Source organism: Cinclus cinclus, chromosome 14 (genome assembly GCF_963662255.1).
Source record: "Cinclus cinclus chromosome 14, bCinCin1.1, whole genome shotgun sequence".
Taxonomy (NCBI): Eukaryota; Metazoa; Chordata; class Aves; order Passeriformes; family Cinclidae; genus Cinclus; species Cinclus cinclus.
In genome coordinates, this window is record NC_085059.1 from 12,632,560 (window position 1) to 12,703,791 (window position 71,232).

At 42.1% G+C, this 71,232-nt stretch overlaps 2 protein-coding genes across 4 annotated transcripts; one reads left to right on the forward strand and one right to left on the reverse strand.

Moving 5' to 3' along the window:
* Positions 1-34,355: 34,355 nt before the first annotated feature.
* Positions 34,356-56,269, forward strand: SMAD5 (SMAD family member 5). 3 transcript variants are annotated; one of them, XR_009933633.1, is made up of 8 exons: positions 34,403-34,467; positions 43,771-44,386; positions 45,603-45,854; positions 47,025-47,144; positions 47,792-48,013; positions 50,286-50,542; positions 51,454-52,897; positions 54,222-56,269. XR_009933633.1 is itself a non-coding variant. In XM_062502596.1 (7 exons), exons 2-7 carry the CDS (start codon positions 43,984-43,986, stop codon positions 51,595-51,597), a joined length of 1,398 nt encoding a protein of 465 aa, XP_062358580.1. In that variant the 5' UTR covers positions 34,356-34,467; positions 43,853-43,983; the 3' UTR covers positions 51,598-54,151. The 3 variants fall into 3 exon arrangements, 2 of the variants coding, with proteins under 2 accessions (XP_062358580.1, XP_062358578.1); XM_062502596.1 differs by lacking the exon at positions 54,222-56,269 and having other exon boundaries at positions 34,356-34,467; positions 43,853-44,386; positions 51,454-54,151; XM_062502594.1 differs by lacking the exon at positions 54,222-56,269 and having other exon boundaries at positions 51,454-54,151.
* Positions 56,270-62,535: 6,266 nt separating this feature from the next.
* Positions 62,536-63,144, reverse strand: SMIM32 (small integral membrane protein 32). Its single transcript, XM_062502280.1, has 2 exons — positions 63,086-63,144; positions 62,536-62,914 (listed from the first exon to the last, which is right to left on the reverse strand). Exons 1-2 carry the CDS (start codon positions 63,142-63,144, stop codon positions 62,536-62,538), a joined length of 438 nt encoding a protein of 145 aa, XP_062358264.1.
* Between the last annotated feature and the right edge of the window lie 8,088 nt (positions 63,145-71,232).

The window sequence follows — 71,232 nt, forward strand, 5'->3', positions numbered from 1 at the left end:
CTCATGGAAAGGCTGCTTGTTTTGGATCTTACCATTCAGGGAAGAAATCACAAGATGTTTGCAAAGGCTGGGGGCAATTTTGGGATTGGAGTTTTGCCATCTCACTATTAAAACAGTACAAAGTTTATTATTAAACGGGTGGAGTTGCACATGTGGGTGACCAGCACTTTTTTGAGGTAGCATTTAGAACTAGCAAATCTTATCACCACTAAAAATTGTTCCACAACAAAATTATATTTAAAAATCTAGATCTGATTTGTGGTGCATTCAGAGCATGTTTGAACTGTGGTGCCATCAGATAAGCAAAAAAAAAACTCTTGAAAACTGATGGATGTTTTAACAGCAGAAATAAAATTTGAAACTGCCAGCCATCTCTTTGGTGATGATGTGAAGCAGACGGGGCTTTTAAAGCCAAACTCTGTAAAATTTGGTGATGTGGTTGGGACATGCAGCTTGGATGGAGGCACCAGGTGGTGCTGGGAATGTGGGTGTGGAAGGAAACCTCTGTGCTTTGAGCATTTTTAGAGAAAGGTTTTAAAGTGATATTCTAGATAGCACCACACATGCTGCAACAGAGCAGCAATCCCAGAGCCACTCCAAGGAAGCCATCTGGAAACTGGGCCTAATGGCAGACTTCTACTCATAAATGTTTGTGTGTGTTTACTCACCCCTGAACCTGTTCTGCAAACACTGTCAGCAATTAAACCCCATCCCAGCCTTCCTGCTCTGCGACTGCCTTTGCTAACCCAGGCTCTGGGGAAAGGGGAGGCAGGGGCTGCTGAGGGTGCTGCTGGATCACACTTTCCCTGTTCCATGACCTGCTGGGTGCTGTTTGTGAGGTTGGTTGGGGTTTGCTGCAGGTGTGTACTGGCACAAACTGCAGTTCCGTATTCTCTCCTTGTTCTTGAGGCTCTCCTGGGGATTTGGGGTGGCAATCTAACCTCTTACCAATTGTTGTGGGAGCTTAATTATACTCAGATTCATGTTAGAGAGAAAAAAAAATCTCCCACCAGAACAGACAGGATTCAGAACTGCTTCCATGGGAGGTTTCTGCTGCCTCTGGGCACCCTGCCAGCTGAGGGTCCTGCTAGGAGAGGGAGGAGGAAATTGTGCAGCCTTAAACAGACACTCTGATAATGTCTCCTTGGTCCATTCAGCCTCCAGTTTACCTATGGAAGGGTTGATTCTATCTGGCTTCCTGGTTTTGGGCATTAATATGTGTTCCATCTTTCCTCCAAGGTGTGGATGGGAAGACCCCACAAGAAAGTGGTATGTAAAGGGAGATGAGGAATCCGTTTACTCAAACCCCTGTATGCAAGTGTACTGATTCAATTTCATTCTGCTTGGGAAATGTGAAAATCAGTATTAAATCCACACAAATCTTATGGTGGGGGATGAAATGTTCTCTCTCTCCTTGGATTTAAACTGCAAATACAAGATTCTGGTCTAAATGAGGTAGAAAAGGAATGTGATTCCCTGTGAATGGTTACTGGATCTTGGTCTGTCTCATAGGCACGAGCACTTTCTCTTGTTCACCAAGGTTTGATCTGGAATGGGTGTGGAAGGGTAGAAGTTGCTGATATTGAAGTCCCCGTGCTCTTGCATTGTGTACATGGTGGCTCCTCATCAGCTTTGCCAAGCTGTGAGGCCAAAAGCACCTTGTCACTTCTGCACCTCCTTCCTCATGTGCACTGGTGGCAGCTGATGCTGGAATAAGGACCACGTGTCTTTTCTTTGAAAAGACTTTGCTCTCCTGGTGCTTGGTAGCTGTATCAGAGATATTCATCCGAGCTTGGGCCCAAAGTGGGGGCTGCTGCTCCCTGCCATCACTGCAGGAATTGACTTCAGCCAACAGTCATGTTTCAGGGGAGCTGTGACGGCCTCGTGCTGAGGGGCTCAGCCAAGGTGGGGCTGCCCTCTTTCCCCATCCCCCGTGCTGCGGGGGATGAGATGCTGCCTGCAGGAGCCTCCCACCCTGCCCAGAAAATACTGGCCTCTCCCCTGGAAGAACTGAACCCAGGCAACGGCCCAGGGAGAAGCAGGACAACACAGAGATGCCTCTGGGCACCCGGAGCGGGGCACTGGGCACGGGCGGGATGATGCCCAGTGGATGATGCCCAGTGGATGCTGCCCAGCGGGATGATGCCCAGAGGGATGATGCCTAACAGGATGATGCCCAGCGGGATGATGCCCAGTGGATGATGCCCAGTGGATGATGCCCAGTGGATGATGCCCAGCGGGATGATGCCCAGCGGGATGATGCCCAGTGGATGATGCCCAGTGGATGATGCCCAGCGGGATGATGCCCAGTGGATGATGCCCAGTGGATGATGCCCAGCGGGATGCTGGAGCCCGGAGCTCCCAGCTCTGAGCAAGAGGTCCCTCTGGTGGGGATCTCCGCTCCACAGCCAGCCCAGAGCAGCACCGGCACCTCTGCGGCCCTGGGCTCCGCACGGACAGGGATGGACACAGCGAGTTTGTCCACCTGATCCCACGGTAAGCGAGGGAAACCTCTGCTCCGGGAAGGATTCCTGATACCCCTTCCTCGCCGGGTCCTTGAGCCGCTCGCTGGCCTGGGCTGGGTGGCACATGGCGGCTCTGCTTTCACACACGCTCAGGCATCAGCCCAAAAGCCCTGCCAGGCTCTGTCCGAGGGCGGTGGGCTGGCAGCATCCCCCTGCCTTGCAGCACAGGGGCTGCCCCAGGAGCAGGGCATGGGGACTCCTCGGGTTGAAGGCAGCGGGGTACGCCCTGCACATCTCCAACTGCAGCTTCCTTAGCGCAAAAACAACCCGGGACGTAAACCAAGACACCTGGCTTGTTTGCCAGGAAGAAAAGAAGAAACCCACCAGGGACAGGTTCGCTTGCACTGGAAGAAAGAGCTGCTGGTAGCACAGAAACAAACCCGTGACAGGGGACAGCAGGGAGAAATCACCTCTCTGCTCCTTTGGACACGCTGTCGGTCCAGCTCTGAGCGCTGGGGCCTGCCTCGCTTTGTTTGTGATTTCTGTGATGTCCCCACCCTGCGCCCAAGGGCTTGGCAGAGCTGGGGAGGGCAGGGAGCGCGGGAGCGGGGTGGGAATGCTGCGGGACAATCGGTGCGGGCACGGGCTGCGCTGTGCTCTCGCCGGGCCAAGGTCACCCATTGTTCCAGAGAGTATAAATAGCTGCGCTCTAACAACGCAAGACCCAGCCGGGAAATCAAAACTTTGTATCTTCTTCAGCTCTGTAGCGAGGCAAGTGGAGCGAGTCGCCGGGAGAGAAAGGAGCGTCTCCAAGAATGCCCTGTCCACAAAGCAGATCTATAAAACATTTTTATAAAGTTATGCCCGGATGTCCTGTTTGTACCAGTACTAAGATCCCCCCCCCCCCCCCCCCCAAACTACAAGAGGTAAATCTACTCTCCGCAGAGATGTAAAATTAGTGTGTTTCCCCGTTATAAGTAAATGTGGTATTTGTATGTCACAAATAAAAATGGCAATGTTACTTCAGATTCAGAAAAAAAAAATCGAGTTTCTATTTGACAAATTTTTATATACAAGAAATACATAGTGATTTATTTTTTTTTATTTTTCAATAGTATGGATATACCTCAGCAAAATCCTCACTGTATTCATCTCTTGAGTGAAGTTACTGGTTTTGCTACTTTGGAGAAGTTTACAGGGCAGCTGTCTTCACCAGCGCAGGTTCAAGGACATTAAAAGTGAAAACATTCTTGTTCAGTGGCTCCTGGTGCCCTTTTGCTGTCTGTTCAATGAGGTCAGTTTTAGTTTTAATCTCATCCCCAGTGATCTTGTCTAACAGGGTTAATCCCTCTCTAAAGCTTTATGTGATACCGTCTGGCTCTGGACTGTCCATGTTGCCCAGCATGAGGGGTTGACTTTGGGACACTAGCACAGTAGGATATACCTTTTGATTAGTAGGGTTTTCCTTTCACAGAACAGACCTGAAATCAGTTTAATTGAAATGAAAAAAGTTGTAAATCTAGTCATCCCCTACCCCAACCCTCATTTCTTCATTTGGGAATTTCTCTTGAAAATAAGTATCACCCTAAAACCCATCCATCCTTTGTAAATCATGTATACACTGAAAGAAAAAGGCACCACAGATAAATTTTCTGTTAGGTAAGGGGGAGCCTGTATGTGCAGATCCTAAACTGGCTGAGAAAAAAGGCAGTTTTAGAGAAGCTGTGTAAAATTAATGTCTGTTCTGACAGTGTGAAGTACTTTCATACATCTGAGAGTCCTTATCCCTTTTCATTGTGCACTTTTCTTTCTACTATTAAAGCGTTTATTGTTTCTAGAAATTGACTGAAAGGCTGGACTTGCATGTCCACTCTTTTTGTGAATCAGAAGTTGTCACAGTTATTTAACTGTTTGTGTCTCCCTAACTGGATTGTCCAGTGAGGAGATGTGATGGTCTGTGCCATTTAGCACTGATGCTGCTGGGATCACATGTGTGGCCAAATAGAAAGCTGTGCACTTCAGCTTAAGAATTCTGTTTGCAAGAAAACTGCTCTGAATTGTGCTCTGGAGTGCTTTGATTGTATTAATGACAGCATTACTGCACCTTATAGCTCCAGTGCACGTGTTAGTTTTATATCTCATCCTCCTCTGCCTTGCAAGCCCAGAACAGATTTAATTACAGCACATCTTTCCTTTTTAAGTTTCCTGCTGGGATATTTTCTGCTTGAAATCAATGCCTGCCAGTGTGCCTGTGAAATTTCCTGAGGAAGTCGTTTAAATGGTGCTGTAAAAGCCAGGACTGATTTAGTAAGCAGAAGAAATCCAACATTGTTTCCAGAAACCCATCACACAGAGGGAAACGGAGAGCAGAGGGGCTGGGAATTTGTGCCCATCAGCTGCTGGCTGCACCACGCTACAAATACCTGCATGGGAAGGAAAATAAGGGGAGAAAAAGGAACATGGATATGGAGCAAAGCAGATGCAGGCCATCAGGAAGGGTTGTGCTCTTCAGAGCCACACAGGAAGGTCTAATGAAACAAGGGAAACGGCATCATTGCTTCAAACTGCTCTACTTGCAGGTGGTGTCCTCATCTCTCATTGGCAAAATCCAGAGTTTCATTGTGGGAAATAGCAGAATAATTCCCTTTCCCCCTCCTCCAACAGTCTCCTGTCTCATGTTATGATGCACCCAGCCCAGTAGCAATTGTTTGCAATCCTGATCTTTGCTGCCACACACCTCGCACCAGCAGCAAGTGGGAGAGTGAGCACCAGCCAGGTGGGAGAGGTCCCCAGCACTGCTCTCCCTAGGGAGCACAAAGTCAGGCAATAAAGACCTGTCTCTTCCTCTCCTGTCATTCTTCCCTTGCTATTATGTTCCCAGGAATAGAGGATTCCTCTTTGGCAAAATCTGGGGGTGGTGTTGCTCTCTGCACACTCACCAACAGCATCTCTGATGGGGCCAGGCTGCATCTGGGAGTGCTGCCAGGCTTGGGGAGGAGGGGGTAGACATCACCTCACCTTAAACTCTCTCACAGGTGCCAGGCTGCTGCCGTGGCAGTGTTGGATTGGAGCTGGTGGAGAGGAGGGTCCCTTCCACAGGCAGCTACGGTTGGCACTTTCATAACAGCCCCCTCCTAAGCACTTGAGTCTCTGAGCTAAGAGGTGTTTGAACAGCTGGGTGTGAGCTTTGGCACCCTGCTTCGAGGCTGCCAAAGGAGCTGGTATTTGGGGTGGAAGATTAGAGCAAAGGGCATTTCTAGGGTTATGGAGATGTTTTACATCAATTCACCATCAGATGGAGCAGTTTTGAAAGCAAAGACCAGAATTGCTCCACTCCCACTTTCCCTGAGGCCAGGATAAGCAGTGCCATAGCATCCCACTTTCAGCACAGTGAATCTTCAACTATTTGAGAGGCTTTATCTGTGGGATAAAACAGTGGGCTCAAAAGCCACTGTCAGTAGTCACTCTCTTGGAATGTACAAGAGGCAGCTTTCAGTTTCTTCTTAAAAAAAAAAATAGCCTGGAGCACTGAGTGCTGCATGAGTGTGGGGATGGCAGTGACTGCACCTCGTGAGGAGCTGGGTCTGCAGGAAGGAAAATGGGAGAGGCTGTGCTGGGTCATGGGAACTGCAACAGCTTGGGGTGAGTACAGAAACTGAATAGTGATGCTTCAGGTGAGGTATTAAAGCAGTTCCCCAGGTGAGTGAGCAGGACAGAGAGGGTTTTCTGTGCCTCAAACACAGATCTGTCCTGTCACCTGTGACATCACCCTGATTTTGTTCCTGTGGCCATTGGTTCACTTGAGCCAGGCTGTGCTGCTTTGCTCCAAGAGCAATAGTCATCTGTTTAGGGCAGATATTCAAACTGTGTTCCAGAAATCACTTAATATTTACTTTGACACTACAAGAGTAGTACGTAAGTAAACACCTCTATATTTAGGCATTGGTCCATGAAGGGAAGCTTGCTGGAATGGAGTATCTGAACTGCATGAAGTGCACAGTGAGGTGGGGATAAATTTTGGTTGAAGCAGTGGAGAGGAATAAAAAGTCTGGATCTTGAGAGACTGAAAAAATCCCTTTGCCTCTGGAGACCTCTGGGGAGAAGAGAAAAAGAGTATTTTTTCTTCCAGCTGTGTAACTCCAGTTCTATCAAGGCACAGGCTGTTGACTGCACGCTATCTCCATTAGCATCTTGAGTGCTTCACAGGAATACACCTGCTGACTCCTCTGAACAAGCAGAATTAAATGAGGTACAATAAAGCCACATTTCCTTGCTATGAATTTCCAGGAGCTCAATAATGCTGTTTTGGCAAGTTAATCTGGCAGTCCTTGTAGTGATGTCTTTAAAGGGTAACTAAAACCACTTGTTTTTTTCTAAACAAAAGACTGAATCAAAGATTTTTGTGAATAGTGACCTGAGTTAAAAGACTTGGTAAACCTGCTGTTGCACCAGGTGGTACCTGATCCTTATGATGCTGGAACATAAGTCCCTCAGTGTGGGACAGCACCTAATAGTCTGGAGCTTCCTGAGGCATTCACTGCCCTCAGCAGCTCTCCTGCCCAAGGTGTGCCCCATCAGCACAGGCATGTCAGATTTGGTATCACTTCTTGGTGACAGACAGTTGTAGGTTAGGGGTTAAATCCTACCCAGCTCTGAGCACTCATCAGGACCTTCTTAAAGTGAGTTGGATTCTTCTCCCTCCTCCTTGCAAAGGCTGCTACAGCTGGGATGCAGTCAGGGAAACATGAACCAGCCCAGCCAACACAAGGAGATGATAACCTCCCTTGCATCAACCAGCCCTGCCCCCTGTAAATCCACTCCGTTGCTTTTGGCCAGTAAATGAAAGCCAAGCTGAGGCCTTGATCCAAAACTTGGTTCCAGACTGTGTGGGAGAGTTTGTATATGAACCTACAAAGGACAGACTGTTTTGTTTGTGAGGTTTTTTTGATGGCTGGTTGAGTCCCCTACTTCCCCCCAGTCAATTCATTTTAGGTTTAACAAACAATATTAAGCCAATAATGTCTGTGCCAACAAATGGTGATTCTAATCCTGCTTCCTGATACTTGCAATACTGACTGTTTGTCTGGGTGAGCAATTTGTGTCAATTGGCTTCTTCCCTGCCTCCCACATAACTCTCCCACTGTTGGGAAGCCCTCTGCCCAGGCAGGCTGGGAACAGCTCTTCTGCTCCAGCTGCCAGTGCCAGTGGTGCTCCAGCTCCTCTGTGGAATTAGTAACCATCCTGCAGGGATGCCCATCTCTACCCTGTCTGCTGGGGAGAGGGGCTAAGGACATATTGACATGGATACTGGGATGAGAGTTTGGGTTTAGCATGAGGGGAAATAATGGGAAGGGCACTGCACATGACAACTGGTTAATTTTCGAGCGGCCTGTAGCTATTTTAGTTACAGTCTCTTTTAAGGAGATCAACACTGAGAGCAAATTCCTTCCCAGATAAATCATGCTCATTTCACATGCACAAGAAAGTGGGGAATTTTGTTTTTCAAGTGGCTGCTTTGCATGTTTTCCTGGCTGGCAGCTTGTGTGCCAGTGCCAGTGCTGGGTTCACTGTGAGTGAGGGCTGTCGCTCGGGGTGCAGAGGGGAGTTTTAGCCTCATGTAATACTCACGGGATAACATTCCCTAAGATAACACTCTGAAAAGGCACAGGCTTCTTTTAGAAATCCTTTTAGAGACGGTGTCACCCCTGTGCTCTGAATAATCTTCTGGACCTTGTAAAAAGATGGTTTTTTGTTTAGAAAAGGACAACTTTAGGGCACAAGCTGCTTTTCCTTTGCCCTGACAGGCTTGTTCATATCCTAAACCTTGGACAGCTGCAGCTCCTGCACTCCCTGCACGTCCTTTGGATGCCCCAGCCCTTCAGATGCCCCAGGCAGGGCAGGCAGCCAACAGCAACACTACTGCTGTGGCCACCTCCCTGCACAGGACCCAGCTGTTTCCCAAGTCACTTCTGGCCTGAGCTTTGCTTTTCACCTGACCCCACTCCCAAGGCACAACAGTGACTCCACAAGATCCCACAGGAGATCCACAGAGGCTGGGAGTGCTGCAGTGGTGAGGACTGAGGACGTAGATGCTTGCACCTCCTGGCTGGGACTCTGAGCATGACCTCTTTGTGCCTGGTAATGACAGAGGAGGAAAAGCTTTAGTCTTCATGGCCTCCTTAGAGCTCCAAGATTTCACTGCAAATACCTTGGTGTAGGAGAAGAATGGAGGACCTGATATTTCCTATCCCTACAGGCAGCTATAGCTGAGTGTGGAGGTTTCCTTCTCTCCAATCTGCAAGCTGTGTGAACAGAAAACAATGAATTCCCAACTGCACACACATAGGAAGCTCCATGCCTTCCACCAGGACCATTCATGGAGATAATTCCTCTGGAGATACTCATCAACACCATGAACATAAACACCACCTATATTTGTCTATTTTATCTAGTGAGATTTATCTGTCTTTTCTTCATAGTTGAGCCATGCCTTGGCTCTAACTCATTGTAAACATGGCTTAAATTTTCCACGTCTGTTACTCTGAATGCAGAAGAATGAAGATGTTCTTACAAGCTCCCTTTAATGCTAAAAAAAATTAACATGTTTTAGTTGTCAGAAACAATGCTGGTAACTTCATGCAATCTGCACAGCTTTGTACTGTACAAGGAGGCCAATATTGCCTTTGGATGCTTCTAAAACTCTCTGCATCTCGTATTTGGTTTATAAAATTATGGCAGGCACTGTGAAGGTGACTTCAGTAAATCACTTAGTTTGTTACACTGGCCCAAGGCTAATCTGAGTCTTTAGCCAAAGCAATGGATTTGGCACATATTAAAATCTAGAGGTTTTCTTACATTTACATAAACAGCTCTAGATTTGAAGGTTAAACTGAATTTGTCTTTTGAGGAGTCAAAAATATGTGACTTGGGGGGATTTACTCCCTCCCCATGTGTCTCAAAGACCCTTGTACTTTGTGTGAGTTTTTAATTTTACGTGCAAAAGCACCACCTGAAATGTTCTGCTCCTTGCTGTGGATAACAGCATCTCTAAGAGGAAATGCTGCTTGTTCATTTTTAGTAGCTCCTGACCTTAAGCCAGGTCTTGTTTCTGCATCTGGCTCCTTTCTTAGCAAGAAGCTGAACATACAGGCAAACTCAACCAGACCAAGTGAAATTAGGGCTCCTCAGATGAATTCTGCCTCTTGACTCCGTCATTTGGTTCATTGATGCTTGCTGGAAATGCACTTTCCATGAGCTCTTCTGACTCTCATGAAAGGGCTCTAATTTCCTGTTGTGTGTTGTGCATGCTAAACTTCTCAAGCAGATCCCACTCCAGGCAGCATCTGCTTTTCCCAGCCCCAGCCCTGCTGCAGCCTTGGTATTGTTTTACATGAATCTGAAGGCCATGTGTGTTTGTCCCTTCCACAGATAATGTCATTTCTGTTAAGAACCATCATGTGCTTTTTGTTTTGATCCTTTTTCCATGTGCTTGGGATGTACTTGGGGTCATCTTCACTGCAGGCTGAAGATCACATACAGGACAGTGAATATTAATTTGCTGGATTTACAAGAAAGGTGCTGACTGCAGTTGCAATGAGTAGTTATTAGTTTATGTCACTGGATTTGATGATAAACTATTTTCTTTGCTAGCTCTTATTACTGTGAATTTATTTTGACCAGAGCAATTGGATGTTCCGAGATAAATATAGGGCTTCTGTTTCACTTAACAAGTCTGAAAATTTTATTTCCATATGTTCATACTCTGGCCTTTTATTTTCTTTTGGGTTGGGTTTTTGTTGGTTTTGGTTGTTTTGTTTTTTGTTTTTCTTTTTCTCCTTGAGTTTCAGTCTGAATGCTTCCCTTTACTCAGGTTTCAAATACCTACATAGATTTGAGACCTTGCATGGAACTGCCAATAATGCCCTTTTCCCATAGATGTTTGCTCAAAAATAAGGATTTGGTACATATTATTTTCAATGTGTGTAGATGGGGAGGCACAGACTAAACCTATTGAGAATATTGAAGTGGGCTGGTTATGGGGAGCTGCTTTTAGGGTAATTGTGCTTCCCACATCCCACCCATGCCCATTATGTCTGTCAGTAAGGATGCATGAAAAATATTCCCAGTGATAGGTCACACATGACCAGAGATGTAACTGGTGTCAGCTGAGCTCTCTCAAGAGAAGGCAGAAATGTTGTGGTCTATCAGAAGTACAGAGATGCTGAATGAAAATCTTTATCTGAGTTTCTAATTTGAATTTCTGTGGTGCCCTTCTCTGAACAAATTGCTGCATAGGCCTGTGGCAGGCAAACCCAGGGTGACACTTTCAATATGTGTTTCTGAAAATCTCCTTGGACCCCATCTGTTGCTATCAGAGCTTTCAAAACCCTTAAAGATCAAATTCCAGAAAACCAGCTCTTACTGTTGTCTGAACTTTTCCATGCTCTTGAAAACCCTCCTGTGTATCACGGAGCCAAATGCTCTGCTGAAGTGCAAGTCTGTTCAGAATTTAGTTCAAAGGGGCTGGAAGGAATTCCTGGTATTGCAAACAGGCAGTTCTGGAGGCCAATCACTGCCCCTCCATTGCTGCACGGGCCTGGCTGGAGCCCAGGGATGGCAAATTGGTGGCTCAAAGTGTTGGGTTAGTCATAGCCTGATGGGGAATCCAGTAAGATGTCCTGGAGGATTGCACCAGATAGGATGTTCTCCAAACATGGCAAGAAAAGAACAGCTAAAACAACAGAGAATTCAATGCATGCATGCATGCCTTAGCAACCCTAGCTTTGTATTTTCATGACAACTCCATACATATTTTGAGAACAATCACTCCCAGCCATTAAACTATCAAGTATGTACTCAGTGTAAGAAAATAATTCATAAACTGATGGACTAAGATCCAGGAAAATATGTGATCAAGCAGTCTCATGATACTCCAGAGAAATACTGTCTTGCTTGAATGTGCATTTGAGTTTCTTTTTTGTTAAAAATAGATGGAGATGAACATAAACTGAACACAGGGAACGTCTGAGATAACTTACAATGAAATGCCGGGGGGTTGAAATTGCAGCACCAAAGGAAAAACATTGTAAGATCTTATACTTTGATAGTAAGTACAACTTGTGTGCTCAGCATTATTTTAGTCTTTACTCTCTGTATTTCAGGGACATTGGCCAAAGGAGCCCCTGGAATTCTCCATCCCACTGCCCGCCCAGGAGCACTCTGCAGGGGTTTGATACTCTCAGGTGCAGCACTCTCACAATGTTTCTTCCTTATAGGAATGGAATGAAGCAGCAATGCCTGTGGTTCCTTATGGAAAGACCTACAAGTGGGAGGAGGTTTGTCACTGGCTTCTGTGCCCAGAAAGCTTGGGACCACCCAGTGAGGGCACACAAGTCTCTGTGATCCTGTGTCTTGGGCATTTTCATGGTTAACAAGGATGAATATGGCTTGATTTCTGAGAGATTTCCTAAATATTTGCTTGGTAGTCTTTACCCCAACTTAATCTCCTACATTTTTCCTTAAAACTTAACTGCATTAACTTCTCCTTGCTGATAATTCCCTGGGAGTTTGGCTATGCAGAATGAGCTCACTGTGTGCTCTGCATCCCCAAACAAAAGAGGTCTGGTGCAAATGGGGGGCACACTGGGGCACCCCGATGTCCCATCAGCCACGAGTGCCTGTGCCACAGTGGCTGGTCCACCCCAGCTCCGTGGCCAAGCATTCCTGCCTGTAATCCAGGGCAAGACTAACCACCAGATGTCTGACCTCCTCACCCTCCTGGCAACACTGAATGTCCTTTCCTGTAAAGTTCTGCAGGGTTCTATTTTCCTTTCTTTCCCCAGTCTCCAACTGCTGGTTATTATCATTATTAAGCATAAATGGCCTCTTTCACACTCTACAAGGCAAGTGTTCCTATGAATGAAGCCTAACTAGCGTGAAAGGGTTTGCATGGTGATACTGCACAGGATTCAGAGAGCGCCTTGTAACTAAATTAATAAGAGAAAGGAACATTATGAGCACATCCCCTTTCATAATTAGGGGATTTTCCCATAGGCTTGGATCAAGAATGTATCCCATACTTTAGCAAAAAAAAAAAAAAAACAAAGTAAAGCCATTTCCTTAGGATATGGAAGCTATCTGAAGTGCATCTAGGAAGAAGGTTTCAAAAAGTGGGTAGGGGGAAAGTATTAAGATAATACTCCAGCTCCCAACCCAAAACAACAGTTGCTTTCCAGTGGTGAGTGCAATTGCCTAAAAAGAAATCTGGCAAAAGCATCCATCTACAGAACCTGGCAAGGACAAAAAAACCCATCTCTTTGCCATGAAACAGATGAGTATTGTCCTTGAAGTGTACTTTTAATTTATTATCCATCACATCTATGCACTAAGGGCAATCTGAATGCAAATGTTGCTTTTATTTGCATGAAGGGCTGAAAATAGCTGAATGCAGGTTACAATTACAGGTATGTAGTTATCAAACCTCCCCTGCCTGCATCCTGTTAATTAATGGATGGTGTTTGTACCACCTCATGCTGCAATGCCCTCAAATATCACAAACTAAGCAGAGTCAAACAGGATCATTACAAGGAAAGAAGAGCTCTGAAGAATCCCCCTGTGCTGGCAGCATGTGCCACTCTGAGCTGGCATTGCCCTGACTCCAAGCACAGCCCTGTAACAGGCTGCTGCACTGAAAAAAACAGAAAATACACAACCTGAGACTGAAATTCAGCAGTCTTACATATTACAGAGAGAGATTTTTCCCTGTTCCCTTAATTATGATTTGGTGCACAGCTCCTGCATCATGGTATTTCCTTGGTAAGGCTAGGCTGATTCATTTCTACACCAAAATCCTGTGGAGTTCATCCCTGGAAGAGCTGATTACCTCCTCTCCAGAAGGAGCTCCTTCTAGGCTTACATACAACCATCGCTTCCCCTCTGAACAGAGGGGTGAGCTACGACCCCCGCAGGTAAAGAGGAAGGAGCACACATTTTTCCAAGAGGAATTGAGAATAAAAATACTGTTTTGGAAAATGCATCCCATGGAAATACCAAATACAGCATTCCATGATCAGAGGTAGGTTAACACCAACCTCACAGATCTTTAAGACCCACAAAATTCAGATCCAGAAAACCCCCAGCCTGAGCTGCTGCACCTTGCAGAGTGCAGAGATTTCCCTGGGGCTGCCAAAACTCCCAGTTTCTGGGTGTGCTTCATCCACTGTTTCAAAACCTTTCTGCAGAGGTATCAGGACATGCCTAATCCTTGAAAAAAAAAAAAGTGGGCATCGTGGTCATTTGGAGAGATTCTTCCCCTTTCCCTTTCCTTTGTTAGAGTAGAATGAGGCTGGATGGAATTTTGTTTACAGTCTCTTACAGTGGGCTCTTTTACTGCCAGTGCCACAAACGATGTCATTTGTTTAGCAGGAGACTGACTATTAGAAATGCCAAATGTAATTAGGATCTTTCCTTTCAGCTGGGTTTCACACACACTGATAGTGAGAAATGGCTCCTACCTTTTGAACTTTCAGACTAGCAGTGGGATCCTTGCCCTGAGAGGACTCTTGGCTTCGGTGAGAAAGATTTCACATGGTATTTGCAATTCTCCTCTGAATTTGGAAAGTTCGTAAGCTTTCAGCTGGGAGTGACGTCACTGGAAATAACTCCTCTCCTGGGTGAAAAAAAAGAACCTCATTAACCCCTGGAGATTGTAGAGCCGAGGCTCTGCCTGCTTCGGGTCCTCCAAATCTGGGTGAAATGGGGCTGAGCCTGGCCAGATGCTGCCAGCTGGTTTGGAGCCAGCATACTGGGATCCTACTCCACCCATGACACTTAGAGAGAAACAAAGGGTGTAAAGGGTGTGTTAGGGACAGGAAGAGGTGTGATGCTTGTGACTGTACTCCAGCTATTCTCTACTGTCAGAAGTCCCCTGAGGGAGGAGGCCGGGGAGGAAGGCCAGGAGCAGATGGCATTAATTTAGCACAGCCCAAGGCTGCTGCACAATATGCAGAAGCTTGGTTCTTGTTTGGAACCACCCTAAAAACCTGCAGCCCTGTCCTTGCAGGCTGCCCTTTTACCCATCATGACAGGATAGGAAACAAGGAGTCTGAAACATTCCTGAAATTCACCCAGTGAAGCTCCAGCTGACATCTGTCATGATGTTGTGAGCATGCAGTGAAGCTCCAGGGGCCGATCCAGTGCTTGCTGAAGTCAATGGAAACCTTTCAGTGGACTTCAGGAGACTGTGGATCAGGCCCCTGGTTTGTAATTGTGGGCACACATGGTTCCTCTTCTTGCTTCTTCTGACCAGAGACGGTAAAAGTGTGTACAAGACATCTCTTCAATGGCTCTGGCTGTCCAAGCACCTTTCTTCCCCTGACAAAAGGAGTGTGTGATCAGAGTAGCACGACACAGACACTTCTAGGATTAAGGGGTGTGCTTCATTGTGATTTAGTTTCAGCACACTCAGCATGAAGAATGCCACTCGCTAGGGCAGCTGGCACTGCTGAGCTCTGCGGTGCCCAGTCCTGCCCTCTCCTCTCCCCTCCTCCAGAAAGAGTCTGCTTCTCAACCTGATGTTGACTTAACTGCAAAACCTAAACCCAAGAAAGCCTTAAAGGTCCATTTTCTTTATTAGATCCTATCTGTTCTTCTGAGAAGACAAAAGCAGATCACCCAGCAGAGAGCCCAGCCTGCAACTGAGCAGCTTTGTATTGATGTGAAGAAGTTTAACCCAAAATGTTTTTGCTGACTGTGATCCTTCAGTGCTAGCTCCATGCTCTCCTCAGACTGTTTCCTTCATCCTCCGGAGTCCTCCCACCACCTCTTCCAGGGATTTTTGTGCAGTTTATTTGAGGATAGGGGTACTTGAGTGAAAATGTGCTGATGACACACCTGTGTTTTGACTATACACTATCTTTTGCTGCTGGTTTTAATGTTCTGTACATTTCCGCCTGATTATTTTTCTGCATTCACTCTCTTTTATTGAGATTGCAAATGCAAATCAGTTCTGGGTTTTGATTAATTTTCTTCCAACTGATAAAATATCTGTGAGGCAGGAGGGAGCCTGAAGTCTGGTCTGCGCCCTTTAAACACACACTGCATGTGCTTCAAACACACAGTAATTTTATCCTCCTTTCACAGTTACATCCATAACAAATGGATCAGAAAAGAAAAGCTGATTTTACTTTGACAAAATGGAAAAAAGGGTTTTTCTCAAAATTCTCAGAAAACTGGAAAAAATTAATTTATTTTTTATCAACATTGCAGAACTGAAAAAAACCCCAAGTTACTCTTACCTTCATGCTGCTAAATTTACTGAATAGCTTTTGCAAACCCCAGACACTACATGGACTTCTTAAAAGAGCAGCCTAGTTACATGGTGAAGAACTTCCCCAGAATTTCTCCTTATTCTATGTAAATTTTCTATTATATTGTAGGGACCTTGTTATTGCTTCCTTTGGGTTTTGAGGTTAAAGCTTCCTTTCAACTCTTCCCATTGTAGTAAATCAAAGGCAATGCAGCTTGAGGACAGATTCAAAATGTTTTATTGCTTTTCTAAAGCTTTCTGGTATTATTTTGGTGCTACCCTTTAGTTTGCACATCTGTGCCACTGAATCCACACAGCCATATATTTTAATGAGTTCTGAATCTTTTTCTACTGCATAAATAGGATAATATTGTGTTACCATTCTTAGGTTATATTCCTAGCCAAGGGTGAAAAAGAATTTTCCCAGCTCAGATCATAAGGAGAATATTGTTAATTAACTTTGTCTTTTGGACTTGTAAATTAGCACAGAACTACAGAGATTTAGGAAGAGGGTTCTCAGTCTCCTGTTTCTGTGCAGGATACCTAAGTCAGTTCACTGACATCTTTTCCAAAGAAGAAATGTACTGATTTAAAAACTATCATGTTCTTCCCCCCTTCCCCCCTAGTTTTTTGCTTTAGGAGCAGCAGATAAGATGGGAAGCTTGTCATTACATTGTACATAATCTTGTCACTTACATACCTTGGGGTCACTATCCCAGCCAGACTGCAGGGCATCAGCTGGGAAGCGGAGCTCTGGTTTCAGTATGGGGGTCGAGATGAGAGCACTGATTTCTGGAGGTCCATCACAATGTCCCTGTGACTTTGGGCAAGGCAGAGCCAGTACGGTCTGTAGTCTCTGCATGCCATGACCCTGCTTTTCACAGCTGCTGGCTTCCAGCATCCTGGGCCTGTGGATGCTGAGTGAAATGAAGGAACTCACACGGAGTGCTCAAAGCGGGTCAGGTCTGGATTTGTTAAGCACACCCCTGGACAAGCTCCATGCTCTTGATGCTCCTGATACCAACACCAGGGTAGCACCAAAGTGAGCAGTCTCAGCAGGGCAGCTCTGTCCCTCTCCTGGATGTCACAGGAACTGATGGGGCTGTGTGTGCAGTGAACTTCTTTTCTTTGCCAGAGGTTAGCTTGAGATGCCACTGTGGGACCATGCTTTTTTCCAGGCAGAAAGTTGGTGTAGTACCTGCTTCCTGGACACAGGGAGGAAGAAAACCCTAGGGAAGGATGATGAACAGCACTCTGAATCATGACTTAACTCTCAGCCTGCCTCTGGGCAGCATGTGTCATGTTCACCATGAGTGGGGTTTAGGGCAAAGTGACAACAGATGTTTCAGACTCAAGTATTGTGAAGATACTGCTCTTAGGTTTTTGACTTGGCATTCAATAATTTATATGTAGACTGTTTTAAAGGTGAACATCTGAAGGAACATAAAATGTTTTGGCTTAATTAAGCAATGTTAACAGCAAGCACAGGTCAGTGTATGAGGCAAGATAATAAAGGCTGTAGTGCTGATCATGTATTGTCCTGTTTTGATGCACCATCAGAGTTAGTGGCTTTGGCCAACCCCTGAGAATTTCCAAAAGCAAATGCAAAAGGGAGGTGGGTAAGCCAGAAGGAAACTATCAGATGGAGAAGACTTTGCAAACTTTTTGTAACTTGACTTCAACTTGTGCATATATAAAACCCTTCCATTGTTGAGGTACTTGTCTTACAGAAGGGAGGAAGAGTCAGAAATTCTCAGTAACTTCAGGCATGAATTGAACTGCACTGTAAAAAGCTCTGAGGGGAGGAAAATGCCCCTTAGTGTACTCCCTGATGATCCATTCTTGACTGTGTCCAGTCCCTTCCAGGCAGGGCCACCCACTAAGGCTAAATGACCTTCACACATTTGATATCGAGTATTTCACTCATCAGAATAAATCATCATTAATAAAAGGCTTGGTGCAGCTACTTAGCTGGGTGTGGTAATGAGATGAATTCTTGCAACAGAATAAAAATGTCAAAGCTGACATTTTCTTGTGGTGGAAACAGAATTTTGTGACAAAAATTTGAAGATTTTCAGTAAAAGGTTACCCAATGGGGTTTTGACACTTGTTTGCCCACTGCTCCCTCCATCCAAATTCTGACACTTTCAGCCTTCAAAGAAATTACAGAAGAAATAAGATTGTCACAGTTTGAGAAGAAATCAAATCACAGGGGAAAATAATAAATATTTTTGAAAACCTTGAACAAAGATAAAAATTCTTTGCTAATGTTTGGCTCTCCAGCCTCAGATCCCTGTAAAAAGTTTGATAACACAGAGATGTTCTTGTTTATGGCTTCTTTCCAATCTTTCAGGGTCACTTGAAAGTTAAAATAGATCCTCCTCCTCTGGACAGTCTAGTACAGTGAAAGCAGCTTGTAACAAAACATGGCTAGGAATGTTTAAATAAAAATGTGTAGAATAAAGGAAGGAACTATTCATGGTGCATCACTCCTCTGACAGGCTGTGAAGTTATTTCACCCTTCAACACAAGTGCTAAAACATAAAGGAATCCCTACTGAGTGTTTTCATGCTTACCAGAACATTAAAAAAAAAAAAAAAAAGGATAACAAAATGCCCAGTGTGCCCCTAACTATTAGCTTGGATGAGTAAGGAGGCCAAGGGAAAACAGTGGCCTGGTGGGAAATATTTGTGGCAAGGGAAGGAAACAATAACTGAAAGTAATAAAAATGGATGATTCCCGTGAAGCCACACACTGGCCAGGCAGCTCTTTGTGCCCCATGCAAGGAAGACAATCTGTAAGCTCAACATCAATGTAGATTATGGGGTTTTTCTCTCTGCTACCATAAAGAATTTTAAATGCCAGATTCAGATTTAGAAAAGGCCTCCAGTCAGGAAAGGAGGCCATTTCTGGTTACATAAAAAGCCATTCAGTTTATGAGCAAGATGATGTGTGAGATACTTGTAATGCACCATTTCAATCTATTCTTTTTGGCTTTTAACTTAGCTGAGAACATGAAATGGGCAGAGATGCAGCACTGCACTGTGCAAAAATGGGGCACTAAATGGAACATTAACATAGAGCTGAATTCTGTTGCTGTTAATCAAGCCCTATTCAGAAAGAAACAGTGAAGCTTTTGCCTGCATAAAATCACATATGACTTGGCCTTTAATATACAATAACTAATTTAAATTTACTAAATCCACTGAACTTTATGAACCCAGAGTGGTTGCTCAGGTACACATTAATGGTTGACCAGCTGTAAATAATGATTTGTTCCAAAGGAGTTATTAACTCCTATTGCTTTCTTTTCCTCTGATTCGCAGCACAGATTGTGAGTGCTTCTGAAACTTTGCATATAATTTTATGTTTAAATGCAAAGAACTTATGAAGAATTGCCCTGAATTATTATCATTTACAACAAGGAAGTGAAGTTTTATGGATGTTCCAAAGCCCTTCTGTACTCAGAAGATGGGATGGTTTAACTTTGTTCTCCCTTGGCATTGATGTAGCTTCAAAACCACCCGATGGGAAGGGATGGTTACAGTGTTGTAAAACTGGTGGAAATAACAGGATTACTTTTGAATAACCACAAGGTCTTCCCCATCAGGAATTTAAACAGCCTGAAATCATTCTCAAGAGTCCTCAGACTTTTTTACCTTTTAGAAGAAAGGACTAAACAATATCTTTAGGGCTTATACGTAGATTATACAAAGCCTGTGAAAGTAAGTGGTAAGGACAAAAGTCAGGCCATGGGGAGCAGTCAGCCAGAGGGACCTCTTCAAACCAAACCCAGTATTTCTTCAACTTAGAAAAACGTGTTTATCAGTCAGATGAAGGGCAGGACTCAAGGAAGCTATCCTACTTAGCATTACACTGTCTAAATTTTTGAGCCACCAGTAGCACCAATATGCTGTAATTTGAGAGAAAACCCCTCAGTGCTCCTGCAAACTTCTCAAAGTATCACTTCATTCTTATGCATATGAACCTCCTGTAATAATAGTGGCCTGTAGGAGGGAAAGCCCACTCTCCTTCCACCTCTCTGGGCTTGACCATCTCCCTGGGGTACATGATGGATATGCTCAAGTGTGTGTGTCTTAACTTGCAAAGCAGGATGTAACCAGAAGTATGTATTCTATCACCATCTGTTAAAACCATGTAGGGAAGTGTTCTTTATCTTCTCCACAACCCATCCTTCCTCCAGGGAGTTGTCTTCTGTTAATGGGCCATTGAATCCCACTGCATGGCTGATAAAATTACATCATCCCATTGGGAGATGCTCCACCCAGGGGGGGGAGCCAAGTATTTTCTATCTAGGTAAAATCTGAGATTTGGAGCTCCAAAGCAGCCTTTTTCCACTCAGTTCCAGAGGAAAACCAGACCCTTCTACATCATCACTGGACCTTCAGAGGAAAACTGCACCCTCCTACAGGAGCAGTGCTCCAACAGAACCACATCTGTCCCTCCAGAAGGACTGCAGCCACCATTTAATGGGACTGCAACCAACACCCTGACTGATAGCATGCCAGGTTGTATTCTGACTCTGTCAATGTTTTGTTGTTTTGTATTACTGTATTTTTATTTTATTTTTCATTTTCCTAGTAAAGAACTTTTATTCCTATTCCCACATCTTTGCCTGAGAACTCCTTAATTTCAAATTTATAATAATTTGGTGGGAGACGGTTTGCATTTTCTATTTCAGAGGAGGCTCCCACCTTTCTTAGCAAGAAGGCTCCCATCTTTCTTTCAAACCACGACAGTGTAGCAGCTCAGGTGCTGGTTGTAGCCACAACCACCTGCCAGTTCTTGCAGAGGTGAGATGCTGACTGTGAGTCACTCAAGACTCTTGGTTTTGCAGGTACCAAGTTTCTTGTCTGATGTTCTCCCAGTACCCATTCTGTTCATCAGCCATACATTTTCCTGTATGTGAAAATAATCACAGCAATGTTCACAATATAAAAATTGAAGTGTGCTACATGTGTTCAAGGTATTTTTTCATACTGAATCTTTGCTAATATTATTCATAGAAGTGATTGTATGAAAACCAGAAATTCCAATTTTGCTGGGCTTGCTTTTGGTCCGGTTCCATAAATACTAACAGTGTTAGAAAATACTCAAAGTCTTTAATTTCAAATTAATTGAAGTAACTATGACAACATAACACAATTTATTTCCTTTAACACTGAATGGTGGTAAAATTGGCATTGTTTTAGGCCAGTTCACAATTTGCATCAGAAATAGCCTTGGCAGTTCTGTAAGCTGGTTTATGCTCAAAATTTTCAATTATTCTTTTACTTCTTTTTAAAATGGTTACTTTTCTGGTGAACAGATCAAGTGTCAATAACATTTGAAAGGGCTTTTTTTTTAAGCCACATAAGGCTTAACAAAACCATTAATTTTTCATTTTATTGCTTCAGTGGGGAAAAGCTGTTAATTAGGAGTGCCATGGTAAAAAAACCTGCTTTTTGGCTCTGCCTACCAATTGGTTTATTCTGCTTGCAAACAATTGGTCCCACTTAATGACTAGACCATACTGTATTTACTAGCTACGGTCAAGCATTCCCAGACCTCATAGTTTTATGTCTGTGAAACACTTGCATATTATGATCTCATTTCATGATATAGAACCTCTCTATTCAAGTTTATACATGACATGGAAAGTCTCTGAGATATACTCTGAGGTGTAAAATTACTTTAATTCCCCTGGAATGAAAGAGGCATGCCAATTTATATCAAGTGGGCTATGGCCCAAAATGTGTCAAAGATATTTGCTTTTGTCTAGAAAACAAGCAAACAAATGTTCTTCATTTCAATGGCAAACAACACTTATGTCTCTCCTTGCTCAGGCACAGAAGGAGATCAAAGATGGCACAAAGCCTCCTTGCAAGGCAGTGTTTCTTCTTCCAGACAATTAATATGATAGTATCAGGGAAATGAAAATCTATTCCTTGACTAGGTGTTTCCCCTCATGGACTGGAAAACTACTTGGTTTATCATTTTCTGTCTTTAAGCATAAAGGCAACTCTTATTTGCATGTTTGTGAGTTTGTGTTTGAGAGTACAAAATTTACTTAAAAACAAGCTCAGCCAGCTGAATGAAATGCCAATGGTCTTATTATCCTGAGAGAGCAAAGCACTTAAGTCCATTATTAAGACAAAGGTAATTGAATTTAAACGTGTGCTTAAAGTAAAGCACAGCCAGAAATACTTCACTGAATATATAGGAGATTATTCTTATGCTTAAATGTAAGCACTAATCAGTATTTCCCTAAAACTAATGTTTATAGCCTTCTATCAGCAGTTCCAACTACCCCATTAATAATACCTGGCACTAAAACCAGAAGTTTTCCGAGAAGTCTGTTGAACTGCATGAAAATCCAGACGTCGCTCATACAATAAATTAGAAGAGTAGGTTTGAAACAAGAACACAAATATTAAAATCTGGGTGTGATGAGTTATGTACAAGAAAGGCAGGAAAGAGTTTATTTCAAGCTGAATTGTGTGGCTTTCTCAGAAACTGCTCTTTGGCAATCTAGAATGGAAAAACCTCCTTGCTCTACAAAACCCCAAAATGTCAGTATTTAGGGGTATAGGAACTGCAGAGCAACTATGACTGCTCTGTGTTTATACACCCAAGATCCTCTGCATAAGAGCAATCTTTGGAATCAAAACTGCAACTTGAATCAAAAGATTGAGCCCTGAAATCGCCACTGATATATCTGACTGATTTTGGACATGTGGCATTTTCTAGCTAAGCCTAGTTTTCTTTGTATTTCTAATAGCAATAAAAATGCTTTCCTCTTAGGAAGTCAAATAATAAAATATTCCTCAAGTATGTTGCCATCCTTTTGAGTTGGACCAAAGAATCTCTGGCCTACATCTCTTCCACTGGTCTATATAAATTTTTAAGTACCTTGTGAAATACATTGTATTTTACTGCTAGTTTAGAAAAGGGGGAGAATGGACAAAAGGAGAAGTTCAGCTGCAATCCCATCTCATCATTGTCAAAACCCAACTTTTGGAAGTTGCTTTTCCCTTAGATGTTCCTCACTGGCACTACTGCTTCAAAAGGACTTCTTTTCCATCAAACAGAACTTTTCAAATGCCAAATGATTGCTCTGCCTGCTACCAATTTCTCTTCAGAGAAAAAGCAAACAAGCCTTTTTTTTTTTTTTTCCTTGTTTGGCATGAAGAGAAATTTCCCATTATTACACAGCCCTGGCATCACTGGAAGATGCCCGTTTCAAAACGTAACTGTTGTTGTTGTACATAGTGATACAAAAATGTGGATGAAAAGATGCAACAGGGTTCGCTCACTCAGAATCTGCCCTGGGCTATGAACTCCCACAGTCATCTCTGTCATACTAAAGCTCCACTACTTCAAGGTTTCTATTTAAATGACGTTTAATGTGGACTTCATAATAATAGTTTCTTAATGTAGATTAGAATAATTGATGCACTCTTCTTGTAAACTCAAAACTCAGAGCGTAAACTCATTACTGACTTTTTGGAATCTCTGCTTCTGAGTCTATTGAGAAAGCCAGAGTGGTACATAAATGAAAGCAATTTCACAGTTTTTGAATAGGAGACTTTTATTCCTATTAACAGATGTTTTTATATGTGTAATTTATGTAGATAGAAAATATTTGCAGAATGGTGGAGAGAAGTAGAACTGGGGTATCATACAATTTAGAAAAATTAAGACCAGAATTTGTGATATTCTAGACAATAAAATATGACTGCAGTTGGAGATGAACTCCGGAATGAAAAACAGCTCTCCTGGCAGTATGTGAAGAACATGAGTATGACCCTTGCAGGTGAGATCAAAGGCCTGTGTAGCTCAGTGTCCTGTACAACAGCCACAACAGGGATGCCCAGAGGAAGAATGCAAGTGCTGGGAAAACAGTGATGGCATGGAATCCTCACCCACCAATTTGCAACCATGAGACTAGAGCCAGAGACCAGTGTCTTGTATTTAATGACTTTAATGGGCTTCTGTTTTGTGAATTCGCTCTGTCACCAGTTTTGATTTTTGAATTCATGTAAACTTTTAGTGTCCACAATGTTTGGTGGCAGAAATTCGAACTTGTTATTATACTTTGAGTGAAGAGCTAGCTTTTTCTTCTCAAAAGCCTGCAGCTAAGCTTTCTTCCTGCAGAACTTGAAGACAAAGGCTTTTCTTTCACCTTTTTAATTTGGGTTTTGTGCAGATGTCTTTAGTATCCCTTTCCAGCTGTTTCTTTTTCAGGTGGAAGAGACTATTTAAGCATGCTCTGCATGGGACCCATTTAGTCTTCACATCACTCCTTTTGGCCTGGTCTGTAGCTCTACCAGATGTAACATTCCTTCCTTGAGATGGAGAACTGGCTCTCTGGAACTTGTGATGCAGGTGCACCAAGAGTTCCCAGCACGGAATCAATCTTTGCTTTGTTTGCTATTGCTTTTGTAGCAATTCCTGATCTTCAGTGCATTCCCTGGTGATCAAAAATTCATCCAATACCTGCACTGAACTATTACAGAACATAGCTAGTGGGTGAGAATATGTTAGATCATGTAATCTTGGATGTCACTTCACCCCCGTGTGTGCTACTTTACATTTATATCTAGACTGGATTTCATCCACGTTTTATTTTCCACTCAAGTAAGGGAAACTCGCCCTTCAGTTCTTTACACTAGGTCCTCATCCTCACTTTTGTACATGACTTTGTTTTCCACAGTTCATCTAAGTGCCTTTTCCAGCTCATCCAGTGACACACTGATCAGCAGCAATGGGCACTCTTCCCTGTGAAAATCCACTTCCTTTGCTGTGAAAAGGAACCAGAAACTGCCCACTCTTTGCCACCTTTCTTTTGAGCAGGTTGCACCTTTTAGGACACCATTATATCCTCTTCCCTGGAAGATAATCTTCCCTAAGACAAGTGGGAGATGTTGCCAGGAGCCTTTTAGAAATCCAGGTTGAATATATCAAGAAGATTATTATCTTCCTCACACTCTGGCTGAAGCCTTCAAAGAAAACCAGCAGTAATCTGCAAAGTCTGACTTTGACAAGCCAACACCTCACAGGGGGTCTTAACTTTCCTTTCCACTGCTGGCCTAAATCTTGTCAGAACATTGATGCTTTAGTCAAGGGAACTCAAGCTTGCAGCGTGAGACAAAGTTTCTCCCAAACTGGTGTCTGAGAGGGTTGAGCTGGTCATTCATGCACAGCTCTAGTCATCTTCATGAAGAGCAAGGGCTAAGGATTAGCCATAATCTTAATAATTACATTATTTTAACAATTTTAACAATTTAACAATTTGATTCTGGAAGCACACAATTGCATAAATTTTATTTTCTCTTTTAAGTAGTTCTTTTAGGGGGTGCAGGTGGTTAAACTGTTCCTGTTAACTGGACTCTGGAACCTCTGTGAGCTCTGCTGTCAACAAGACTAATCAGTTTTTATGGTGTTTAGATTCAGTAGATACACAGAGAATGACCTGTTTTGCAGACCTGTATTCTCATTCACAAATGTTACTCTCCATTTCTTCCCCCTTGGTTATACACACAGAGTAGTAAAATGCATAGGCCTGGTACAAACATCATTCATAGTTCACAATTTTTACACAAAAAGCACCATTATCCTAATTAAAGCTCCCAATTTTGAGGTGTGTGTGTTGATACGAGCATAGACATAGAATGTGAATACCTTAAATTTGTGTATACATTTGTATTTATAAGTATCACATATGCATACAGGCATTTATATCCATTAAAATCTCAGACAGTGCCTATCCTTTTTGTGCAGGGAGAGTTAATGCGAAGAATCAATACACCGTGATTGTAGTTCCCGTTTTCCAAACTAGATAAATTAAAAGGGATCAGCGTGTTTTGGCAAGGCCAGGATTTACAGCGACAAAATCCAGGGATTGTAGGAAAGGCACAGAACAAAAGATGGCTGCGTTGCATCGGAGCGAAGGGCGATATTACAGGATGAAAGAAGGAAGCAAAAATAGACCTGACACACGAGTTTTGCAGAAAGTTTCTGCAGCAGGGATGTGGATGCTCTGCCGGCAGCTCGAGGGTTTCACCGCCCCGTCCCTGCTCCCGGGACCCTCGCAGGGCTCGGCACGGGACACGAGAAACGGGGATCCCTTGGAAGGGAGATAGCGACAAATGCAGGCTGAGAAAATGGAGCTGCACTAATTGCTGCAAGGTAATGATGTGTTCATTCCTCACTGCTTTTTTGTTTTGTTCTGCTTTTCGTTTGATTTTTTTTGTTTGTTTGGTTGGTTTTTTTTTTTTTTTACGCGAGCCTGCCGGCCGCTGCTGTTGTTGTGCTTTGAAGTACTTTGTGCAGCAGGGAAGGAGATCCGCCGAGACGGCGTGACTTTATAAAAGTTTCCAGATTTTACCGATCTTCTTGTTTTGTTGTTTTTTTTTTTGGTTTTTTTTTTTGTGTGTGGTTTTTTTTGTATTTTTGTTTGTTTGTTTTTGTTGTTGTTTTTGTTGTTTTTTGGTTTGGTTTGTTTGGCTTTTTGTTTGTTTTTTGTTTTGTTTTGTTCTGTTTTGTTTTGTTTGTAGGAGAGAGGGTTGTACTATTCGTAATGCAAGTGGGCGATGTGGCCGAGGTCTAAATATACCCCTGTGAAAACAGAACCCCTGAGATAGCGACACCGATAGCTGGAGGCTATTGTTAACTTCTGGGATTCCAATTAAATCCAGCAACGTTAAATATTTATTTAATTACTGGAGAGAGAGCAGGAATTCTCATTGGCTCCACTAATGGAGCTGGAATAGTGCAGTAGGGGAGAGTTTTTTCTCCTGCCCCTCCCAATCACCCCCACTTCTAAATCTAAATAGCTGTGTACAAGCATAGGCTGAAATAAGAATACTTGGGGGGGGGGAGGTTTCAGCTTTGTTTTAGGAGTTATATTTCAGTCGAGTAAGCAAACTATATTGCATGTATTTTTCTGTGTCTTCAGCTCACTCCAACCATAACATTCCAAAGGATAAAATCTGTTATAAAATAAAACTGACTTTGTGACAGCTGAACTTCTACACGGAGTCTAAAAATTATCTAAAAGCACCTCAAGAATCCTAAATGTCATTCCCAAGATGTGGCGAATTGTAATTATGGTTGTGAGCTATTTTAGTGGCAGTGCCTTACACGGGGCCCAGCTAAGCAGCTGGAGCATATGTTAATTTATTTTTTACCCTTTAAAGTGTAACATATGAAGGCATTTAGACAACAACCATACTAATTTGTTTCATTTAGAAAAAATGGAACCAAATTGAAAAGGTGTTGTTTGCTTTTTGATTTTCCTTCCTGTACTTACTTTTAAAACTTATGTCATAGGGCAGTGCTTAAAGAGTGCAAGAAAACTCATCAACAATAAGACAGTGAGTGAGAAATAACATTTTCATTACTATATTACTGTTTTATTATTTTCTAATCTTACTGGTTTTTCCAAAACCTTTTGAGCTTAGAAGATCATCCAGTTCCCTATTCTCCTAAAAAAAAAAAAAAACAACAAAACACAAAAGAAAAAGCAAAACAAACAAAAAAGTAAAAGAGAGAAAAAAATAAATTTGGTGGAAATTTTGGTAAGAGAAAGCAAATAGCTTGCAACACATTGTCCAAAACTTGTACTACACTATGGCCAAAAGCACTTTAATTTGCAATAGACATTTGTGCTGTAATGCTTGTATGCTTGTATATGCAGATCTTGATATGGTAGAGGAAATTATTAAACCCCAACTATTTGGTCATGAGGCTGGTAAAAAAAAAGTGTCCCTAAGTGTGCCACAAAATTTAAATGCAAGTTATAAGGGCTTGGCAAGCTGTAACTTGGTGACTCCATTGGAATTACACCCAGAAGGAGAAAGTCAGGTCGTGGCAGTTTGTACATGAGAATGTCTGAGTGCTCTGCACTGCCATCACTAATTGTTTTGTGTTGGGAAATCCTGAGGTGATAAAACGGCTGTTAGAAAGTTGGCTTGTGAGTAATTAAGCGTAGGTCTAGCTATTAAAACCTGATTTGTTACTCATAGGTTATACTCATCTGTGTCACCTTCTCTCAAGATACAAATAAATAAACTCAGTGTTCTTTTCACTGGTCTAGGCCAAAAGTGGCAGTGTGATTCATGGAGAGATATCAGCTCTGGGTATGGTTCACACATACACAGCAGGAAGAATTATCATAACAGATACAATTACTGTAATAGAGAGCTTCTATTTCAAACCGTTCCTTTCTCCTTTCATTTATTTCCAAAGGAAATGCTGGAGGATGCATACCCTTCTTAATTGAAAGTTTAAAATACCTATTTTGCTCATAAGCAAAACTTCACTTCTAAAAAAAAATTAATTTCTGCTTCAGAGCATATCTGTTTACTATACTCAAGCTTATCCATAGAGTGGGTGTAACCAGGAGAAAAATTTGGCCCATGTGAGCTAAATTTTCAGTGCTTCCACTATTTAGAGCTCTGTTGTGCTAAAAATAGTTTTCCTGTGGTTTTGGCCATGGAGCCACAAATACAAGTTTTCAGTGCACAGTTATTGTGGATGCTGGTTCCTTCTACTGCTGCAAGAAATGGATGACAGATCTCATGACTGTGTCAGCAGATGATTATGTTGAGTGTGAGGCTGCATGTCAGATGTCCTCACTCTCCTGAAGTGAGCACATGTCCACCCAAATGCCAGGGACCATCAAAAGGGACCATGCTTGGAAGGCAGTGCTTGGGCTGGGTACTGAAAAACCCTAAGAAAATCTGGGACCATGCAGGAGATAACATTGAAGAATTCACTCAGAAATCTCCATGTTTGGCTAATGGTATATGATGTAAAACAAATGGAGGGAAGGGAGTAAACATTTAGGAAAGGAAGACAAAATTTTGTTCATGGCTAATTTGAATACCAGTTTTCATCAAAGAAAAAAGCTCATAGTGATCACAGGGTTATGGTACATACAAGGAGTTCACTGTGATGTCAGATTCATCCTATTTCTGTACTACATATTCTATCTCAATTCCATGGTCCAACTTCTTTGTTATCCATAGGAAATTGGTCTGGTTGTTGCAAAGAGCTTTGAGGAGGCAAGGGCCAATATTTTTCTGAACTTAGTAGTGGGACTCCAGAAAGTGTTCTTGTAATGCGAGGTCATATTCTGGAAATAGCTGAAAATCACTGATTAAGAATGACAGCACTGCATATTTCTGTACTGCTGATGTGATGGCAAGGGAAAGCTGGAGATGGTCCAGAAAAATATCACCACAGGAATATTCAAAGGCATCAAGCTGTTTAGAACTGTCTTATTTATCATTTCCTCTCTGAGAGCACTGTAATACTTTGTGTTCATCAGCTGGGACATTTTTTCCATTTCTCTGGGAAGGTTTTCACCTCATTCCAAGAAGAAGATCTGATTGAGGAATACTCTGCCCTGACCAGACTCCATCCACAGGTGTTAACGCATGGTGGTTCCTACTCTGATGTGGACTTTGTGACAGTTCTTAAGCAAATGCTCTTGTTCTTTCCCTCATACACATATTACTCTTCCTGCAGTGTCCTTTTTTCCCTTCTTAGGATTTTGTCTTTTTAATATGTTTTTCAGACTTTTTTTCCATGAATTATGTGTTCAGTTTTGCATCCTAAGTGACTCTCAGATCTGCTGAACTGGATACACCATCCCCAGTATATTCACAATTTTATTCTGTGGAGTGGAGCCGAACTTACAAAACTTTTACATAATTATGTCTTTGTTTCTAACATCTCTATAGATGTACCATAGCATTATTCAGTGACACATCTCAGCCCATTTCTTCTTCCAGTCTAGGAATAAAAGTTTGCAGCTTTAAACTTGCTGGGAAGAATACTTTTGGCTTGCCTTCCTTCTCTCCCCTGGTCTACAATTTCATGTTAATATCTTCTATCTGTAGCTTCAGGAAACAAGACTCATTCTTCTCCCTCTTTCTCTTTGTGAGTTATCATGCAAGGTACCCAGCAGTGTGGCTGTAACAATAACAGAGTACTGAATTTGAGAATTAGCTCTGGGGATTCAAAGGCTGTGAGCCAGTGAGTGTAACTGTGCAGGAGCCTACACCTCTGAGGCCCTTGTAGATCAACACTTTAATATCTTTCCTCCAGACACTAAAGGTATTTCCATTTTCTTACATATGAGATGCAAGGTACACAGCATTTGTATTGTCTTCTTGGGAGGCAGCCTCTTACCACCTCCTGTGCCTGTTCTCAGCCTGCTGTCAATTGTGGGCTTAAGAGAACCAAATGGCCAGAGTGAATGTCACCTCTCTCTCCACTTGCTGAACTCTGCTTTAACACAACAGTTTTTTTTGCCTCAAAAATATACATAAAGGTATGTATAGTATGTTGGCCCCTCCTTAGCCTTTCCCACCCTGAAACTTTTCAAACAGGGATGGCATGTTCCTCATTTCACTGCCAAAAAAAAAAAAAATAAATTCCTTTCTCAGCATTTTCCCCTTTTCCAATTTCTTCTCAGCTGACAGCTGTGAGAGTGGAACTTTCTTGAGCTATCCTATCCATTTCCCCCAATTCTGTTTTTAAGCTGACAGCTGTGAGAGTGGAACTTTCTTGAGCTATCCTATCCATTTCCCCCAATTCTGTTTTTAAGCTAAATTTGGTTTAAATAGCTAAGCCATCTTTCACACCACAGGGTTTTTTTTTTAACATAAAGTGACTTTGCAAATGCTTAGTGTGACAGAGACTTGGCAACTGTTTACATATATTTATTTTTCTTTTTTAAACAACATTCCACCTTCTTCCACCAGCAATTTAGAAAGTTGATAGAGAATTAAATTGAACAATACAACCATTTAAGAAGTTACAGGAAGGCCAAAGTTTTTTGCAATAAAGCAACTTTTTTTCAATACTATTTCCTTATAATTCAATCTATTTGATTTTCATACTAATTCACTTCTAACCAAATAAAAACTTCTTTAAGAATTATAGGAATTGTATTCAAAATCTGGAGAGCAAAATGAAAATAATGGAATTTAAGATAGTACTTGAACTTCACACTTCTCTACCATGGAATGCCTGATAGCTGTAGGTAGTTCTTCTCTTGGTTGTTCTGTACTTTGATCAGACTTTGAGGTTATCTCTCACTCTGACATAAATACCTGCAGTAATTCAGCTTTATGGGAAGGTGTTTTTCCACCCTCATTGCTATTAGCCCGTGCAAAAAGGAATCAGACAGGTACTTGTACTTCAGCTGACTTTACAAGGCAAGTCCCAAAGTATAAATATGCACAGAATGTCTCTGCAGAATCTAACATAATTTAAAAATTAAAACATTCAGGTAAGGGGGAGGTTAGCTAGTTGTTTTTTCCTTGGATTAACACAGCTGCATGTCTGTGTGCTGGAAAAGCTGGGTTTGACAGTGACAAAATAGGATCAATGGTTCCATGAGTTGTAAAATTCAGGAATTTGTGAAATCACATGATATCTGGAAAATATGTTCAGGGTGCTTTGAGTCTTCTTGTTGTCCTTTTGTTGAACTTGATATGCTATTAGAGTAGACCCACTGGAATGTGGCACTAGAGATCCAAATGATGGAGACCATCTATGAATAGGCAGTGGTGAAAGTGGTGTGAATTTTCCTGTGGCCCTAAAGGCACACAAAACTGAATCATCAGAGAGCCAATGCCATTAATTTTGTATTTTATCAGTGTCATTGACGACAAAGAGATAATTTGACTTCAGACATTTGGGTTTGTCCATTCAACATTAGTCTATGACAAAATGGCATGGGGAAAAAAAGAGGAAACCTACTTTTCAGAGTGATTATCATATTCTTTGCTACCACACTCCAAAATAGCCTCTGCATTGTGCTTAAAAATCACTGTTTTCTGAGGAGGGTGTGCCACAAGCATATATGTCTCAATTGCCTGTAGTTTTACACCGACAATTTTTAGGAAAACTTAATTTTGGAAATCTTAAGAGTTTTCATTGTCTTCCCATACTCTTGCATGCTTCAGCTTTCCTCATCACTGGAACTCTGAGACCTCTGCAGCAGGAAATGCACTGGAGCTCTGTGATGTAGATTCACCCAGCAGTATACAAGTATACAATTGTTTTATAACTCCTCAGCAGAGGAGAACATTTTGTTTTCTAGAGAGACATGATGGTTGGCACATGAACAACACCTAAACTGCCTGCTGCCAATTTGTTGTTTGTTACTTGGTTTATTAATTAAGTTACACAAAAGATTTGGAAAAAGGCCAACGGTTATTGTTTTGGGTTTGTTTTTTTTTTTTTTTTTTTTTTGTCCCATATTTTGGACTGCCTGGCCAAAGCAGAACAATTGCTGGTGCAGAGATACAGAGGAGTCCCCAAAGGTTAGCTCTGGTCTGGGACTAAATTGCACCCAAGCCTTACTCCTTCACTGCTGCTATGAACTTTAGTAGAGATATCCTGTTGGGCTACTAATTGACTTCTTAAGAACTTCTGTTTACATCCAAAATAATCAAGAGGCACGTAATTTTGAACCAGAAGAAAGTCTCTTTAAAACTCAAATGTACTTGAAATTGAAATTTGATTACATTTGATATATTTCCCTATTTGTATCAATTTTACATTGCTTTTTCTTGATTTTTTTTGGTAGATGTTTTAAGTTACACAAATAAAACATAGGGTTTCATGTGGCCTCTTTTTAGCTTAATTATATATGTATTTTTGTATGTATACAGAATCCCTTTTCATTTGTGTGCTTCTATTTTTTCCCAAAAGGAATCTGATAGCAAGATTCAGTTGGCATGCCAGATACAATTGGCATGCCAGATTTCTAACCATAGTTGAAGAGACACAGAGACACAAATTTATGTACAAATGATAGGTTTGCCCCATATATCTGTTCCCACACAATTTTTTTTTGACCACAGGAAGAAACTCTTCTGTAGGAATTTCTGTAGTTATCAGACTAGGATTTAGCTTAGTTCAGTAATGTGTCTGAAGCTGGCCATGATCAGCCTCCTCTGAGGAAAGCAGCCTTTGGGTTATGAAGTAACTGTCCTGTACGAAAAGTTTCCTCTTAAAATCACTCTGTGAGCTGAAGTGTGAAATACTTTCCTCTAATTGTGGATATTCCTGTTGCCCATATAAAATTAAATTTTTCAAAGACATCGGAGTTCAGACCTCAACAATAGTTTGTGGTGAGTGGTTCCACCTGGTCCTGAAGAGCAGAGTTGAGTGTGGGTCAGCCTTTCACACATTGCTGTATGGCACCTCATCTCTTGTAAGGCAAACAAGACCTGGCCAGTCCTTCCCTGCCAAGAGAGGCTTCTGCATGGACAACTGATTTTTAGAACTGATTTCAGCAGGAGAAAACACATTCTTTAGCTTTAGTGGTAAATGGAGGTGTTTGGAGTTCCAAAAGTCAGTTGTGTATTGAGAGCAATTTAAAACATGAAAATCTTCTGCCACCAAGTCATGGCATGGAATCCAATTCTTCTTTAATATACCCTCATTTCTAAAAATTCACTTAGTTAAAAATGACAAGAAACATTTGTGCCTGCAGTATGCTTAACCAAGCTCAGACATTGCTGTGGCACGCTGGACGTGTTTTTGGCCCAATACCTCTCTGAAATATTCTTCTGTGCAATACAAAAGCAGCTTTGAGGCAACACTGCTCACTTCCATGTCACACTAGGAGGACAGTAAGAGTTTGTCCTGTAGTGGGATTATACACAGTAGGAAAATCTTCATCTGTGCAACCCATTCCTAGAGCCATCCTTAACACTGCTGACATTTCCTTGAAGCTTTACTAGGTATTTTAGTAACTTGCTCAGAGACACAACCCCCTGAAGGACCGCAACTGTTCCAGCACATTGTGGATAACACCCAGACCCACAAGAGACAAGGCCTGGGGGACCATCACTCTACAGCTCCCTGGAAGGAGACTGTAGCCAGGCTGGAGACGGGCCCTGCTCCCTGCACTAAGTAACAGGACAAGAGGACATCGTCTTGCTGCACCAGGGGAGGTTCGGGTTGGGCAACAGGAGGAATTTCTTCACAGAAACAGTGCTCAGACATTGGAAGGGGCTGCCCGGGGAGACGACAGAGTCATTGTTCCTGGAAGTGTTTTAAGGAAAGACTGAACGTGTCTCTCAGTGCCTTGTTCTGGTTGCCCCGGTGGTGCTGGTCCTAAGTTGGGTTCGATGACCTCCAGGTGTTTTCCAACCTAAGAGAGCCTGTGACCCTGTGAAAGCAGCCCCCGTGCCGGTGTCAGCCGCTCTACGGCATTAGCACACGGTACTGGGGAGAGCGCCGGCCCTCGGCCCTAGCAGTGCCGGCCACGGCAGCGGGACCCTCAGGACCTTTTCTATTCCTCCGTTATGTGGTACATTATTCTCTGGACACCGAGCCCCGCACACGCATTCACTGATTTATCGTCTGCATTTATTTCGCTCCCTTTCACAGAGCGGGGCCAGCTCCCCACAGGGCCCCTTCCCACACGGCGCTCGGGCCCAGCCCTGCCCTCTTCCGCTTCCCCCCGCCGCCGCCGTGGCGCGCGCGCGCGGCCCCGCCCTTCGCGCACATCCGGGTCCCGGCGCTGGCCCCGCCGGCCCCGCCGCCGCTCCCGTCCCGCCGCCTCCCCCGGCGAAGTTTCGCTGCAGCAGCAGCGGCGGCCGCGGCCCAGCCGGCGCCTCGCGGATACCCGCACCGGGGAGGCCGCCTGCTCCGTGCTGGGTGAGTCGGGGCGGCGGGATGGTGGGAGGGGTTGCGGGCCGCGGGGTCGCGGAGCAGCGAGTCGGGTTCCGGGCGGCGGCGGTGGTGCGGGGGGAGACGGGGCCGAGGCCTCGAGCGGGCCCGCGGTGACGCGGGGGTCCCGGCGGGGCGGGAGGGGTCAGGGATCGTCCTGTGGGGGAAGGAACAACCCCGGCAGGGAGAGGAGAGGAGAGGAGAGGAGAGGAGAGGAGAGGAGAGGAGAGCGCGGGGCCGCCCGCGGAGCCGCTCGGACACGCGTGGTGCCGGTACAGGAGTACAGGAGCGAACATCGCAGTACTCAGCGGAGGCTCGAGGGGGCTGTCTCTTATTTTTTGTTGTTTGGGGTTTTTTTCGTTTTGTTTGGTTTTCTTTTTGTTTGGGTTTTTTTTGTTTTTTTTTTTTTTTTTTTTTTGTTTTAAGACATGTACTCTCTTAGCTGGAGTCAGGCCTGACGGAGCGAGGGGAGAGCAACAAACACGTTTGCAGCCGCTGGCAAAGAGGCGGGAGGCGATGTGAGGGCTCACACACACAGCTCTCACAAACACGCACTTGTCCACCTTGGCCTTTCTCGCGTGCGCCCAGCCCTGACAGCTGCGTGACGACAGATGCACAGCTTCGGTGATTTTGAATGGCAATTTTTGTCTTCTGCGGGTTGTAAATGTAATAGAGGAAATATGCTCTTGCGGTTAAAAGCACAAGACTGGAAATCAAGTGATCTGTGCTCTGTTCCAGTTGTGGGGTTTCTAATGTGACCTTAGGGTATTTGAGTGATATTTCACAGGAAAATGAGATATGGAGGAACTGATCCTGTGATCCAGTGGTAGTGTTGAATGTATTATTGAATAGGTTCAGTAATAGTTGTCGTGTCTCCTGGTGTAACAGGTAGGGACTTAGAAATTCCATGCAGTGAATCGCTTGGGCTTGCTGCTTTAACAAAAACTCCAAAAGATAACTGTCAGAATTTGCATCAGTAAAGTTTCGTCTGTCGTGGGAAATTAGATAAATTAAGTTGTCTAGTATATGATGGTTTTAGATGAAATCTCTTGCTGCTTTTCATTGCTTCGTTAATTTCAGATAATTAGCCTTCCATGGGTGGCTTTAAAATACTGAAAACTGAAATGGGGCATAGTTCATTGTGTGTGCCAGTTACAGAAGTTCTGCACAGAATATCCTCCTTGTATTCTAAGGTGTCACAGTTTGACTGGAGTAGAGAAAAAGGTGCAAACACTTGAAGTCATGTGCCTGTGCTCTTCAAAACCTGCAGTGCATTATGAATTTGGCAGCTAGTGGTAATGGACGTTAATAGAAGCAGCAAATAACTTAATTGAAGATGTTTCATAATTAGTGTGTTGTAACTTTTGAGAGAGCCCTGTCTGTGTTGGATTTAATGTCGTAATCCCTACCGTTTGATAGTGGTTTACTCTTACCTCTGATATTAAAATTTTGTTCACTTGACCTTGAAATTAAATGCCTATTGCCACTTGTTTCTGTAGAATAAAACCCCAAAAAACACGTGCTTACTGGCATACCTACCTTTTTCAAACTTTTCCTTTCAAATATGGTTGACATACATTTGAATATAGGGATTTTCTCTACTTCTGAAGAGGGCTTTCCTGCTGGAAGCCCAAATGGACAATCATGATGGGGCTGAGAAATGGCAAAGAAGGAAGAGTGGCTTCATCTGCATTTCTTTCTCTTGATGACAAAAGATCACAACAGGGTGTGCTGCTGCGGTGTACAGCTGTGGTGGGTGAGGTTTTTTTTTTTTTGAGGTTTGTAGTTTTAACCTCTGATGGAACTTGAAGGAACTGCAGTTGTTGACCCTGTGTTATTTAGGAAGTCAGATTTTTAATCTTGCACCTGGAGTGGGTGATCTGTGCAGAATTTTTAAGATCACAGAATATTATTTGAGCTGGAAAAAATGTCTCCCAAGATGGAGTGATCATGATCAGTTAAGGAACCTTTTGGATTTGAGTGTTCTTTGCAAATTATGTTGTGATCTTTAATGTTTTTGAGGACTTTAATGCTTTTTTTTTAATATATTCCCAGAAAACTGTCCTCTATTATCTTAATAGATGTCTAAGGAAAATGTTAGGAACTCTTTTATTGCTCTTGGCTGAATTACATATCTGCAGAAATACTCCTGTGGCAATTCTGTGCAAGTCCCTGTGTCTTCCCTTCTTTCCAGTTAAGGCCTTTTGCTTTTTTGTTTTTTAATTAAAGTGCAAGTTTATTCAAATGTCTCTGTTAGATTTGGTGGAAATAGTTTTATTTAAGTCTGTTAATGTTTCTTTAAAGATATTTACTGATATGTTTTTTTAAATACTAGGTAAGGAGCTCGTGTTCAGAATGAGATTTGTTCTTGTGTGAGCTGAGTGCACTTGAGATATCTTCATGGCTAACGATAAATAGCTCATTAAAAGCAAGTTGAGCAGTAATTTAACACTTTTACCGTTATCATTAGTCACAGTGCAAGTTCCTGCACTGTTTTCTGGAAGCCTTTTTAGCCGTGTTCCTGTGACCACTTAGAAAAGTTTGGCTGGCACTGGAGTGTGCTTGACCAGCGTGGGTTGGCAAGGTGCAGGACGCTGCCTGCCAAGTCTGTATCCCTACTGACCTACCACCAAGGTTGAGCCTGCCAGCACTGTCATCCTTGACAGAGGATCTTTGTCAGAGTCCCTGCTACTGATACACCAACTATGAAGTAGTGTCTCTGAATTCTGGGTCAGTGGATGTCACAAACTGACAAATTTAGAATACTTCGCCATTCATTCATTCTGTGCAAGGGGAAAAAACCAGCTTGCTGAATTACTACTGTCAATGTTCCCTCCAGTCCTGTAGCTTTTGTAGACTTGTCACAGGCTTAGTGCAATTCAGTTGGAATGAAGTGTATACACACATACATATAAATCTCAATTTTTCTTCTTCATTTAAAGCTTATTGAATGTCCCATTTTCCAGTTGTTGCTAACTCGCAGTATTTAGCATCTTTGCCTTTAATAAAGGTCTTGCACATGAATGTCTAAATTTTTAGAAGGCTTTGTCCAGCTTGTTAATTTTTTAGCATACTTACTTTAGGGTTTGTGAAAAGTACAAGATGCCCTTTATTTTCACACTTTTGTCTCCAAGTGTAGTACTGAGGTCATTCCTAATCACCCACTCGTTTGTCCATTTCCACTAACCTACCAATGGAGGCATAGGCCTTTGTTTTCATGTTTAGTTGAAATGTAGCAGTGCTTTTCTCTGGAATTTTAATTAAGAAATGGATTCTAAGTTGTAGCTATCTACTTTGGTTAGAGTAGATCTTAACTATCCTTAAAAACAGGAGGCAGATTCAGGGCTGTCTACTGTTGATGATTATTTTCCAACGTAATGCTTCTGCTGGAAAGTGCCAGTTAGCTAAATGGAAGTGTGAGAAAACGTGCAGTTCTGACAAAGCACTTATGGGAGACAGGTTTTGATTCTAAGATGGAATTTATAGTTTTGAGAATTTCTACAAAAGTTAATTGCTCAGTAATTAGAGCAGCTGAAGAGACCAGGGCTATGGGAACATTGGATTTTTTTGTTGTAAATGTGAATGCTTTAGGAAATAAGTAATACTTTTTGGGCATGGCAAGTTTTGGTGTTTTCTCTCTCCCTTCCCTTGTATCAGAGTTAAACTCAAGTTTTGCCATGATGCAGAGCAAATTCAAAACTGCTCTTTGATTATATTTTTTCTGACCTTTATTGACATCAGATGGAAATGAGGGTGCTTTGGAAATGCAGTGGAGCTCACTTAGTGATCTCTTTGTGGTATTATTTGTGGTATAAGTCATTATCAGTGGTATTATTTTTTAACAGTAATTTTTGAGAAGCCTTAAGCAGGAACATCACTTTGAAATCTGAGCTATATCTTCCATGTACATTGTATTATTTGCTGGTTGTGCTTGGCTTCAGAGTTTGTTAGGTTTCTTGTAAGAGAGTGCTGGTTAAATACTTCTCAGCTGACAGAGCTAAATGCTTCAGCATTTTTTTAAAGCTGCGTTAGATGGTGTACAGATGTGGAAATTAAAAGCAAAAGTATTGTGTGAGAAAGCCATGTCAGCAATTGTCAGTAGATTTTTCTGTTTGGAGGGCAGTCATGGTTAGTAAAAGTTTTGAAGATACCAGACAGTTCTTTTGTGCTGTTGTTTACATGTATTATCAGTTTGATTATATTGCCTTACAAGGCATGTTAGAAGCAAGAAATGTAGTGCTAGGGTAAAAGCACTTACCATAGATTTTGGTCAGCTGGGTCTACGTTTGTACTGCAAGCCCAATTCTGATGAAAATACCACAAGTTCCTTTTTGATATAATTAATGAAATCTCTTTCATATTTTATTTAAACTTATGTGGAGAACTGGAAAAATAATTTTTTTCACTGGTGGTATTCTTTGTGGCTGAGATGTTGCACGGGGTAATTAAGGAGACTTTTCCTTGGAGGGGCTGTGGCAATGGTGTTTGAAGGATGCAGACCCTTCAAGTTTATTGAACAAGTTTTTTAACTACGGTGTCATCTTAGGATTTATTCTATGCTTGGTGTGTATGGAGAAACTGTGGAGCTGACATTTCTCCTGTGTTTGTTCTCAAGAAAAGACTCTAATGTGTGCCATTGCATGGGACTGTGTGGTGAGCTGCAATGTAAGCTGTAGACTTGGGAAAATTGTAATAAAACCCAAGCACAGTCCTGCACGGTTCCTGTCAGGAAATTTATAAGGAAAGAAGGATTTTAATAAAACCAGGTGAAATTGATGTGTGATGTTATAGTTTTAAAGAAAGTATTGATCTGTGTATATAGCACAACGCACTAAAATACTGCAGTTTCTGAGCTTTCTGTATGAATATGTGTGTTAATGTGTGTATGGGCTCAAAATACTTGAGCATTTCTGAGTCTGAAGGGCAATAAAGTTAAGCACAAGAGCTGACTGCAGAACAGCTTTAACTGCAGATCTGCAGCAGCTCTAATCAACTCCCAGTTGTGCTGCTGGTTATAAGTGGTGCTTTGTTTATTGTATGAAGTTGAGTCTCAAAACAGCTTCTAATCATCAGCAGTGAAGTTCCTTGTTTCAGATTGGTATGATGCTACAGGAGGCTTCCTGAATTTACAAACAAGTAAATTAGTGGGAAGAGAATAGTCCTTGTACATTTGAACACTGGCTTAGTACGGGCAGTAGGAAGGGATGAGGGCCATTGGCTTTACCCATTACATTATGTTACATACAAAATGCATCTCATGAAAATAGGAAATGTTACATATGTAATGTCACATTTTCTGTTCTGCAGTGACTCTTGCTCAGGTCCTTCTAGCCAGAAGAAAATTCCTTGGTATGACATCAAATAAACGTACTGAACTTGCTAGTTTAATGCAGTAGGCTAAGAAAATTTCACAAGAACTGCTAAAGGGAAATCAAGTTGCTCAGTATTTGTGATGGCAGATGGAAGGTGGTAGGGTTCTCCCATCTGCATAAATTAAATATAAGTTCTGTTGTTGGCCAACTTTGTTTATATCTGTCTGGCTGAAGTATTATGGAGGGTGTTCAAACTACAGACCTGTTCACCCAACTAGTTTCCTTCCATTTGCTGTAGTCATTAACAAGAACTTTAAAAGTATAAATAATGCATGCCCCAAAGTCTTAATTTTGATACAGCGATTCCTCCTCATGCTACTCCATGAAATTCATTATGTTAAATCCTTAAGGAATGTTTGTAACTTTTTTTTTAGTAGTGTGGTTTTCAGTTGATGTTCTCTTGTAGCTCAGCTGAAAAGTTACTTAAGAAAAGAAGGTAATGCATAATAGACCCTCTGCCTCTTAAGGAAATTTTAAGTAAGCTTTTTTCCCTATGAAAGTTTTTACCAGCTGTGTCTAGAGGTGCAGCAATAGGAGTAATTTGTGCATCACAGAATGAAAATGTGACTCTTTAAAGCATTTGTTTCTGTGTTCAAAGCTCAGTGATTCTCTGTGGTTCTGTAGTCACAGCTCATAACTTGTGCTTTTAAGCCTCAGAAGAAAGTGATTGTAAGTACAGATGATCTGGGGAGGCTGTTCGTGGCAGATGTCAGGATTACTTAGAAGCCTTTCACAAATTAGATGCTGAAATTGCAGCAAATGCAAGTAAATGTTCTAAATGTGGTTTATGCCACACATTCAGAAATCAAAAAATCCTACATGAATTGCAGTTTTACATGGAAATGTTTGGTTTCTACATAAATACCTGAACCTACTGCTTTGTGACCTTAAATAGTTCATGAAGCCAGCTCATGATTCATGAAGCTTTTTAGTTCTGCCTTGTTTTCTTAAGAAAAGGTGAAAGCTGTAAACTTTCAGTGTATTGCCTTCCAAAAAAATGAACTTCTGGAAGGTGTGCAATGGGATAAATTCAGTGTCATTTTGTACTTCTCAAAGCGTATTAGTATTTTGTTGCATTTTCTTTCTTGCCCTTGATTTTCTTGAACATGTTCAAGTACAGTTCTGGAGTCTTGAAAGCCTCCTAAGTGGCCAGAATGGAGTTCCAGTGAATGACGTTAAGGTTTTAAACTTCAACAGTCTCATTTTTCAGTGGTTAGTTACAAGCATGTGTCTGGAAACTTTTTTAAAGAAGTTGAAGCCGTCTTGATCAAGTCTGTTCTCCTGCTTCTGAAATCCTTGTTTCACCAGGCTTTGCTTTTGTTGATGGGCCCTCAGACAGATGTAAAGCTTTTAGAGTTAATTGTGTTACTGCGAGCAGATTATTTCTAAATTGCTAGTTTGTAGTCATTTATCATAATTCCCTTGACACTTGCCCTACAAATACTAGTTACTGCAAAATATCATCTTAGCAGAACTGTTCCAACTTCCTTTCCTTTTAGTGAGCTTGTTTATTTCATGAGAATACTTGTGGGTAAATGATGTTGAAATTACATAAAACCAATAAAATACCTTTCCTAGTTGATGCATTTTGTTCAAAATACTAAAGCAAAATAAAATTTTACATTATCATAGCATAGAATCGTAGATCTTTAAATTTGGTTTCTTAGGACAGATTGGGGCTCTTGTAATGGGATGGATCAGGGGATGTTAAGATTTCCTTTGAGCTCAATTTAACTAGAGGAATTTCCAGTGCATCTTCAGCCTTGATGATGCTTAGGATTCTTTGAAAGCACAGCTGAAAGCAAAGAGAACATTTTAATTGTCTTCTGGTCTGAGATTCTAGATGGGTTCATTTCCTTTCCTAGGGGTGTGAGCAGTTGCTGATCTTGCAGCTATTGAATGTATGCAAGGCTTGAAAGTAAGTTAGTTGCAACTACAAACAGCTTTTACTTTTTAAAACAGTTAACTTTTATCCTCAGTAAAAGAAAAAATTCAGTCTGAGTTCCTGGACAAGTTTATCTCCCTTTATGTATTTCCTGTTACTTTGAAGGGTGCAAAGGTTCTCATGTGTAATAGTCCAAAGGAACTAAATTAGTCTGAAAATGCAGACATGGTGATATTTCTGAAGAAAGTAGGTGATATGCAATTATTTGAGTTTTTACCTTTAGGTTTTTCTCAATACCTTATTTTAGGGAGTTACTGAAGCGTTGGGTGGCTTCTATTCTCTTAATTTCTTTTTTTCCATTTTATTTTTTGTAAGAGCTCTAGGAAGAAAGACCTTCAAACAATTTCTCTGTTTGTTTTGTTTTCCCAATTTTTTTTCCGTATTACTGAAACAAAGCTGAATAATCAAAGAAGTACCAATGGGATTAAGCTACTGCATGAAATAAATGGATTTTTTTTTCCCTGTAAAGAAACACCAAGCATCCTTGGGTTTGTTCCTTGCTTTCCTCACCCTCTAACTCCAAAATAGAAAATACAGGATGGTTACATGTGAGACATAAATGCCTTGCCTAGGGTTGTTTGCTGTAGCTTTGGCTGATGGTGCTTAGTACATGGTTCTGTTATATAAAAGTATCTGTCCAAGTGCCTGAATGAGCTTATAAATGTGCCCAGACACTTAAAAAGCCTTATCAGATGACTGTTAGTTTATCAAAGATGGGAGGAAAAAAGATCTTCTTGATTAAAGGTAGGAATCTTAAGAGAACCAGCACAGAGATATTTAATATTTTGCTTCCCACTCCCTTTTTCTCTTAAGTGCAGATCTGGTGTCTCGGGCTAGGGTAGGTGTTCTAATTCACCGTGGTTTATCAAAAGTGGAGAGACAATGTTGTTTGGCAGTCTCTGTAGCAAGAGAGGAAGCATCTTTTGTTATTGACATCCTTTCTCTTAGCTCTGCTCTTGCTTTTTGCCAGCTGCTCATTGTCTATACTTGCTTATTTAGTATTCACAAGGGATTTTACAAGTTCTTATCAGTTCGTTGCCACAGCACATCATTTCCTCTTGTCATCTGTACTTCTTAAATTGCTGGGGGGAGGATTTGCATTAGGGGTGGTGAGTGGTAAAACACCATTCATGAGCCAGTTGTTCTGCTCCTCTCCTTTCCAGGCACTTTGTAGTAAAGGTCATATTTCTGGTGCTTACTCCACCATGTCTTTTCCCTCCTTCTTTTTTCTGGGGAGAAGAAAACAACTTTATTTTTTTTTGCCAAAGCTAAAAATATCTAGCTCTTCAAATACTCTTCTTAAAAGATACAAGGAAGTGCAGCATAAAATTAGCTACAGCTAAAAAAAGGTTGACCACCTCTCTGGGTGGCTGGAGAAGGTTTGGTTTGTACTTTTTATTGGATTTTTCTTTTAATTGTGCTTTGTTTTCTTTAGCTACAGTTTCTTCCTAATTTCATTTAATACTCTCAAAAACATGGGGTAACTAATTAGAGCTCAAGAAAAAGCAGATGGTTTAGGACTTTTTTCCTTTTTGGAAATAAAGATCCATCTGAGAAGCTGAGTACTTCTGTGTAGTATTGGCCTTGGAACTGGCGTTCCACCCTGCCCCTTCCCTGTTTCTTCATAGCAAGTTTAGTCTTCTAATGTAGCCCCATGACAGGGATATATTACTAGTTTTAAGGCGTATTTGTAAAGCCTGTCTTCTGAGAGAAAGTAATCAGTTTAGGGATAATTGACAGGAACTGTGCTGTCTCTGTCATCCCTTGATGGTCCCTTTTCCCACTAATCAGTAGTGCAAAGCTTTGGGGACTGATCACTTTTTTGGAGTGGGGTCATAGTACTTCTGGGATTTTGCTTTGAAACAAAATCAGGTGCAGTGCTAGGATTGAAATAGGAAGTCTTTTCATATCTGCCTTTCTGTTTAACTGCACTTTCACTTGTTTGCTGATTCCTTGTTAAATTATCTTTACTAGGACTAAATTGGTGGAATTGATCATCACTTTTGATGTGAAGACTTCATCACTGACATCTTTATGTTAATTTGTCATCCTCCAGGAAATAATACGGCTCATCAGTTGCAATAACTGCTTTGGCTATACACTGACATTTATTTGGGGAAAAACCCAAACAAATAAGCAAAAAACCCAACAGACAAAACCCAACAAACTTTTGAAGACTTGTGTCAAATGACGTCAATGGCCAGTTTGTTCTCCTTTACTAGCCCAGCTGTAAAGCGTCTGTTGGGCTGGAAACAAGGAGATGAAGAGGAAAAATGGGCAGAAAAAGCTGTTGATGCTTTGGTTAAAAAGCTGAAAAAGAAAAAGGGTGCTATGGAAGAACTGGAGAAAGCCTTGAGCAGTCCAGGGCAGCCCAGCAAGTGCGTTACCATCCCCCGCTCTTTAGATGGACGGCTCCAGGTTTCTCACAGGAAAGGTCTTCCCCACGTGATTTACTGCCGTGTGTGGCGCTGGCCGGATCTCCAAAGCCATCATGAGCTGAAGCCATTGGATATTTGTGAATTCCCTTTTGGATCCAAACAAAAGGAAGTCTGCATCAATCCATACCACTACAAGAGGGTGGAGAGCCCAGGTATGTTTGAAAGTTACTGTCCTAAAAACTGAACAGAATCTCTAGTAACCACTTAACTATTCATTTCATCCTCCTCCTTGGTACTGTACAACCAATTAGAAGTGGTGCATGAGGCAGTTTGGAAGAGGAATGTTCAAAGTGTACGTTATTGGTGGGGTTTGGGGGAGGTGTGTGGTCCATTCTGTACTAGCTGTTTTCTTTGGGATTAATCACGTTTTTCCCACAGACCTCTTAAGACTGCTGCCCTTAAAGTTAGTAGCAAAGATCTTTATTGTGAAATAGAAATCAGTGATGTGTCTTCCAGTTTATTTGAGAAACTTGTTTCAAAATCTCAGTCCTTTGCAAGGAGGTTGGTGGGCGCCGTTCAGGGACTTGCTGTTTAGTCAGTGTGTGACATGAGCTGAGGAGATGAAAAATAAAATTAATAAAATTCTAGGGTGTTAAAGTTCCCCACATGACTACCACTTAGGAGACAGCAGAGATGAATAGAACCAAGAGACTACGTGATCAGTTAGAGCAAGGTGTGTGTCAGATGAATGTCAGGTAAGGAGCCTTCTGTTGAAGTGTACTGCCATGGGGAAGGTGAGGAGAATTGGGATTGCAGTGGGAGAGATGAAGAATGTTGCTCTGGACAGAGTGGTGAGAAGTTGCTGTCTTTGCTCCCCAAAGTGGTTGTAACTCTGCTTCATTGACTGTAGTGTGCAAGTACACTGCTGCAGCATTGGAATTCCACGCTCGCCCTGTCCTGAAGTTAAAATATATGGCAGTACAGATTTTGTTTCTCTTCAGTGGAAAGGACAATATATAACTATATAGTTTGTCTGTAGTAATAGAGACTGTATTTCCATTTTCTCTGACTTGCTAACGTATGAAGACGTGAGTTTTACACTTCTGCATTAGAATTTCAGTATATGCCATATGTAGCCTGGTTTGATTTATTATTTTTTTTAAAAAAACGTTATCTTCAAGTTGTGTGAAGTATGTGTGTGTTTTTGTGATTCTTCCAAAAATAAAATTAGAATCTTCCATCAAGCATGATGTAAAAAAATATAGGAGAGAGGATGGGGTAAAGGCATGCCCTTCATCCCCTGCTCCTCCTTCCGCCCCAGCTCGAGTTGAAATTACCGCAGTGAGGAGATTACACATTATTTGTATCTCTTAACTTATATGTCGGGCTTTAACCTAAATGTATCTGGGTTTTGTTTGCTTTTTGCAGTTCTACCTCCAGTGTTAGTGCCTAGACATAGTGAATTCAACCCCCAGCACAGTCTGCTAGTTCAGTTCAGGAACCTCAGCCACAACGAGCCCCACATGCCGCACAACGCGACGTTTCCGGACTCCTTCCAGCAGCCCAACAGCACTCCGTTCTCCATCTCACCAAACAGCCCCTACCCCCCTTCTCCAGCCAGCAGCACTTACCCGAGCTCCCCAGCCAGCTCTGGGCCATCGAGTCCCTTTCAGCTGCCAGGTGAGTACAGCCTGAGTGTCACATGCTGTTAGGACCTGTGACCTCAGGAATTCGTGATATTTCCCATAAATGGCTTTTTCCTTTGCATTTTATGGGGTTTTCTTTCTACTCTTGTCATTGGTCAGAGCTAATTGTTCCAGTTTTATTTTTCAAACTGGTGGTTTTTTTTGTTTTTTTTTTTTTTTCATGGATGTATGACAAAGTCTCACTCAATGCTGGTGAGTTATTTTGTACAGCTTCACTATAGTATAACTAATCCACACTTCAGAAGAATATTTAGCAATGGAAGAGAAACAAATGCAGGATGCTGAACAGAAAGTTTACTGATGTCTTTAACTGAATAAAAACACTTGAAATATGGTGTCCACCTGGAAAAAAAGTGACATTTTTGTTGGGAGCAGATTGGATTAAATTGATCCTGTTTAACTGTAACTGAGTTGGAAAATACAGAAAAAACAATTGATAGAGACAAAGGATATAAGTCTCACTGATTCTGTCTGATTCTTGGTGTGGTTTATAAAGCCAGGAATTTAATAGAGTGAAGCTTTTATTTTTCCATTAGCTCAGTGGCCTAATCTTTGTTCTGTCTGGTTGCTCAGTTCCCCAGAAGTGTCCCTGGGTCTCTGTTGGCCAAGTACTGGGATCACTGGGGTGGTTGCATTTATGGGGCATAGTGGGGAGTTTCCACAGTGAGTGCTGTGCTGATGGAAGAAGACATCCACACTTTCATAATGAGCTCAGCCTGCAGGAGCATCAAAAATCCCCAAACTGTTCTAGGCCTTTGTTATACTAAGCAAATAGTTATTTCTTCTACTGCTTTATTTTTGAACAATGAGAAGAGGGTAGGCAAGAAAGTTAAAAGGGGGAAGCAGAGTCATCTTGCCCAAATGCAGGAGTGCAGGTATTAAAAAAAAAAAAAAAAAAAAAAAAAAAAGTGCATCTCTTACTTTTTTTCAAGTTTTCAGTCTTGTTGTTGGTCCCATAGGTAAAATTTCAGCTATTGAAGGAGTTTACAGTAAAGACAGCTGGCTGTGTTCAGATTTCTTTGAAAATTAGGCCAAATCTTTTAACATCTTGTTGGGGAATATTTTTGTGTGTTTACAGCTGTGGAATGCATAAATAAATACTTTAAGCTGTTGAAGTTTATTCTTACTCTTTTCATGTTTGTAGCTGATACTCCACCTCCTGCTTATATGCCCCCTGATGAGCAAATGGGGCAAGATAATTCACAGTCTATGGACACAAGCAATACAATGATCCCTCAAATCATGCCAAATATATCTACCCGAGGTAAGTTGTATAGTCTGGTGTCAAATTGCACAGTTTGACTTCTTGCAACTCATGGCCAAATTGAATGAAAAACTTCAAATGGGTCAGTAAATCTTGCTGGTAGGTAGAAGCAGTCCTCCTAGGCAAACTGGGGCTGTAAGAGACATAAATGAGAAATAAAACTTGCCTTGCTTATTTAATCTTTTCCATTTAAAACCTCAGGTTCATAATGTGGCTTAATGTGCATAAAGTGTGAGTTGAACTTTTTTTCATTTCTTTTCAGCTACCTTTGCCTGTTGCTGGAATAACATTTGCACAAAGGCTCTGAAAATTGAGTTCCAAAATACCAGTTATAACAGATTTTTTAAAAGTGGGAAGAAGAGTTATGTTTTACCTGTTATCACATAGTCTTGTATGTGTGTGTGTGTGTGTGTGTAAGGTTGTTTTTATTTAATGTCAGGCTTAAAATTGGAAAATAATAACTAAACCAGCAGGTCAGCTAAAATGCACACAGGTCAAAATCCTTAAGATTATAATCAGGACACTTCTTGCCCATCATAATTGTTTACTAAGACTTTTTGCTGTTGGTGTTTTGGAAGGTCTTCTTGACAGTTGTAGCTTCAGTGTTTTAAGACTTACATAAATTGTTACTTCTATTTGCTTTTCAGATGTTCAGCCTGTTGCCTATGAAGAGCCCAAACACTGGTGTTCCATTGTGTATTATGAATTAAATAACCGTGTTGGGGAGGCATTCCATGCATCTTCCACAAGTGTCTTAGTAGATGGGTTTACAGATCCCTCTAATAACAAGAACAGGTTCTGCTTAGGTTTGCTCTCCAATGTTAATCGCAACTCAACGATCGAGAACACTCGAAGGCACATTGGCAAAGGTAAAACTGACTTGTTTTACTCATGACTGACAAACCAAGTCCTTGGTTTTACTTCAGCTTCTCTGTACTGCAGCAGTGGTTAATCTCAGATGAGGATGCTAGGGGTAATCTGAGATGTGATATATTATCTACCTCTCCACTATCAGAAAACAACTTAGCTAGGCATGGTTTGATTCTAATTAGTCAGGAATTGCATGCATTTTTATTTGTTACTGATTAAAAAGACTAAATATTACCCTTTCCTTACCAAACTAGGTTGCCATTGGGGCTTGTGTGTTAGGGTGAATGATGTGTAGTAGTCTGTGTTTCAGCACCAAGAAACATTGCAGGATATGATATTCTATATCATATCTACTTCTTAAATCAAATTCTCCATACACCTTTACAGTATGTCAGATTTTTTTGTTTTGTTTTGTTGTTGTAAGGTATTACCTGCTGTCTGCAGTATGTTCAAATATCTTTGTGAGTTGGCAGCAGGACTTTGAGCCCTTGCAGTTTTGCATTAGCACTTCATTTGTCTCAGTGAATCCATGGGGCGTGGATGTGTGTGGGAGGGATTCCTGGAGACAGCAGGTTTTGCAAGATCTTCTAGTTTTCCTGTACTGTTTTGGCTGATAGTACATAGAGATGTACAGTTTTCATCTTTGATGGAATGTGCCTGGATTATCTTAAATTGTAGAACACTTTTAATGATTTTTTTTTTTTTTGTGATTAACTCAGACCTGAGAAGAGAACCCTGTTTCTCTTGCACATGTGTAGAAGCCTTTTTACCACCTAAGAGCATTTGGTAAAGTAGGTCTTGAGTTTTGATTGATGAAAATTCACCCTGTCCATAACATTCCTTTAATTAGAAGCTACTGTAAATATGACAAAATTTTGTAGATAATTTGGTGACCAGAAGTTCTATTTCTGCCTGTTGGAAACTTGGCTCTGCAATGCAGTTTTCCAGAAAAAAATAAAGAAAATAACATTATAAAGGGGAACAAGTGATTTGTGGGGTGTGGTCAGGCTCTTTTGTTTTGGCTCACCCCTTTTTATGGTATTGGCAGAGAAATCTTGTGCATCTGCCTAAGGTCAGAAGTGTAACCAGGACCCATCATCATATTGTAGAATAGTAATGAGCTTTAAAATGTCTGCATCTCTAATAGTAATTATTGAATTTAAACTTTGCTTTATGGTAACTGTTCTGACAACAATTAAGATTGTTTAGGGATATTTATGGCTTTTGCCTCCTTAGAGCCACCCAGTCCTATGTGCTAAGGTTTTTTGCTGTAGCTGGCAAGTGATGGTCACCATCTTTTTAAATAAATAGGGTTGTGTTGTGAAAATGCATTCTTGCCCCACCAGATTGTCTGACAGCTGCTTGTAGTTGTTGAAGCCAACAGTTCCTCTGTAACCTCCATCCTACCTTAGTCCCAGGTGGGTCTAACAATGTTCACAACAGTTGCTGCTGCCTGAAAGATTAACTTGCATCTGTTGACTTGCTCCAGCCTCCTGTGGCATAGTCCTGTGGGATAGTCCACAGTGGATGCCAGGGTATTGCAGGGAAGACTTGAACGGAGCTGTATCTCAACCTTGTAGAACTGGGCTAGGGAAAGGAAGGCAGGTGTCTCAGTGAAGCAGCAATGAGCACCTGAGTTTGGGTGCTGAAGGGATGGGCAGCTTTTGTGCATGAATTTTTGGTCAGTGATAATGTTTGTATAGACTTCAAAACGTGCATAGCTGAATGCAGATAAATGTGATAAACTGATAAACAGATAAATGTGTAGGGGCTTTGTTGATGTTAATGATTGTAAAGCCTGATGGTAATTAAGTGGAGCAACTAGTTGGACTTACCTGTCCATTGGCTTGGTAAAATGTACTGAAAATCAGGACAGACTGTGGATATACTTTCTCATGTCCATCACTGACCCTTCTCCCGGGACACACCTATTTCTGTTCTACTTGGTATAGGCAGAAGCTGCCAGGTGCACAAAACTGGAGTTTTAAAATCCATATAAATTCTCTAGAAAAATAACTTGAAATAACAGTTGAAATATGGCAATAATTTTTTCATTCTATCTGTAATTGATCAGAGAAGGACATCTAGTGGCTGGTGTATCATGAGCCTGCTGTGTTGAAATGGGATAGTGTGTTATAGTGCAAGCAAAAGCTTTTCTGAGAACCTCCTCAGGCAAAAATTTACTTTTTGCAATAAAATACAATTTATGATAACTACCTCGAAATCAGAGACAACAAAGTAATTTGAAATGTTCTTGTCATTGTTTTCAAGGAGTTCATCTCTACTATGTTGGTGGAGAAGTCTATGCTGAGTGTTTAAGTGATAGCAGCATATTTGTACAAAGCAGGAACTGCAACTACCACCATGGCTTTCATCCAACAACCGTGTGCAAGATTCCCAGTGGATGCAGTCTGAAAATTTTTAATAATCAGGAGTTTGCTCAGCTTTTAGCTCAGTCTGTCAACCATGGATTTGAAGCAGTATACGAGCTCACCAAAATGTGCACCATTCGAATGAGTTTTGTGAAGGTAAATTATTCTGAGAGTATTTAAGTTTATTGTGGGTTTGGGTATTTAGCAGTAATTCCATTAGCACTGTAGCAAAGCTGTTCTGGCCTTATATGGTTCTTTTCAATGATAAGTATATTTAAAGTGATTAATTGAGGGAGAAGGAGATCAGTGCAAGAAAGGAAAAGCACAGATTGCTGTATTGAATGTTGACTATGTGTTCAGTTACTTCAGTATTCAGGACAGGATTTTTTTCATTATGGTTGCTGTAATTTTGTTAAAGGAGATTTAAGTTCATGCTCTAAATTTCAAGAAATAAAGTGAATAACTAAAGTCCACTAAAAGAATGTGAGTAGAAGGGAACAGTTATTGAAGAAAATTTTCAGCTTCTTCATATTGATTATTAGTTTTAAAAAATCCCTGGTTGTGGAAGAAAGACCCCAAACACTAATGATTTGAGTTTCTGAAGTCAAGCTGTGCTGTTACTCTCACAGGAGTGTTTCCTGAGCACTCTTTAATCAAGGTGTTGTCTGTCTCAGGTTTAGTGTGGTGTCTGAACTTGGGCTTTCCAGATATTTTGTTTGATTCTTGTCCCAAAGATGCCTCATTCGTTTTGTCAGTTATGACAAATACTGCTCAGTTTGAGAGTCTGGAGGAGAGGGAGCAGGAGGTTGAAAGAGAAGAGAGATGTGGCCATGGCCAGGAGTCATCAAGTCTTGTAGCACCCAGGACTTGATTCAGACTTGCAGGCACAGCTTCCCTCCTGCTCCTTCCCAGCCTCGGGTTTGTTCCTTTAGATCAGTGTTACTAGGTTGTGAATTACTTTCAGGTGAGTACCTTGTGATCATGATTTCCTGCTTCTTGTTAGTAGAAGACTTTTAAAAGGTAATCACGTCCCCAAATTGATCGGTCCCATTTTGTTCATTTTCTAGGGCTGGGGAGCTGAATATCACCGGCAGGATGTCACAAGCACCCCGTGCTGGATAGAAATTCATCTTCATGGGCCCCTTCAGTGGCTGGATAAAGTACTTACACAAATGGGTTCTCCTCTTAACCCTATCTCATCTGTTTCATAGTGCTGAAATTCCATCTTCAGCCGTATTTTAGTGAACTTATTCTAATTCTAGAGAAACTTCCAGTGGATACTGTGAGCTACATGGAGAATGGATCTTATGATTTAACTTTTTTTTTTAGATCCCTTTGTGACCAATTCCACTGTGTGTAACTAATAAGTTTTACATTTCAAATTGTTCTTGTGATGCTTAAGTGACAGTTGAGCCCTAAGGGAAAAAATAGTCTATTCAAAAGGTCTGAACACTTTTTTCCTTCTTCCCCTTAAAACTTAAACAGACAAATGTCTTAACTGGAAAACCTTTTTGTCCTGTAGGGACAAGAATTAATGAAGACTGACTTCAGAAAATAAATACATATCATAATTTGGGATTGTTTTATTGTTCATGAAACTGTTTGAACATGTGCAGCTCCAGCTTGCAAGCTGTATTTTTAGCATAGTGTTTTAACATCTTAAGGCTGACATCTGTCATAAGCAAAATTAGACTTTATTATGGCTAATTTGCCTCAGATTGAACAATGTGATATTTTTTTTTAAGTGTACATGTGAAATATACTTTTTACAAATATTGGAGTGGTGTAAAAACACTTGTATTTTTTATTGGAAAATGCTGTCATAAACACATTGTATGTTAATACAGAATAGCAGTTTTTTGCCTTTTCCCACTTTGGTTTTGTAATATCTCTATTAACCACCATTTAAAGTAGTAATTGATCCAAGGTAAACATCCTGCACATTTCTGGAGTAGTGATTCTTGTTTTGCTTTGATTTACACTCATGCCATTTGGATTTGCTTGCCAAGGCTATTTCTTTTTAGGTACCTTTCTCTATTTTAACATAAATACTACTATTTGTAAATGGCAGTGCTTACTACTTTTTGGAAGGAATAAGTTTTTTGGGTTTTTTTTTGATGTTCTAGCTGTTTATTTTACCTGTCTGGAATTGATCTGTGTTAGGCCTTTTTAGTCTCTCTGTAGACATTTTGCAGTATTAGTGATTACACTGTATTTAATTCATTTTCAAGTATGAATTTGAGTCTCTTTGAAGACTGAGTGGCTTAGAAAATGAGTAACTGAATGCAGAAGATTTTACGTCCAGATCATGTAATTTAATTCAAACCTGTTGGTAATGACCAAAAGTAATCACTTCTTTTAGCCTGCATGAAACAGTGCTCTTGATCCTGTCCCTGATGGCAGGAGTTCAATCAGAAGACTTGCAACTATGGTTGGCATCTTTATGGGATTGAAGGACTGTGTCAATATGACTATGGAATTTCTCTCTCATATCTAAAGAATCACAGAATGGTAAGGGTTGAATGGACCTTAAAGATCTCCCAGTCCCAACCCCTTTTCATTGTGCAGGGACACCTCCCACCAGAACAGGTTGCTCCACGCCTTTTCCAACCTGGCTTTGGACACTACCAGGGTTGGGGCATCAACAGCCTCTCTGGGCAACCTGTGCCAGTGCCTTACCAGCCTCACAGTAAAGAATTTCTTCTGTATGTCTAAGTTAAATTTGCCCTCTTTCAATTTGGAGCTGTTATTCCTTGTCCTGTCACTACAGTTCCAGACAGAGTCCCTCTCTAGCTTTCCTGTAGCCCTGTCAGATACTGGAAGGTTCCCATGAGGTCTCCACTCAACCTTTCTCCAGGCTGAACAGCCTCAACCTTTTCAGCCCCTCTTTGCAGGGCAGGTGCTCCAGTCCTCTTACCAGCATTGTGACCTCTGGACTTGCTCCAGCAGTTCCATGTCCTTATGCTGGGGTCCTCAGAACTGTGTTCAGCACTGCAGGTGGGGTCTCACATGAGCAGAGCAGAGGGGACAGTGCCCTCCCTTGCCCTGCTGCCCACGTTCCTTGGGATGCAGCCCAGGATTCCATCAGCTTTCTGTGCTGTGAGTACTCAGTGCCAGTTCCTGGTGGGCTTTTCATCAGCCATCACCCCCAAGTCTTTCTCTGCAGGGCTGCTCTCAGTCACTTCTCTGCCCAACCTGTAGGTGTGTCTGGGATTGCTGGGACCCAGGTGTAGGACCTTGCACTTGGCTTTGTTGAACTTCATGATGTTTGCATTTGGCAGGCTTAAGTAGAGAATTTAAACACTGTACTGAACATTAAAATTAATTACATAGCATATGCATATTTCCCTCCTTTATATAATAAAGAAGAGGCTGAAAGAAACATGTTAAGAGAATTAGAAGAGAATGATATACAAAATTTTGCATGCAGAAAGACTGTATTATATTTTTTAGCCTCACCTTGCTTTTTCTCTTTCCTGAACACCTCTTCAAAAAAAGGGTTCAGTGTTTGGGGGAGAGGCTGAAAACTAATATGCAAATATTTAGTAAAAGATGTATTTACTGCAGTCCTGAGAAAATTATTTTTTAAACAAGTTTTTGTGTCTTCTGTTGAATGACAGTTTCTCCTCAAATGTGGGAATTGTGCATCGTATGGTACCTAAGTAACAAATGATCTTAAAGGATTAAAATTGTTTACGTGTCATTAAAATCTTTTTTATTAATTGCCTTAAGGGAATAAACTGTAACACTTCTGCAGAACCCTAATGTTCTCTTGTACAGGAATTTCTGTATTACTGTTTTGGTTTTTTGTGTTTTGTTTTGTTTTTTTAAACAGTTTCTCAAGTATGTTCAAATACAGATGAGTGCATCTTCAGAAGAAGGGGAGTAACATTATTTGCCACTTGCCTTGGTTTCTTCCCTTTCATTCTTTGGAGCTGCAACCCACAGACAGTTCTTTTGACTGAATAAGATACCAAGTCAGTTGGCCACAGGATCCAGCTTCTGTTTTCTTCTTGGGGTCTGATGTTTGTCAAGTTGCTGAATATATATATATATTTTACACTACAGAATATTATATTTCTTGACTAGCTTATGTAATAAATTACATGGCATATTGAATTAAGGAAAGACTACAATTGTAGGTACAAGATTTTACTTTATCCAAAATGTTTTTCACCTGGCTTCATCTGTGTTCACTTGTATGCTTATATGTTGCCAACTGAATGACTCAAGAATGGGTGTTGCAGTGGGTGTTGTGAGCCAGAGCTGGTGCTTAGTGCTAGTATTGTGGTTAGATTGGCTACCCATGCACTGAACCATAATTTCTGCAATAATATCCAGTTAACCTTCTTCTGATGCTGTCATTAAGTACTGAAGTGCTCTGGCATTTTTCTGCTTGTGTACATATTCTGGAACTGTAATAGCTGCAGTGCTTGAATATGTTTGTGACTGCTGGTTTTGGCAGGGCAGGCTTGCAGGAGCAAACCCAGTCAGATTTGTGTGCATTCTACTTCTCTGTTCCTCCCTAGCAGGGCTTTTTGAGAGCTTTCTGGTTAGCAAATTTTGTGTGCTACTGGTTCATGGTGTTGCTAATCCAGTTTTGTTCATCTGTGCTGCTGATAAAAAATTCAGATATGGGTGTACAGGTAGATTGGATGGAAAGTTGCTTGGTGACAACAATGTGTAAAGTGTAGTGAGGGCAGGGAGTGCTGCTCATGGTACAGCACATTGTGCAGAAATCACCTCTTGGTCTAGACAGAGGGATGGAGAAATTGGCTCAGCCAGTGGTGTGGTAGTGGCAGATGGAGCCTTTCCAGTGTAGCCCAGTTTAGTTAGACTGAATGTTACTCCTCAGTAAAAACTGATTTGGCTTTTGTAATGTATTTTCTTCTTTCTGGGCATCTTTCTGCTTTGCACCAATCCCAGCACTGACTGACACCTTTGGCAATACCAGCAGGGAGCCTGGAGCAGGCTTATCCTGGAGGCTTTCCTGGGAGTACTTTTATAGTCCCTGAGATGAGACAGCAGCTTGGCTGTTGCTCCTTAGACACCTGGGCCTTGCTGGCAGTCAGGCAGTGCCTTGTGTATCACACTAATTAACTTCATTGGGCATGAAATAGTTGCCCATGAAGGGCTGACGCTGAGTTGTAGAATCTACAGGACCAAAATAAAGCCTTCTAGCATAACTGACCAGTGAGAGACAAATCTGACAGAACAGCCCAATAGGCAAAAGAATGATAAAACAGCCCAGCTGTTCCAATTCAGGATAGAATTGTTTAAAATATTGTAATTATTTTAGTTTTGCTTGAAGCAATAACTTTTTTTCCCCACAGTATTACAGTGTGAAAGTTGTCGATTCTTGGGTGTAAGATTAACTTGGATTCTTGCAGTATAACTCTAGAGGACATCATGATGTGTCAGGCTTCCTCACTAGTCTGAAATAATAAAGTTTTCAGGATATTGTTTTACTTGCTCAGAGTGTGGCTGGTGATGGTTTCTGGAAAAGGAAATAAACAAAAACCAAAAATGAAACCAAACCATTTTCTAAATGTTTTGCTTCAAATGACAAACGTGTGGCTAACTTTCTTCTGTGGTTGTGAAGTCTCTGTTGAGGAGGGTTTTCCATTCTGAATTCAAATCAATAGACCAAACCATCAGATTACAGCATAATGTTGCTTTCTTGTGCTGCTCCATAAACCTGCTTCTGTGTTTGTTGCAAGCATAACCTTTATGCTTTTGTTTACATTGTAGGAAACACAGTCCTAGCAATGAGGTTTTTTCATTTAACTCTAAACATCTTTTTATTTTGTTAATTTTAAAATTACTAGGTTTTGCTATGTTATGTTTTTAAAGATATTTTTTGCATACTGCTGCTCATATTTCAATAAACAAAACAAAAACCCTACACATTCTTCTGATTTCCTTTGTCAATAACTCTGTGGCTCAAGTATTTGTTTACAAGGGTTAATTTATCGTATGTAACTTGCTGCTGATGCCTCTCTGTGTCCATATTCCTCCTCACACAAAGGTGGTCCTGTCATTTAAAAAATACTTCTCTGTAGCTTTTTGATAATGTAAAAGCTGCTGTGCTCTCAGAAGCAGAGACTTAGTTCTTCATTTTAAAGAGTTCTTTTTTCTTGAAGAATGCAGCCAGCTAAAGTGGTATCATTTTGATAGCACTTAAAGAAATAGTTCAATTGGTTGTACAAAAAATAATTTATCTATAAGACTTCAGCAATCTGATGATTGATGGGGTTGTTTGGGTTTTTTTTTACCATTGTGTCCCATCATAACATTTTGAAACAACTCACCATGTCTGAATATGTTGAGCTTTGAACTGCTGACCAGCAGCCTTCCAGTGAATTGAGGGTGCTCAGATAGCTCTTGTAACTCAGTACTGCTGCAATAAAATGTATATATAGAAGTTTAGTGAACTGTATATTTGCTTATATTGAAAGATTGAGGGGAAGAAAACTTCCTTTGTTTACCAAGATACTGCAGAAATAGAGGTTGAAAAGTGGTGTGCATATATTAAATCATTTTTTGGCAGGACGAGTGCAAAAGCACTGAATCTCAATTCCACAATGACCTTATTTCTTTAGTATAAAACTGAAATGAAAATGTTGATACAACTTTATCTTGTCTGGGCTTCCTGCTTTGGAATTTAATTTTACCAGCAGACTGCCACCTGCAGTAATACTCTGAAATTCTGTTGTTTTTTTCAGTAATATGAGCTTTTTTCCTCTGAATGAGAATCCAGTCACTCCAGTATTTTTTTTTAAAATTAAACTCTTGATACTATGCTATTTTTATGAGTTTGCTTCCAAACCAATGATTGTAATGAAAATCCCCAGAAGACTTACTATGAAAGTATTACACAGATTATACAGCCTCATTTGTAAGCAAGATCTCAGATGAAATTTCAGTGGCTTATTGGCTTTGCATAGGCTTTATGTGGACTTTATAAACAATTTTTTAAGTAAAAAGCAAGTAAACAAAGTACTTCGCTAAAATTTTTAAGTAAGGTAGACATGAAGAGGGGTTTTTTAATCTTACTGGTCTTTCTGGGGAATTTGGAGGTACAGTGACAACTCTGAGTAGGTAGCCAAAGTAACCTCTGAAATTCTTTATTCATGGGATTTTTACAGACGAAAAAATGTTTTGGGTGAAGCACCCCTCTTCGACCCCCTGTCCGCCCTACACTGCATGTTAAATAAGTCAGAGGCTGCTTCTGTTCACTGCTACATGAAAAGCAAATACCTCAGTGTCATTTAAAGTTTTTAAACATCGGGTGTCCCATACCCTGTGACCAGAGAGATCTTTCTTGTCCTGGAGTACAGAGCAGGTTTCTGCCAGCTCAGTCAGTTCCATGTTTAATTGCTGAACTGTGTTGCTGTTTGATTTGCCCGTGCTCCGCTGGAGGGAGGAGCAGCAGGACAGAAGCAGTGGGCAGCACAAGCACAGTGTCATGGCAGCTGTGTCCCTGTCATCACCTGGAGCCCCCTGCCTCAGGCAGCATTTGCTTTGGCTGTCACCGAGGGTATGCTCTGAGTTAGCAGAGACTGAGCTGCTGCACTGCAAGTGAGTTCTGCAGACAGGGACCATACCATGGAAACGTTCCTGCTGCAAGTGATGTAGGACAGCGAGGGCAGGGCAAAGGTCTCATAACGACAACATGACAGGTGGTATTTATACACACCAATAGATTAATGTGAATCAATTTTTTTTCAGACTTGGATCTTGAAAATAAGCTTCCAACTTGTGTTCAGAAGTAAGTGTAGTTAGATAACATTTCCCCTCCCAAAGACAAACACTGTAAACCTACTTCACTCTCGTGGATATGTGAGGTGAGAAGGGTGACATTATGGAGATGTAGAAGCTGTTGGGGCATATCCAGCCATTCTGTGTTCCAGCTTCTTGCAGGGCTCCTTCCTTCCATAAGGCATTGGAATAAAAAACCCCACACATTTTAAATTGGCAGTTTTTGTTTTCTAAGGCCAGTTCTATTTTGTTGTCCATACTTTTTTTCCATTCTCGTTTTGAGAAATAACTTTGTTGTTTACAATAAGAGAATTTACTTCCAGGATTAAATTAGAAATGCTGTGTAAACCCCGTCACTCCTGGAAATCCTGATTTTCTGAAGTCTCTTAAAGAAACTGCTGATGGCAAACTCAGGATCTACTTAAGACAGCTTTGAGCTGTGTGTGTGATTTTGACTTCAGGCACTAAACAGACAAAAGAGGCTCTGTTCTGTAAGAGCCAAATGGAGAATATTTATTCTGACATTTCAGATCTCTGATGAGCAGTGTCAATAAAGGATTTTAATAGAAGGAATTCTTAAGTTTCCTCTAAGAAATTAAGGTAATTACACTATATTAAACTTAAAAGTGCAAATATAGGAGTGACCAGGCTGTCCATGAATAGAATTCACCCTTGGTACTCCATGCAGATGCTCAGCCCTGCAGGGAAGAATTTGATGATACCAGGAGGGCAAAAAGGAGGGCAAGAAGAGGAAAAAACCTGAACAGATGTAACTGTGTACCTTGTTGCCTGGGAGACTTTCTGTATGGATTACAATCCAGGTCTCTTCCTTTTCACCATCTCAGTGTGATATATCTTACATTGTTTTAAATGTTTCAAATATCACGTAGGTAAAGCTCCTGGCTCTCAAAATGTGTAGGAGAGGAAGAACCATGGGCAGAGCAGTGTTCAGTGGGGATGCTGCCTTGGCAGGGCTGAACTGAACCTTTTGTTCTGCTGGGATCAGGTCTGACCACACTGCTGTGTGGTAGTGGGGCAGCTGCTTGTCACCAGAAGTCAGGGCTTGAACCTGCTAGAAGAAATCTCCTTAAAGCAAGTGATTTACAAATTGCAGTGCTCCATTGGTTTGATACAGGTTTGGAGAGTGTGATCAACACAGCCTTAGCATGCAGCACTGGGTTGGTTATCAGCTGACCCCCCCAGACAGACATGGAATATTTGGCTCTTAGGATTTATTATTTGCCTTTTGTCTTGCTGTGCAGTTTCACTGACTTGTGAGTCCTACAGGCCAGCTCTTTCCAGACAGAGGTTGTCAAGGCCGTGTGGCATGGGGTATATATAAAACCCTCAGCTCCTGATTTTTGTTAGGGAAAAGGGAAGTGCAGGACAAATGCTCATGGGGAAGCCCACCTACAGCAGGAAACGTGAGAAGAAAGATGGGTCCTGCTGGGTCCACAAAATATTCACAAACTCAGTGTTCAGGCAGAGCAATGGGCTGAGTGAGATGCCAGTTATGGAAAGCTCTCACAGAGCTGGTGGTTTCTCCTTGGTTGCTCAGTACAGTGCTGTGGCAAGCTCCCTGTGGGCACTGCCTGTGCCAATGGCTTGGGCAGCTGCATTCAAAGCCATGCACGAATGAAAAGGTGAGGCCAACACAATGAAATACCACAATAATGATAATCCACTGAAAGGGTGGCATCGGCTTCAAAGTGTCTCACTGCTTCCAGATGGAAGTGCTGAGTTGTTTCCCTGGCCCAGACTGAGTTAGAGCCTTCTTTAACATGCAGCTCCTGATTCAGCAGAACACTTAGCCATGGGCGTGAAGCGTGTGCATGCTCCTCAAAGTGTTACAGGAGCTGCTCGTCTTTTGAAAGCAAAGCCGATAACTAAGAATTTCTCTGAATGGGGACCGCTCTGCTTCTTACGGCCTCCTGCCCCACATTCCTGCTGTTTGGCTCATCTTTCATGTTGCAATATATTGACCTCCAGTCTGCCTTGAGAAAAAGCCATCAGGAACAGGGAGGCTGCTGCAGGGCTGTGTTCAGAGATTCTTTTGAAAGGCGTATTGAGAAAGTGGGATTTGGTAAAAGATGCAGGGAATGGTGTGTTTGTGTCAGGGGCAGGACTGTGACTGGCAGAGAGCGAGGAAAAGGGATGGAGAATCCATGTGGGACCCCACTCGGGGCATACATCTAATAAAACAGTTCCAGCAAGTGAAGCAATGCCTGTCAGTCCCTCCCTGCTGCACTTGTGGTTGCAAAGTGGATTTTTTTGGTCAGCTTGAATGCTGAGCCTGGTGAAAAATAATGTTTTCCACGCACACATTTTGTACATTGCCTAAAATTGTGGTGTTGCCCCATCCCAGGAAATGCTCAAAGCCAGATGGGAAGGGGCTTGGAGCAACCTGGCATTGGAAAATGGCCCTGCCCATGGCAGTGGGGCTTGGTACTGGATGATCTTTAAGGTCCTGTCCAATCCAAACTGAATCATAGAATATTCACAGTTCTATGATTGTGAATATAATTAATAAAATTTTCTTCTGCAATAGAAATTATCCTGGATATTGATGAGAGCAACACAGGGCATGGATAAAGGCATTCCCAGAAAATCAGTTAACACTTTCAGCATGACAGGTTCTTCTGTAGTATTACTCCAACCAAATGTGGAGAAAAATAGGATTATTCTGGAGCTATTTTTGAATCTTTAAATAAAGAGTGCAAAGCAACATGTGCTCTGTCGGGTTCTGAGACTTTTGCCAGCAGAAATTCTTAGACCAAATTCATTATTGCTGGTAGCTGAAAACAAGCTGTCATTACTTAAAATAAATAAGAAATGTCTGACTTGATAAAACTTGTTTTATTCAAAAAGGACTGAGAGAAATACACTTCCGTTTATTGTTGCTTTGTGCATTAGAGTAACTACTTGGAATTACACCAGTTAAATTTGGTTCAGAGGAAATATTGGCCACATATCAAGGAATAAAATATTGAAATCTGTTATGTAGTAGTTAAAGAAAGAAGTAGCTAAAAAAGAAAAGGCTTGCAAACAGACTTCCATATATACACACTGTGTTCTTGAGTGCAAGCCTGTAGGTGTGTGTAAAATCTCCTCATTTGGATGAAATAAGTTATGTACACAAATAAACACACAGCTTCTCTGGTGTACTCTGCAGGTCAAAAACAGGTTTAGAAGCAGCATCTGACACCACTTTGAACCACATTTCAGATGATCCAATACCCAAAATTGAAGATAAAATAGGATTTACAACTGGGTGTTTCTGGATAACTGCAATTCTCCTGTATGTTGAGCCGTTTGACTAAAAAATTGTGCTGTAATTGCACGTTTACAAGAAATCAGCATCTATGTAATAGCTCATCAGCTATCAGTGTTAAGCAGAAGCTTTTTTGTTGTGATTTTAGAACAAAATCAGGTAGTAATTTGAAGTGGTGGGGGCTGCCAGTGACCAGTGTTGAATCAAGCTGCTCCCATATTGATAATTCATGCTTCTAATTGGGCTAGGTTTCAATGAAGAGCAAGAAGTGAGGATACTGTGCAGTAAAGCAACTATTCCTATAAAGCTGTGTTTTATGGCTTTCAGAACTTAGCCACTTTGTGTACCAAACTTGGAGCACTCTGCTCACCCCTTTCATTAGTTTGCATAATATTAAATATATTCATTTTCTTTCCCCACCTTTCCCCATCCTGATTATTTTGGTTTCAAGCTGTGGCAAGTAATTTCCTTTGCAGTTTATGAAAGTTGAAAACAAATTCCTTAGGTAATAAATGTTTCACATAAGTAGTAACTTAAGACTGGATCAATGATGCATTCAAACATCAAAACCACAACAGAATGACAATCAAAAGCCTAAATAAACATTTTTCATTTTCTCCTCCTGCTTGGCAGGCCTCCCACAACATCACCATGCAGTTCCAGCAGCAGTTGGGAGAAATGGGTCTGGAAAGTAAACTCATCTCAGTGTGGAACTGTTAGGTAAATACTCTGTTTTTTTACATTTGATGCTTGGTTTCATAAACATGGGGGAACAAGCTCCACCAGATGCCCAAATCAGAGATTGTTTTTAAAACAATTATCCTTGTATGGACACTGAATGAGTAGATGATGACATTTGCATACACACAGAGCCTAATCTGGAATCACGGGGCATTTTTTTTTTGTCAAAAAAACCCAAAAAGTATAACTTTGCTAAAGCATTCTTTTCATAACAGAGCTTTTTATTTACAGCTACTCAGATTGGCATACAGCATAATTTTCGGCAATCTCCTCCTGCTCTTCCCTCTAAAGGGGGTCACATCCGTGTACTGGCACATGGCACTAAATCCTTATTGCACAGGCTTTCTGGTGCCTGCTCCTGCTGGAATGAGAAGTGTCAGACAGCTTGTGTCCTCCACGGGTTCCTTGCCTCCCTGAGTGATCTGTCATAAGGAAGAGTAGCAAAGAAAGAATTTTTCAGCTGGCAGTTTATGAAGAACACAATGAATGTCACAGTCAAGAACAGGAAAAAAAACAGAATTATGTAAGTCACCAGGTCTGGCTTATTTATTTCTCCTTCTTTTAACACCCTGGCTGTCGACAAGTAAAGAGCAGAGGAGCTCACGGGTCTCGGAGTGCTGCTCAGGTAGGGCGTGTTGGTCTGAATCATTAGGTGAGCTTCAGTGGCACTGGTTGAATTGAGCAATTCACTATACATGTTCTTGCTTAAATTTCTTCCACAGCAGAAGTAAAGTAGGAGGGCAAACGCAGTCAGTCTTTGGCGCAGGAAAGAAATAATGTTCCTGCTTGTAGAAGGCTGCGATCCAGCCTCATGTTGTCTAAAACAAATTAATTCACTCGCATGGCTTAGTGACTTTCTTTTAAATCTTCTTGGCTCATATTTACAGCATTTATCCAGAAATATTAATCAAAAATTATACAGGTACCTCGTGTCCTGGCCCTTGTTCCCCCAGCACGCCTCGTTTGGGGAAATGTGCTGGCTCATCTGCAGGGATGTACCGGGAGCCCCGGGAATGTGCCGGGAGTCCCGGGAATGTGCCGGGAGCCCCGTGCCACCGCTCCACCTGCACGGGGTGAAGAAGAGCCTCTTCCAGCGCCGGGGCTAGCACCAGGCTCGGGCTGGCAGCGCTCACTGTCCGTGACGGGGAGGCACCAGGGCTTTCCAGCTGGTTTTCAGAAGCGGGATGCGCATAAATCCGGGGTTAAACGGCATCTGCATGGAGAGGCAACTGCTGCCTTGAGATCCTGCTGGATTTGCCGTGGCGGTTCTCTGCCCCGGGAGGCTCCGTGCTGCTGAAATCCTGGTGCTGGGAAGCATTAGTTGACTTTCTTAATCCTCTGTGGAGCCAGTGTTAAGAGGCTGAGATTTCCTGCTTGAGCTTCCCAGGCACTCCTTTCATCGCTTTGAGGAAAGCAAATTTAAAAAATAACAATTAAAAAAAAAAAAAAAAAAAAGAACGACGTCCCTTTGTTCGAGAAAGAAACACCAAAAAAAAAAGCTTCCCTGGGAACGGGCGAGGGTCAGTTCTTTGGAAGCCTCCCCCCGGCCGGCTCAGCCGAGCTGTGCGGGATGGAGCTGTGCGGGATGGAGATGTGCGGGATGGAGATGTGCGGGATGGAGCTGTGCGGGATGGAGATGTGCGGGATGGAGATGCTGTGCGGGATGGAGATGTGCGGGATGGAGCTGTGCGGGATGGAGCTGTGCGGGATGGAGATGTGCGGGATTGAGATGTGCGGGATGGAGCTGTGCGGGCTCTGTCGGACCCGGCTGAGCCCGGCAGCGGCTCCGGGGCAGCGCCGCTCGCTCCTGGGCAGGGCAGAGCTGCGAGCTGGTGCCGCAGCCCGTGGTGCAGCTGGCAGTGACACGATGCTGAAAAGGGAGAGATCTTCGGATAAATTCCCGTGAGTGCCTGAGACTCTGGCTGGAGGTTTTGAGCTGGGGGAGGGTAGCAGAGAACGGGACAAAAAAAAGATGAAAATTGCCTCAAAACCTTTCTTTCTTTCTTCTTCAGCCCTTTGTGGTTTAAATCTAGCGCGATCAATGTCTTTTTCTTTTTCTTTCTTTTTTTCCCCCTTTCTTTTTTTTTTTTTTTTTTACTTCACTTCTCTGTGATCCCCAGCACCCTCTCCAGCCTGACAATTAGCATGTTAATTCTTTTTTTCACCAAATTGCTTTATGCTGCTATTAGTTCCTGGCTGCTTGCCAGCTTGCTCTGACAATCTCCCATGCATCAGATAAGCGCTGTTAATAATTTTATTTTAACGAATTGCAACTTGAAAAATGGGCAGGGGACAAAGCTGGAGGCAAGAAAAGCGAGGAAGAGTAACTGGACAGAGGAAAATATTTCCAGCCCCAGGGTGCTGATCCCAGCAAATGCTAAAGCTGCTTATGATGAGCTGTTGGAGCCAACAGTGCCAGTGGTTAAACATTTCACTTAGCATGATAAATGTTTCTGCTGAGAGAGGGCGAATGAAGAGAAGAGAAATCTTCTGGTCAGTTGAATTTGAAAACAATCAAATCAACACCCTCTGAGGCCCTGGTCAGCCTGTTACTCATCTCCTGCCAAGCTCCAGGTGTTCCAGTTGAACACCTTGTACTTCCAGCAGCTCTGCTGGGGTGGTAGAAAGCTGACACTTCTCTGTCACATTTCTGTTCGCATCCTTCTGCATCCATCCAACAAAAGCCATTGTGTTAACTTACAAGTCCTGGGGACCCTTTCATTTATAAGGAGGTCTTCCTCTATGGAGAGTGTTTTTGATTTTTGTTCCTTTCTCTCTCTCTTTCCCCTCTTTTTCAGCCCAAGTGCTCTGACTGCCTCATGCTGCTCTCCAGAATGCTAGGAGGGGCTTTTCCTGCCTGCCCCCAGTGCTCCTCCTGGGGACAGATCTCCTGCATGCAGAGCCACAGGAGTCATACCTATTTACTCTGCAGGTTCAAAGAACAGGACGTCTAGGCAGGCAGCCATGGAAGCTGGAAAAATCAACAGAGCCACAGAGTTTGATCTGACATGTTGCAATGTCTCCTTTCATGCCTCCTTCAAAGAGGGGAGTCTGTGAGCAGCAGCATGGCAAGGCTGAATGTCTTCCCAGCACCATCCCATCTTCAGCTCTCTCCTCTCTGAACTGGTTTTGAGATTAACAAAGCTTTACATCCTTTTTTATTTATTTCCTTTTTTGTTTTTATTAATATGTAAGAAAAACAAGAAGGCATCCGGGGCTGAATCCTACAAATAGTGTACACGGTCTTAACGTTTAACACACAGGTTCTCTGCAAATGTTTCCAGCTCTTTAACGTCGGAAAATACTGCAAAAGATCCATAGGGATGTCATGGTCATTGATGTGTTTCCTCCTTGCACAGATGCGTGGTGCAGAAGAAAGGGCTCTGCCAGGGGTTCCTTGGCACCTTTCACCTCCATCCCTCCCTCCTGTGAGCCCGTGGGGAGCGTTCCCCTGAGCCAAGGGATGTGTCCCTGCAGGGGGATGGTGCCGTGCATGGAGTGGTTCCCTCGCTGCTGGGACAGGGCAAAGGCTCTGTTTGCTCTGCCTGGTAGGTGCCTCCAGACGGCCTCGTGGGGCTGCATCCCCTCCCTGCACACGCAGGGTGCCTCTCTGGGCAGCCTCTTCCCACCCCTTTTCATGTGCAGGTTGCATGTAGACACAGAGACAGAATCTTTATTTTTTTTTTTTTCCCTTTTGCTCCTACAAAATGTTCTCTCTCCTTGGAAGAGTCCTGCCCTGAAGGTGCCGTAGTCCAGCTCCAGTGCCAGCCTGAGGATTCTTTCCAATGGTCACAGTGCAGCAGCCCCGTGGGGATGAATCCTCAGGGTGTTTTACAGGTGCATTGTGTGCACACAGGGAGTTCAGAACTCCTCTTGCTTTTTGGCTGGCTGGCTGGTGCTCATATAGAAACTGAGAAGCCTTGGGACTAAATCAGACGTATTTTATGTGGCACTGTATCCAGGCTTAATCTTAAAACAGCTAAATTGCCATAAATAATACCTTAATTGCAAAAATAAGAGCTGATCCTTTCCCTTTGTTCTCCTTAATTTGGAAGAGCGTTTAAAGTCTTCTGTTCCCTGTAATTTTTTCTCATTAACTTATTCCTTATTTAGTAGTTTCACTGAGTTTGTTTCTTGGTTTGGGGGACTTTTTAAATTATTTCCCAAGGCTGCCAGCATTTAGTGGCTTATTTTGTTAGTTTTTATGTGCACTGGCAATAGCACTGTAAGGACGAACACAGAGCCTCTGACACTGGCTAGAGTTTAATGATAACAGACCTTGGAGCGTTGCAACTTCCTGTCCCATTTAGAAACTGGGTCAGCATTGCTGGCCCCAGGGACAATCCTGGGGCTGGAAAAGCTTCTACCTCCTCCTGTGTCAACCCCAACTCTGGGTTTGTCTGCCCTCAGCTACATTCAAGAGCAAGACATTTTGTTCAGATGTGTAGGAGCCCCAGCAGAACCTAAGGAGCTGGCTGATGGTTGTGTCCAGTCCTGCCAAGGTGTGAAATAAATAATGACAGAAACTGTCCAGAGCTGAAAGGAGGGAGAACAGAGCCTGTGACCCTCAGCCCCATCCACTGCCGCTCTCCAGGCTGGCAGGATGATTCCATTTGCTTTAGCAATCCTTCAACCAAGCTCCCAATAAACACAGCACTAACCTTAGCGGGTGGGAATTGCTGGGCGTTCATCCACACTCCAGAAGGCTGGAGCCTTTCCCCATTTCCAGCCTGGTAAATAATGCATGATCTCTCTCTCATACGCTTACGCAACCCCTACCACGACAAATACCGACCGAGGGAAATGAAAGTGGAAAGAAACATTATCTTTCTCTGTAATGCAACCATTTACAATCTGCATTACGATCCTTCTGCTCTGCAGAGTGAGCAGCAGTCAGGGGCATGTTTCTATTAGCAGACCAAAATGCAACAAATCACAGGCTGTAACTTTCCAGTGCCGCATAAAAGCAGCTTAAAACCATATAAATGAAAGAAGATAGAAATAATATACAGGGATTATTTCATGTTTTGTTCACTCTAAAGGCAAATACTTATTTCCAGGTGCCTGAGATTCAGATATTTAGGAACATATTTTCAAGTGCACGGCCATAAGACTTAGCACTAAACTACAGGACTAGACTATAGCACTAGACTACAGGACTAGACTAGACCTAATGTGGGGATCTTGCCTTTGGTTCTTAAATATGGAGCGGGATACCTGAAGAAATTAGCTCAAGTGCAAAAAAGTATTGAAAATATTTTCAGAAGAGATTGTGTGTATTTCAGACTAACTTCTACCATTAGGTTTCTCAGGACATGTTTGCACCAGCTACAGGAGGAGCATTTAGGAAGTTTCCAGAGAAGTCTGACGCAGTGGGACTGGAACTGGATGATCTTGAGGTCCGTTCCAACCCAAATTATTCTGTGATTCTGTAAAAGGGTGTGCATTTGGTCAGTGCTGCACCCAGATCCTTTGTTCTTCTCTAGGATGGCAGGAGCGTTGTGGTTCATCCAGGCGTTGGGCGGGCAATAAGCACCACGCACCTCCCGCCATCCAAGCTTTGCCACTGCTCCAGCGGGTGTAGGGAGAAGACTCTGGCTGTTACTTGAATGGTGAGAGCATCCCAGCTGCCCTGCCCTGCCTTGGCTGGCCCAGCACAGGGGGCAGCCCCAGGCAGCTCCTGCGGGGTTCCGCAGGGCGAAGAGCTTCACCCCTGGGGAAAGGCTGCGTGCGCTCATGCATGGATTCCATGGGTCCTGACAATAATTGTAATTTTCTCTGTGCAGTTGCCTTCTTGGTGCGTTCAGAAGGCAAAGCACAGCCTGATAGAGTTTCACATGGTCAGGAAAAGTGGGTGGGCATCCAGTGACGCTCCTGGGGATGCAGCTCCCATACATCCACATATGTAGAATATGGGTAGGAGGGTGCTCTGGAAGAAAGAGCAAAATGTTTAATTGTAGAGATAGGTTGTCTTTGGTGCCTCCTTTACACTTGAACTGATCTTGAGTCAAACAGTACTGGTTTGTCAGCTGAGCTGGGAACAAAGGGGCCGTGGATGCTGTGCTGGGCTCTGCAGCAGCCCAGCTCTGGGCAGGAGAAAAGCTTCACCCAGGTCAGGGGGGTCAGCTCAGTTCTTGGATGGACACAGTAGTGCTGCTCTTGGCTCAGGACCACATCAGTTCTGTCCCTGCAGCACAAGGACACTCCCTGGGGCTGTTTCTGACCCAGCCTGGTGCTCTCTTGGACATGGAGGCATGTCCAAGGACAGGTATGTGCAGTAACAAGACTGTGTGCTGTCCACTGGGTCTGTATTCCCAGCATTTAAGCCCAGTTATTGGGGGTTGAATTTTTTCTAAGGAAAGAAAGCACAAAGGATTACAACTCACTACAAGGTTTCAGTTTTGAATACGGTTTGCTTCTGGTGTGAGCAGTCCCTCACCAACTTGCAATATGAATAAAAAGTGATATCAGTCCCATCCTGAATAGATTCTCTGGGGATCAGAAGGGGATTTGGAGAGGCTGTGAAAAATTGTGCTTTTCATCTCTCTCTTATTCATGTCTCTTCTCAAAAGGATCGAAAGGAGTTTTTCTCCAGGCTGCTGTACAAAACACATCCCACCTGTGTGTATAACCCTCCTGCCTGTTCCACTGGTATGCTGCAAAACTTCCTATTTAACTGTAATATTAATTTAACTGTAGGGAATTCAGATCAGGAGTGGCTGGGGGTCCCTATCATCTCTTGAAAAAGTGTTGAACTCTCAAGTAGAAATCCTCTGTCATTTCCTTCCTTCACCCTACATTAATTTTACCAGTATCAGGTGTTTGGGACAAGCCAAGGATTGTTTGTGAAGCTTCACAGATCATCACAGAGCTCTTTTATTACCAGAATCTGTCTTTATTTATGGCTTCTTGGTGGTACAGCTCACCTGTCTGGTATCAGAAATTTTCCCTCCTCTCTTTCTGACTCCTGGGCAGGGTCTGTCAGTGGTGGGCAGCTGTGGCTGTGTCTGTCAGGCAGCAGGTGACAGGCTGAGGAGATGGCATTCCTCTTTCTTCTCTGGTTATTGATTTTTACTCTGCTTTTCTTGGGTTGATATTAATTTTAAATTCTAATGGGAGTCAACACCAAATAATAAGGTGAGTTATTAAACCTGGGTGATCCCCTAGACATGCAAATGGAAGTTATTTTACAGCACATGGGTGTTCCTGCCTCCCTGTATGCATGCCAAACCTGGGTATCCCTGGTCATGTTCTGTGCAACTAGATGCCTGTTTTGCAATATCTTCGTTTTCAAACTCCTCCTTAGTTCGAAAAACAGACTTGGTAATACTTCCTTGCCCTGCAGGGATCCAGAGGATTAATCGGTAAAGGTTCTCTGATGTGGTTAAAATTAAAAAAAAAAAAAGACTAAAGAACCATCTAAAACAGGGTGGAAGATGGAGCTGAACCCTGGGGGTGATGAAGCTGAAATCTTTATAAGCTACTGACACTCTCTGGAAAGTTAAACTATCATCCCACTGAAGTACCTGTCCCTCAGTGTGGCTGGGTACTGCTTCAAGACATATTTCCATCTATGACTGAGAAAAAAATTAAAGGAAAATTGAACACAGTGTTCCCCAGCAGGCCAGGGTTTAGGGAGTTTAATTGCTTGTGTGCTTCTTGATGAAGAAAAACAGTTTTGTGATTTCTAATTTGTCACTCAGAACAATCTGACTCAAGAAAATCACATTGCTTATTTTTAACTCCAGGGTCTTTTTGGTGTTGTGGTAGAAACCTTCTCTCAAACACACAGAGCACCTCTGAAAACACAGCCTGCCTGTAGCAGGGTATGGTCTGTCCTCAGCAGATACAAGCTTTTCATAGCTGGAATCCTGTTTGTGTCCCAAAATGAAGTAAATTATCTGTAGGATGGCAGAAGAAAAACTTTGTTTCAGTTTCTTCCTATGGAATCCTTAACTCAGAAAAGCAACCTCTTCCCTATTTGTCTACTCTCTAAAAGCACCTGCAGATGTACAAGGGAAGGGTAAATTCATCATTTCCATTACTACAGAAGAGCTGATCTGAAATATTTGTGCTTTTCACTGAAGATATTCACCCAAAAAAGGGAGACAAAAGGCTCTTAGACCTGTACACCAGGTTTCTATGTGTCTATTCCTTGTTCTGTGGTGGAGTCTGAATCCCATAGAAGGATTTAATACATATTGTCAGCACTTTCTATTTCAGATATGTTTTATTATAGAGGTGACAATGCATTGTCCCTGCCTAAGCAGACTCTGCCTTGAATCAGGTGAAATTCTTCTTCTGATCCAGATTTCTCAGTCTCTCAACAAACCTTGGAACACCCTCTCCTTTCTAGGAGAGGTTGCTGGTCAGACCTTTGTGGAGAGCCAGAAGAGAAGAAAGCCCAGCCATCAGGAGAGATGGAAAACGAGATCTGGGAGTGGGAAGCTCAGCTGTCAGTGCCTGCAGGAGTGAATCCAGCCTTCCCCATCCCCGTGGTTGGCACAGCTAATCTTTGTGAGTCCTCTGCATCCTCTGCGTCCTCTTCTCCAGCTGTGACAGCTCCGTGCCTTTGGCTCTCATTGCCTGAGCCTGTAATTATCAGTACTCAAGGCAAGGTGCCTGCCCACGCTGTCAGAGGGGATGGGAGAGCAGCGTGCTGGAGCAGCCTGTGCTCTGGGAAGCCCTGGAGAAATTCCCCATGGCAGGGCCGTGGCTCCTCCACCAGCACAGGGAGCCCTGGTCCTCACTGGTCACTGCCACTAAAGCTGGGAAATGCCCTTGGCAAAGCTGGCCTGCAACTTAGGCTTATTGAATGTACCTGGAAGTAAAATCTACCAGGGTGTGACAAGGGTTATTTTAATAATCTAAAATCTTATTGCTTTTGGAACATCTGCTTCTTCACGGAGCAAGAAAACTGGTTTTAATTTCATTGCCATAATTTCATGGAAATAAATTTTAAAAACTCAAAGTCCGCTATCAGAAAAACAGTATTTTCTTTTTACCACCTGTAACAGTGCTCATAAAACTGCATAAAATATAGAGCAAATAGAAATATTTGCAACTAATTTTC

What these genes read in the sequence shown, in the direction of transcription:
- SMAD5 (XM_062502596.1), top strand. Translation starts at nt 43,984, where the DNA reads ATGACGTCAATGGCCAGTTTGTTCTCCTTTACTAGCCCAGCTGTAAAG. An exon ending in GCCAAATATATCTACCCGAG is followed by an intron (nt 47,145 to 47,791) that starts GTAAGTTGTATA and finishes TTTGCTTTTCAG; the next exon opens with ATGTTCAGCCTGTTGCCTAT. An exon ending in TTCGAATGAGTTTTGTGAAG is followed by an intron (nt 50,543 to 51,453) that starts GTAAATTATTCT and finishes TTCATTTTCTAG; the next exon opens with GGCTGGGGAGCTGAATATCA.
- SMIM32 (XM_062502280.1), bottom strand. Translation starts at nt 63,144, where the DNA reads ATGAGCCAGCACATTTCCCCAAACGAGGCGTGCTGGGGGAACAAGGGC. An exon ending in AACAAGGGCCAGGACACGAG is followed by an intron (nt 62,915 to 63,085) that starts GTACCTGTATAA and finishes CCTGCGCCAAAG; the next exon opens with ACTGACTGCGTTTGCCCTCC.